At 37.6% G+C, this 72,089-nt stretch overlaps 1 protein-coding gene, 2 long non-coding RNA genes and 1 pseudogene across 3 annotated transcripts; 1 reads left to right on the top strand and 3 right to left on the bottom strand.

Annotated features, from left to right (window-relative positions):
- Positions 1-28,436: 28,436 nt before the first annotated feature.
- Positions 28,437-29,791, top strand: LOC114492346 (annotated as a pseudogene).
- A 254-nt stretch (positions 29,792-30,045) lies between these two features.
- Positions 30,046-30,933, bottom strand: LOC118500734. The gene is made up of 2 exons (XR_004903320.1): positions 30,891-30,933; positions 30,046-30,362 (listed from the first exon to the last, which is right to left on the bottom strand). It is a non-coding gene; the product is annotated as an uncharacterized LOC118500734 (long non-coding RNA).
- Positions 30,934-51,261: 20,328 nt separating this feature from the next.
- Positions 51,262-62,447, bottom strand: LOC118500724. The gene is made up of 3 exons (XR_004903304.1): positions 62,318-62,447; positions 57,920-57,927; positions 51,262-51,276 (listed from the first exon to the last, which is right to left on the bottom strand). It is a non-coding gene; the product is annotated as an uncharacterized LOC118500724 (long non-coding RNA).
- Positions 62,448-64,195, bottom strand: LOC114492367 (glycerol kinase-like). The gene has a single exon (XM_036026500.1). It carries the CDS (start codon positions 64,107-64,109, stop codon positions 62,448-62,450), a length of 1,662 nt encoding a protein of 553 aa, XP_035882393.1. The 5' UTR covers positions 64,110-64,195.
- Between the last annotated feature and the right edge of the window lie 7,894 nt (positions 64,196-72,089).

Below are 72,089 nucleotides of genomic sequence, written 5' to 3'. Positions count from 1 at the left end.
CAGTGACAGGAGCCGCGCAGGCACCGGCTGCTTTCCCAAAGCTGGCGTCAGGTTGCCTCGCTTTCCCAAAAGACATTACTGCATTATTACTGATAAAGGCTCTTTTTTTTTGTTTGTTTTTGTTTTGTGTAACAGTGAAAATGCTCATTGGATTTCATTTGTTTAGTGAAAACCGATACTAATGTAGGTTTTTAAAAGTGAAGTGGCCTAACTGAACTTTTGGAAAGCAGGGGAGACTGCTTTTCGCCACTCTGGCTCATGCAAGTTCTCGTGGGAAACCTCTGCTTGTCATTAGCGAGGGAAACCTGTGTTGGCAAAATACACAAGACAAGGTAGAAATGACTGATCAAAAAATAAATGGTAATGGAAAAAAATATAATACGGATTAAATTAAAAAATTGCAGGTATTATATAAATTAAAAAAATAAAAATAAACAATATTTGATTATGTAGCCCTGTTCTGATTATGAAAAGACTAAATATTGCTATAATATTTTTTTACACATATACATATGCAAAAATTCTAATTACAATTCAAATGGGATGAAAATAAATAATTTTACAAATGTTTCCAGGGTTTATCATCTGGAAAAAATAAGTAGGCAAAAATAACTGAATTTATTGCTAATAAAGCTTATTTAGTAGGATTGTAAAAAAGTTAAAATAAAATATTGTATACAATGATTTGGGGATTGATTAAAATTTCATAAATTGCAGTTTTATGCATAGTTAAAACTATGTGGTCTAAAATTTCCCCATGTGTCACCAGCCTACTAAAATGAAGTCTCATTAACATTAATTTCCAAATTATAGTGACTTAACCTCTGTCTTTGATACTGAAGGACTTCTTTGGTCCCAAGTCAGCACCTCTTTTATTTATTTCTGGGTGACAGGGTGTGCCACTTGTACCCAGAAATAAGTTGGCTCCTCTTCCTCATGAGTCACAGAACCACGACCCCTGCTGCCAGTGTTCTCTATGAGAATCACCCAGGGTGGCCCCTTGGAGCCCAAGTGCTGGCTGCCAAAGCCCTGCAGTAGTTGTGACAAAGTTGGGGGGAATGTTCACCTAGACCCTGAGTAGTAATGTTTGTGTCCATAGCCTCTGTCCTTTATAAGCATATATCTTAAACCTTGAGATCTTCATCCCTCTTACCATCACAACTAAAACTTAGTACCTCAAGCCAGAGAGAAACCTAAGCCATCCCTATCTTGGTCAACCCTGTCCTCCTTACCTTTCTTCTTAGCCCAAGACAGATCCTGTGCATTGTCAAATTACACAAACAGACTAGGCTCTCAGGTCACCAAACAGTTGGATTCTGAGTGCAAGTTCATGCTCAGCAAGGACACTCTACTGAACTGTGTCAAAACCTTCCAAACTCTGTTACACATCACTTATTAATAGTGGTGTATATTTATGACATCACTCAGTTCTAGGCATAGTACATTGTAAAAAGTCATAGTATATTGTTAAAAATTCTCAAAGAAACATATTGTCTAGGACTTACAGCTCTTATTTACTAGGACATCATAAAAGGGCTTACCAAATCCATTTCTAAAATATATAAATAATATTTTCATACTGTATCAAGCTGAATATGCTACAGAAGAGCAATTAAATTTAGTTATGACTATTTCATAGTTAACTGATTCTCTCTTAGAACTAACTCTTTTCTCCATTTTCTAATGTCCTTAAAATACATTTGATAGTATTTCTGACAATCCACATCCAAACTCATTGGAATGCAGTGCAAAAATAGAAACAACATTAGCTTTTTGCCTGTGTTTAGCAGTTCTCTTGTTATCTGCAGGTCTGCCATAGTTATTCACTGCCCCCCAACATTCTGTGAAAGCCTTTCCAAAATATACTAAGAGAGGATGTCTGACCTCTGAACATAATCCTGTGACTTCAAACAGTATCTCTCCTCATATTACAAAATAACATGGCATAATTATTAAATAAACATTTATTGAACATAAACTCTTAACTGACAGCTGCGTTACATATCGAAAAAAGTCAATAAAATACAATCTTGTTTCAAGATGCTACTGGGTTAGTGGAGAAGACAGGTATATAAATAAATGATGATGATGGTGGTGATGATGGTAATGATAGTGACTATGCTATGGTAGTGACTATGTTATAGTAATGACAGAAGAATAGTGGAGGGGAAACTTTTTTAAATTCAAAAATGGTGCCAGGTTAATTAGCTATCTAATTGACTTCTATCTCACACCATATTAAAACATCATTTCTACATGGCTTATAGATTTAAATGTAAAAATTAAAGCAATAACTTTTAGAAAATAACATAGAAAATATATTCTTTACATTGTGTAGGAAAATTTTTCATAGACAAAAAAGCACTAACCTAAAAGAAAAAATTGAAAATTATACTTTACTAAAAGAAAGAACTTTTATTCACTAAAAGATACTAGTAAGGGAGCAAACCACTGAGTAGAAGAAAATATGTGTAATATGTATATCTAGTAAAGAACTATATTCTAGTTACACATATTTAAGAAAATACTCTAGGAAATATATTTAGAAGTGGGCAAAACATGTAGATAAGCAATTACATTAGAAGAAATCCAAAAGAACAATGAACATTTGCATAAGTGATTAACATTACTGGCCATTACAGAAATGCAAATTAAAATAACCATAAGACACCAATACAAAGAAAGTAAAAACAAAAAACACAGTACCAAGTGTTGGTGAATATGTAATACCAGCAGTTTGGAAAACTGAAAGTACTAAAGCTGAAAACACAATACTCAGACTGTAGTTCTGTTCCTAGAGAAGAAAAACATGTACATTTACCAAAAGACTTGTGCAGGTATGTTAATAGAAACACTCTTTATAATAGCACAAGCCAACAATAACAAAAACAAAAAGAAACCCAAAACAACTGGAAATGAGCCAATTGTCTATCAACAATGCAGTAAGAATACACCAAGGGGAAAGAGTAGTCTCTTTTTTTAAAATTATACTTTATTGATTATGCTATTACAGTTGTCCCAATTTTGCCCCCATTGCCCCCTTACACCCAGCACCCCCACACTCCCTCAGGCAATCCCCACACCATTGATCATGTCCATGGGCCATGCATTTAAGTTCCTTCATTACTCCATTTCCTATACTGTAATTTACATCCCCATGGCTATTCTATAACTACCTATTTGTACTTCTTAATCTCCTCACCTTTTCACCCATTCCTCCACAGTCCCATCCCATCTGGAAACCATTAAAATGCTCTCCACACCCATGATTCTGTCTCTGTTCTTGTTTGCTTAGTTTATTTTTTTTAGATTCAATTATTGATAGGTGTGTACTTACTGCCATTTCATTATTCATAGTTTTGATCTTCTTTTCCTTAAATAAGTTCATTTAACATTCCATATAATAATGATTTGGTGGTAATGAACTCCTTTAGTTTTTTCTTATCTGGGAAGCTCTTCATCTTCCCTTTGATTTTAAATGGTATCTTTGCTGGGTAGAGCCATCTTGGATGTAGGTCCCTTCTTCTCATGACTGAATTTTCTTGCCAATCCTCTCTAGCCTTAAAAGTTTCTTTTGAGAAATAGCTGATAGCCTTTTGGGAACTCGCTGTACATAACTGCTTTTCTCTTGCCCTTTTAAGAGCCTCTATCTTTAACCTTTGTTATTTTAACTATGATATGCCTTACAGTGGGACTCTTTGTGTTCACCTTGTTTGGGACTCTCTGTGCTTCCTGGACTTGCATGTCTGTTTCTTTCACCAAATTAAGATGTTTTCTTTCATTATATTTTCAACAGATTTATGATTTCTTGCTCTTTCTCTTCTTCTGGCACCCATATGTTGCAAATGTCGAACCTGTTGAAGTTGTCCCAGAGGTTGCTTACCCTATCTGATTTTTTGTTTTCTTTTTTCTTCTTGTTTTTCTGAGGGTTGTGTTTGGTTTCTTATGTTCCAAATCATTGATTTGATTCTCAGCTTCATCCACTCTACTATTGATTCCCTGTAAATTATTCTTTATTTCTATTAGCATATCCTTCATTTCTGACTGGATCTTTTATATGCTGTTGAGGTCCTCACTAAGTTCCCTAAGCATCCTTATAGCCAGTGTTCTGAACTCTGCACCTGATAGATTGCTTATCTCCATTTTGTTTAGTTCTTTTCCTAAAATTTTGATCTGTTCTTTTATTTGGATCATATTTCTTTGTCTCCTTGTTTTAGATGCCTCCCTGTGTTTGTTTCTTTGCCTTATGTAGAGCTGCTAAGACTCCCTGTTGTGGTATCAATGCCTAATGTAGTAGGTGTCTTGTAGGTTCCAGTGACACAGCCTCCCCTTCACCCAAGCTGAGTATTCAATGTATGCCCTTCTTGTGGGCTGAGTACACCCTCTTATAGTTGAACTTTGATTTCTGTTGGGAGGTCAATGGGAGGGATTACCCAGGCCAATCAGCTGCAAGGACTGGCTGTGATCACTGAACACTTCTGCCCTCCGTGGAGAATCAGCTGTGCAAGAGCAGGGTGGTGGTACTCCAGTGTAGTCTATAGGTATCTACTGGGTGTGCAGGCTCTGGGGTTTCCTGGTTGGTGCACCAAGTTTAGCCCCAGGGCCATGCTACATGAGGTACACAGCAATCTAAGATGGCTGCTGTTTGTGCTGTGCTAGGAGATTCCCAGGCAAAAATAAGCTGTGAATCCAGTTTAGCTGTTACAGTGATGAGCCTGGGGCCACTTAGCAAGAGGAGCAGGATTTTGGGGCCCTCTGAGGCTGTCTGTTGCCTGTTTGAGAGGATTTAAGAAGTTGTGATGCATGAGTCAAGACCTGCCATTCACATGGAAAAGTCTCTGTTAACAGCTTGGGTGGGCCCATAATTTGGGTGGGATGAAGGATTAGGTGGCCTCTAGTTTGGAGTCAAGCTATCCCCCAGCTCTTGTCTTGATACCAAACACTTCAGTTCCCCCTTTATGCCACTGGTGTCTTTCAAGCTGCTGCCCTGGTGTTCGGGCTCAGAGGAAGTGAGTCTGAGTAAGCCTGTGTGTGGGTTCTTTAAGAGGAACTACTTGGGACTCCAGAAATTTCTTCCACCAACTCAATCTCCACTGAATTTTGCAGCCAGAAGTATTGTGGACTTATTTCCTGGCACTGGCACCCTGGGCTGGGGGGCTTGGTGTGGAGCTGCAATGCCTCACTCCTAAGATATCCCTCCCAAATTTTTATCCACTGCTTGTGGATTTGGGATCAGCCTGTTCCATGTCTTGGCCCTTCCTACCTTCTGGATAGATGTGGTTTCTTTCATTCCATAGTTGCCAGGCTTCTACTGAACTCAAGTTCTGATGATTCTGAGTGATGGTTGTTCTATAGTGTCCTTGCAATTTTGATGTGGTTGTGTGAAGAGGTGAGCTATTTACTTATATCACCATCTTGACCTGTAGTCCAAGAAGTCTCTTGAATAAATACTTCTGGGAAAACTAGACATGTACATGCAGAAGTATGAAACTGGATTCTTATCTTATGCCATCACAAAAATCAACTCAAAATAAATTAGACTTAAATGTAAGACCTGAAACTGGGCAACTACTGGAAGAAAACATAAAGGTGAATCTTCAAAACATTGGTTTTAACAATGATTTTTTGTACGTGACTTTAAAAGCACAGGCAAGAAAACAAAAATAGATAATTGGGGCTATATTTATCTAAAAATCTTCTGTACAACAAAGAGAACAAGCAACAAAATAAAAAGGCAACTCACAGAAGTAGAGAAAATATTTGCAAACTCTGTATATGATATGGGGCTAATATCTATAATACATAGGGACTACTATTACTCAATAGCAAAGAACAAATACCCCAATTAAAAAGAAAAATAGACATTTTCCACAGAGAACATACAAATGGCCAATGGGCATATAAAAAGGTGCTCAAAATCACTAATATCAGGAAATGTAAATCAAAACCACCATATCATCTCACACCTGTTGTATGACCATCATCCAACTCAATCAAATGAGCAAAGAATTACAAATGTGGGAGAGGATGTGGAGAAAGGGGAACTTTTATGCACAGTTTGTGAGAAGGTAAAATGGTGCAGCTGCCATGGAAAATAGTATGGAGGTTTTCAAAAAATTAAAAATAGAGCTACCATATGATCCAGCAATCCCACTTCTATGTCTTTATAGAAAGGAATTGAAGTCAGGATCTTGAAGAGATATTTATACTCCCATGTTTATTGCAGTATTATTTGCAGTAGCTAAGATGAGAAAGCAAAGTAAACGTTAATTACTAGATGAATGGATAAAGAAAATGTGGTGTATATATAAAACAGAATAATGTTCAGCCATAAAAGAAGGAAATCCAGCCCTGGCTGGCATAGCTCAGTGGATTGAGCACGGGCTGGGAACCAAAGTGTCCCAGGTTCGATTCCCAGCCAGGGTACATGCCTGGGTTGCAGGCCATAAGCCCCAGCAACCGCACATTGATGTTTCTCTCTCTCTATCTCCCTCCCTTCCCTCTCTAAAAAAAATAAATAAAATCTTAAAAAAAAGAAGGAAATCCTTTCATATGCAACCTCACATGATAAAAATGGGGTTCATTCATATCATGAATGAATCTTGAGGACATTATTCTAAGTCAGTCACAGAAGGACAAATTCTGCATTATTCCACTTGAATACGTTATCTAAAGTAGTCAAACTCATAGAAACAGAAAGTAAATTGTTGCCAGGGCCCAGGGTTGGGAGGAAACGTGTGAAACTTCAGTTGTGCAAGATGAAAAATTTATAGAGATCTGCTGTATAGCATTGTGCTTCTAGTGAGAGATAGATCTCATGTTATGTGTGTTTTTAACCACAATAACACCCCCAGTAGAGTGAATAATCAAATTGGGTGTGTTCAGATAACAGAATATTATACTTTGCTCTACAGTAATAGAAAAAATACATTATTGTTACAGTATGCTTCAAGATGAATGGATTACACAAGCATAGTGTTGAGTGGATGAAACCAAACACAAAATTACATTTTGTATCACACTATTTGTATGGAGTTAAAATTGAGCAAAACCAACCTATGCTGATAGAGTCTGAATTGTGGTTACTTTGGGGGGATGGGTAATGGGAAGGACCTCAAGGAGGTTTACAGAGTGCTGGCGAGTGCTCTGTTTCTTACTTTTGATCTGGGTGGATATGCAGGTTTATTCCACCAAGCTGTACAGTTATGAATTACATAGGTTATGTATGTTATGTTTCAATATAATTTTACTTAGTAATAGTAATAGCCATTATGTGCTGAACATGTTAGTTATCAGATACTTTACATGTATAGGTTTATTTCACCTCCCCAAACTATTTTCTATAGCAGGCATTGTGTTACTACTGTAAGTGAGGAAATTGGGACAGTGAGGTTACAAACGGTGTTAAGAATTCCACTGCAGGCAGTTTGGCTTCCGAACTGGTTTCCAAATTACTATGCACAGTGTAATACATCAAAAGAGTGAACCAAGGACCATGCTTTCAGTGAATAAATTTTTCTGGGTAGGAAAATTCATATACAGCTTCTGGGGACAGATGATCCCTGAGCAGCCTTAAAGGAAGAGTAGATGTTGTCCAAGCATGAGAGAAAAGGTATCCCAGGAAAACAAATAGCATGTGCCAAGGTAAGAGGCATTGAACTTGAAAATGGCTGTAGGTTGGTGTGGCTAGAAAACAGTGTCAGTGAAGGATCCCAAGAACCTGTGCATAGACGGAGGAATTTGAGCCTTATTCTGGATAAGGATGAAACTATTTTAAGCAGCATAAGTGTATGAAAAAAATTTACACTTTAGAAATAAAATCCTGTTGACTGTCTGGAGCATGGACTAGAGGAAAGAAACCAGAGTCTAAGTTAGGAGCAGTGCTCGTCACAGTGAGGGTGGAAGAAGCTGAGACAATGGGTATTCTTGGATATTTTCCTAAATGCCTGTTCAGAATGAAAATATTTCTCTCCAGAATTATAAAGAAATGTTTTTTCTTCAAATTTATTTAATAACTCCTTTGTGTGAGGCATTGTGTTGAACACTCATACAGGTGGGCCACCCTCAGACCTTCCTGCAGGTGGTTTAACCAAAATTTCCATAATTTTGGTCAACAAATGCTGCAACTGGCTTAGGTGCATGTTTTTAAAAAGAGAAACAGTTTTCAGATGGTAAATATGCAGATAATTCTGTTAAAATCCCTATTAAAACATATGTGACTTTTGTAATAGTAACAAAAAAATTAAGTCATTTAAATAGTTACGGATGACCCAGCTCTATGTCATTTCTCCTTTGTCTTCTTAGGGCAAAGAGCTTAGGTGACCCATGAACAAAAAGGAAACTTTCTATTTGTACCTAGAAGAGTGGAAACAGTCAGGCTCGAAAGTGTGTGTAGATCTGTGTTTCAGCACTACTGCTGAACTAGTAGCCTGAGCTTATTCTTCAAGGACAGGATTTCCAGACTGCCATTCAGCTCCAAGTCTTGGATGAAAGAATCAAGTTCAAGGGTGAAGAAGCAAAGTGATGGCGTGAACAGTTCCTTCCTTCGAGGCAGGCAGGATGCCTCCTGGCATATGTCCAGGCCCCCAGTAGAAACAGGGGGATGATAGCTTCTCTTGCCCATCCCACCCCGCTTCTCAGGCCATACTTCCTTGCCTGTGGGCAACAGATTGTCTCTGTTTGCATTGGCTCCATTTTAAATTTGATGGTGGGCAGCTTGGACCCTTGACCCTATAGGCCAGGCTATTAAGATATACTGTTGCCCAGGCTGTCCTACAGGTGAAGACAATATGCCACAGTTTGGCCTGGCTGTGCCTGTGGCATCCAGGTCTAGTTGTCATACAGGAAACTTGCCAACCCCTCTCGAAGCCGTCTGTTCAAGGCAACATGTTTTTAGCCACATCTCGTGAAAGTGTGTGCAACTCTGCAGTGACCTCATGCTCAGTTCTCTCTGTTTTCTCAGGGACACAAAACTGGGTTTGAATTTCTGCCACCGCTGTTGCAGAATAAAATGAGTCTAAGTTATAAAGGAAAGTGTGGCCCTTAATTTCATGTGCAAAATGGCTTTTTTGGTGTGTAACCCCTCAAGTATAAAAAAGATCAGACAGGTTAGCTTGTGTATTTCCTGGGAAGGAATAACTAAGGAGAGACCTAAAGCTTTTTATCCACAGTAGCTTTTTGTGTGTGTTGCTGAGAGATGCAAAAGCCAGAATCAAAGAACTGTAACCCTGAGAGATGAGACTCACAGTGACTCAAGGAAAAGAAGCCAGAGCTTAACGAGCCATGATGACTGCACTCACAGTTGTGGAGAGAACAGGGGCGAGGATGGGGTATGAAAGTCATGGGGCAGGTTAGGAAACTGAGTCGTTGAATAAATGCGTTGCTGTAATGCGATGCCCTGCTTGAAGCGTCAGGGCAGCTGAACCCAACTACTGTTAAGTGTATTACATATTCTGTCTCTCTGTCTCTGTCTCTTTCTTTTAAAGCAGTGATTTTCGACCCTTTCTATCTCATAGCACACATAAACCAATTACTAAAGTTCTGCAGCACACTAAAATATATATTTTTGCTGATCTGACAAAAATAGGTATAATTTTGATTCATTCACACCAGACAGCTATTATTGTGTTGGCCGTTGTCATTTTTTTTATTTGACAATCTAAGGGAAAAGAGGTCATGTCCTTGACTAAACAGTCAACTATTGCATGTTATAAAAATTCTTGTGGCACACTGGTTGGAAATTGCTGTTTTAAAGGACAATCTGAAAACTTCCATTAGGGATCCAGTTCTCATCGAGCTGTTCTCTGGACAGAATACGTGACCAAATCCTGCTATGTTCCTATAATGGTGAACTGGGTTGGCCAACCTAAAAAAACTTTGAACCCTTTTCTCTTTAACTTGAAATGATCACTACACCAAAGTAATTTGTAGGCTACTTAGGTCTGAATCATCTGAGGTAATTGTTTAAATTTCAATCCTAGTTCCACTCAAGAACCCTTGAGTCAGAATCTCCTAAAAGTAGGTTACAGGGACCTGTATTTTAAAGAAGTGTTCTTGGTAATCTTCTAAACTTGTAAGGAACTCGCCTAAGTGTCCTTTCTTAGCTCTTCTTTTTTTTCCTGAGCCTGGCTTCATCTCTTTATGTCTCTAGAGCTAAAGATACTTTCTAGGCAAATGATAAGGCCCCAACAAGGAAAAACGATACAAAGCAGCTAGTATGATCTTAGAAATGTCAGTCTGCATTATTTTCCTGCTTTACAATGTTCAATGGCTTCACGACAAACTTGGAAAACAACATTTCCATGCATGCATGCCCTTCCTCTCTGATCTCATCCCCCACTACTTCATTCCTCCTGGCTTGCTCCCCTCTGCTTTTACTGGCATAAGATCTGATCTGCAAACCTGCCAAGATTATTTCTGTCTGGGAGACTTTGCAGTTACTTTCTCTGCATGGGAAACATTTTCCACATCTTCCCACTGCTGCCTGCACCTCATCATTCAGATCTTGCTGTACCAAGAAGCTCTCCTGGACTCCCCTTTCCAGTAAGTGCGCACACCCCACCTGCCACAACAGGCTATTCCATTTAAAACTTATTTTCTGACATTTATCATGACTTGAAATTACCAATCAATTAATCAGTCTTTATATTCTGCTTTAGTTTTACTTATCTGTCTCTGTTCCTTCCACCCTAAATATAGAAGAAGAATCTTCATACTTGTTAATCATTGCTCTATTTTCAGTGACTAAAACTGTGCTTGGTACACAGTATTCAATAATTATTTAGTGAATATTGAATAAATATCATAAAAAGTACATGACAGAAAGGATTTTAAAGCCCCCAAATCAACCCTTCAAACCCACAATACCCCCAATTCTTCTAATTTTGTAATTGCTTCTTCTTCTTCTCAAGGAACTACCTCTAGAATTGTGGTATCTGTCTCTAATTGTGTATGAGGGCAGAGGAAGGCCAGGGGACTAGATAACATAATTGAATTCTTCTGAATATGGAAACTTACCCCTTAGTATGGCAGCTAAGGAGCAAATAATTTCAGTTTTATTCTCTACATATGAGTGAAAAATATTAACCTTTAATTAATCAATTAAATCATTCGACAAGTATTTATTGTTAACTAACACAGCCCAGTCTTATACACTTGGAATACATCAGTTAGTAAAAGACTGATTCCTGCCCTTGTGGAGCTTACTCACTACTTACTTGCTAACTAGGCCATTTGGTTCCATCAGGAGAATCTTCAAATTGTGGAGAACTTCTCCTCCATCCTGAATTATCTTATTCTTTATTAGTAAAATAGCGGTGACATTCTTAGAAACCTCAACTCTCTTAAAAATGCAAGTAAGTTTTTCTGGAATACACATTTCTAATTATCTCCTAAACTATTATGCTTTATAAATTGAATAATTATCAATACCATTTCCAAGGAAATCTGTGTGATAATAAAACTACGAGAGTAATGAATCAGAAGGAAAAGTGGATGATAGATTATTCAATTAGAAAACTGAAAACATCTTTTTCTCCAGAAAGAGATGCAGTTCAGTTGTGAGGTCATTATTGTATTTTTCTTTGACAATATCAACTTGCTCAACATTAATGTAAGAAAACACATTGCTTGAGCAAGACTCATAAATTAACTTACATTCCATAGAGAGATATTTGTGTACATAAAATTGTGTTTTGAAAATTTATCTTAATTCTATACTGTTTGTAAATCTGAGGAATTAATTTTAAAAACCTTGAGGTCATCCAGATTTAAAAATTATTAATATTTTTTATTGTTCTATTACAGGTGTTCCAGGTCTCCCCCATTGCTCTCCCCTGACCCTCCCTGCCCCATGTTCCCAAACTCAAACCCCACCCTCTTGTCCATGCCCATGAGTCATTCATATTGTTTTTTAACTCAATCCTTACTTCTCTCTCCTCCCTTTTCCCCTCCCACCTCCCCTCTGGTCCTTGTCAGTTTGTTCCTTGTTTCCATCCCTCCTATTTTTCCATGGTTCCATTTTGCTCATTGTGTTTGTTTTTTTCATTAGGTTCCTGTTATAGGTGAAATGATATGGTATTTATCTTTGCCACCTGGCTTATTTCACTTAACATAATACTCTCTAGTTCAATCTGTGCTGTCTCAAAGGGTAGGAGCTCCTTCTTTCTTTCTTTTGCGTAGTATTCCATTGTGTAAATGTACCACATTTTTGTATCCCCTCACTTACTGATGGGCACTTAGGCTGTTTCTAGTACTTGGTTATTGTAAATTGTGGTACTATGAACATTGGGGTGCATAGGTTCTTTTGAATTGATGTTTCAGGATTATTAGGGTAAAATCCCAGCAGTGGAATTGCTGGATTAAAAAGCAGTTCCATTTTTAGTTTTCTGAGGAAATTTCATACTGTCTTCTATAGTGGCTGCCCCACTCTTTATTCCCACCAACAGTGCACTGGGGTTCCCTTTTCTCCACAACATTGCCAGCACTTGTTTATTGATTTGTTAATGATGGCCATTCTCACCAGTTTGAGATGGTATCTCCTAGTGGTTTCAGTTTGCATATCTCTGATGACTAGTGATGTTGAACATCCTTTCATATGCCTATGGATCCTCTGTATGTCCTCCTTGGAAAAATGTTTGTTCAGGTCCTTTGCCCATTTTTACATTGGATTGTTTGTCTTCCTGGCATTGAGTCATTTGAGTTCTTTATATATTTTGGAGATCAAACCTTTGTCTGAAGTATCATTGGCAAACATGTTTTCCCATATGGTTGGTTTTCTTTTCATTTTGCTGATGTTTTCTTTAGCTGTGCAGAAGCTTTTTAATTTGATGTAGTCCCATTTGTCTATTCTTTCCTTTATATCCCTTGCTCTAGGTAGGGACGTCCAAACTGCAGCTGCATTCCAGGATGGCTGTGAATACAGCCCAACAGAAAATTGCAAGTTTACTTAAATGTTATGAGATTTATTTTTATTTTTATTTTTTATTGTTGTTAAAGTACAGTTGTCTCCATTTTCCCCTCACCACTCCTCCCATCCTTACCCATCCCGCCCTCCCACCCTTGATCCAACCCCCCTTTGGCTTTGTCCACATGTCCTTTATAGATGTTCCTTGACTACCACTCCCCTCCTCACAACACCATAAAAGTCCTAGAGGAGAACACAGGCAGGAAAATCTCAGCTATCCCACACAGCAATATTTTCACCAATATGTCCCCTAGAGCAAGGGACATAAAGAAAAGAATAAACAAATGGGAATTCATCAATATAAAAAGCTTCTGCATGGCTAAAGAAAACATCAGCAAAATGAAAAGGAAACCAACCATATGGGAAAATATATTTGCAAATGATACTTTGGACCAGGTTTTGATCTCCAAAATATATAAAGAACTCACATGACTCCACTCCAAGAAGAAAAAACCCAATTAAAAAATGGGCAAAGGACCTGAACAGACACTTCTCCAAGAAGGACATCCAGATGGCCCAGAGACATATGAAAGGATGCTCAGCATCACTATTGATCAAAGAGGTGCAAATTAAAACCACAATGAGATATCACTTCACATTATGAGATTTTTTTGTGTGATTATGTGTTGCAAGGTATTTAATGTGTGGCCCAAGAAAATTGTCCTTCTTCCAGTGTGGCCCAGAGATGCCAAAAGTTTGGTCACACCTGCTAGAGGATTATTGGTGAAAATATTGTTGTGTGGGAATATCTGAAATTTTATTGCCTATATTTTCCTCTCGGACTTTTATGATGTTGTGGCTTATGTTTAAGTCATTTTTAGAATCTTGAGTTTATTTGGGTGTATGGTATAAGTTGGTGGTCAAGTCCCATTTTCTTGCATGTACCATTCCAGATCTCCCAGCATATTTGTTGAAGAAGCTACTTTTACTCCATTTTATGCTTCTGCTCCGCCCCTTGTCAAATATTGACCATAGATCAATTATTTCTGGGATCTCCATTCTTTTCCTTTGATATATGTGTCTGTTTTTATGCCAGTACTAGCTATTTTGATTACAGTGGCTTTGTAATACAGTTTGATATCAGGTAATCTGTTCAACTTTGTTCTTCTTTCTCAAAATTGCCTGAGGCTATGTGGGGTCATTTTGGTTCCATATAAATTTTTAAAATAATTGTTCTAAATCTGTGAAATATGCTATTGGTATTTGAATAGGGATTGCACTGACCTATAGATTGCTTTGGGTAATATGGACATTAAATGGTGTTGATTCTTTCAATCTATGAATATGGTATATGCTTCCATTTGTTTGTATCTTCCTTAATTTGTTTCTTTAGTGTTCTGTAGTTTACTGTGTACATGCTTTTTACCTCCTTGGTTAAGTTTATTCCTAGGTACTTTATTTTTCTTGTTGCTGTAGTAAATGGGATATTTTCCTAACTACTCTTTCTGATAGTTTATTGTTGGTGTACAAAAATGCCTTCAATTTCTGATATTGACTTTGTACCTCACTATTTTGCCTAATTCACTTATCTTGCCTAGTTCAAGTAGTTTTCTGGTGGAGTCTGTAGTGTTTTATGTACACTATCATGTTGTCTGCAAATAATGACAGTTTTCCTTCATCCTTTCCAATTTATATGCTTTTTTTTTCTTGTCTGATAGTTGGGGCTAGAACTTTCAATACTATGTTGAAAAGAAGTGATGAAAGTGGACTCCTTGTCTGTTCCTGATCTTAGGGGAAAAGCTTTTAGTTTTTGCCCATTGAGTATGATGTTGGTTGTAAGTTTTGTATATGGCCTTTATTGTGTTGAGGTATGCTCCCTCTAGTCTCACTTTGCTGAGCATTTTTATCATAAATGGGCTGTACCTTATCAAATGCTTTTTCCACATCTATTGATATGATCTTGTTATTTTTGTCTTTTATTTTGTTTATGTGGTGTATCGCATTTATTGATTTGTGAATATTATACAATCCCCACATCTCGGGATGAATCCCACTTGATTATGGTGTGTGATCTTTTAATGTATTGCTGGATCCAGTTTGCCAATATTTTGTTGAGGATTTTAGCATTAATGTTCATCAGCGATATTGGCCTGAAGTTTTCTTTCTTTCTTTTGTCTTTACCTGGTTTTGGGTAATGTTGTGGTCACTGACCGGCAGTGACCGAGGAATGCTGCAGATGGCTTATCAAAACATGGGAAAACATACACAGAAACATCCGAGTCCTGTGGAGAAGTAGGACAAAACGGCCATTCTCTCTAGTGGGGAGCACCTCATTCCTCTGCCGAGCAGGCTTTTATTGGGTTCATTTGCATAAGAATTCAGGTAAAGCTCATTACTCATTGCCAGGAAGTAAGGATCAAAACAAGGAACTCTGAGGGCCTATTTTGAGTCAGAGTCAAAGAGCTGTAAAACTTTAAGGAACAAACTTACTTCTTCCCCAGACCCTTATCATTCAATTGAGAGCATTCTAAACAAAGCAGGTTTCACAGGATCTTATATATTCTTTCTTAGGCCTGATCACCCAGGGAACCCATGGGTGTCTATGCTTTCCAGCATAGGGCAGCACCACCCTGTCATTGTTTCAGGCTTAGGTGGAGCAAGGGAACTAAGGCGATCAAGAGATAAGGAGATTTTCTCACAGACAATGAGGACTCAGGCTTTGTCAAAGCCAAGGGGCGAGGGTCCATCACCCCCTTTTACTGTAGCACCCGAAGTCCTTCCTTGGGGGTCTCCCATGTGATCATGCCTGTCTTAGATCATTCCGCCTTTAGAGAATCTTACCGGTCATTGGCTAACCAACCAAGCATTGGGGGCCAGTTATAGATGAAGTAAAAGGAGCAGAAGCAGTGCTCCTGCCAGGGAGATAAGCCTGTCTCCTTGGTGGCTGATGGTTCCAAGGTCGTTCCCTCAGCCTTAGCCTTGTCGGGGGCTACAGCTTCTGATACCAGGCAGGGCGGTTCCCAACAGGGTTAGTATGATACTGGTCTCATTAAAAGAGTTTAGAAGTATGCCCTGGCTGGTGTGGCTCAGTGGACTGAGCACTGCCCTAAGGACTACAGGGCTGCTGGTTCAATTCCCAGTCAAGGCACATGCCTGTGTAGTGGGCCAGGTTATCGGTGTGGGGCATGTGAGAGACAACCACACATTGATGTTTCTCTCCCTCTCTTTATCCCTCCCTTCCCCTCTGGCTAAAAATAAAATAAATAAAATCTTAAAAAATAGTTTGGAGATATTCATTCTTTTTCAATTTTTTGGAATAGTTTGAGAAGGATAGGAGTTAGCTCTTCCCTAAATGTTTGGTAAAATTCAACTGTGAAGCCATTAGTTGAGGGCTTTTATGTACCAGGAGTTTTCTGATTACTGCTTCAATTTCACTACTTGTTATTGGTCTATTCAGGCTGTTTGTTTCTTCTTGATTCAATTATGGAAGATTATATGTTTCTAGAAATTTGTCCATTTTCCCCAGGTTTTCAAATTTCTTGGCATATGGCTGTTCAAGGTAATTTCTTACAATCCTTTGTATTTCTATGATATTGGTTGTAATTGCTCCTCTTTTGTTCCCGATTTTATTTATTTGGTCCTCTCTCTTTTTTTCTTGATGAGTCTGTTTAAAGGTTTGTCAACTTTGTTTATCTTTTGAAAGAACCAGCTCCTGGATTTATTGATCCTTAGAATTGTTCTTTTAGTCTCTATGTCATTTATTTCTGCTCTGATCTTGATTATTTCATTCCTTCTACTCACTCTGGGCTGTCTTTGTTGTTTCTCTAGTCTTGTAGATGTAGGGTTAGGTTGTTTATTTGAAAATTTTCTATCTTTTTTAGGTAGGCCTGTATTGCTATGAGGTTCCCTCTCGGGACTGCCTTCACTGTGTCTCATAAGTTTTGGGATGGTTATGTGTTCATTTCCATTTTTTACCCAGAAACTGTTTGATTTCTTCCTAGACCTCATTGTTAACCCACCATTATTTAATATCATGTTATTCAGCCTCACGAACTTGAATGTTTTTGACTGTATTCCTTGTGGTTGGTTTCTAGAGTCAAGCCATTGTGATCTGAGAAGATGCTTGATATGGGTTTAAAACTTTCTTGAGTTGTTGAGGCTTCATTTGTGGCCTACCATGTGTCTATGAAAATGTTCCATGTACATTTAAAAGAATGTGCATTTTCTTGTTAGGGTGAAATTTCCTGTATATATCAATTAAGTGCATTTGCCTAGAGTGCTGATCAATGCCATAATATCCTTGTTGATTCTTTGCTTGGAAGATCTATCCATTGTAGACAATGAGTGTTAAAATCCCCTATTATGAGTGTGCTGCTGTCGATACCTTTCTTAAGGTCCTCCAGGATATTCTTTAGATATTTTGATGCTCCTATGTTGGATGCATATATGCTTACAAGGGCTATATCTTCTTGATGGATTACTCCCCTACATATTATAAGTAAGTGTCCCCCTTTGTCCCTTTTAATGGCCTTTGTTTTGAAATCTACTTTGATGTAAATATTGTTACCCCAGCTTTTTTTTCATGTCCATATGCTTGGAATATATTTTTCCATCCCCTCATATTCAGCCTGTGTAGATCTTTGGTCTGAGGTGGGTCTCTTGTAGACACATATATGTGGGTTACACTTTCTTATCCATTCAGCTACCCTATGTCCCTTAATTGGAGCATTTAATCTGTTTACATTAAAGTTATTATTTATAGTACTTATTCATTGCCATTTTTTCCTTCTGTACTTATGGTCCTCTCTCTTGCTCTTTTTCTTCATCTTCTTAAAGCAGTCCCTTTAGCATCTCTTGCAAGCTTGCTTCATGGAGATGTGTTCGTTTTAATTTTTTTTGGTCTGGGAAGTTCCTTATTTTTGCCTTCCAATTTAAATGAGAGTCTTGCTGAGTAAAGTAGTCTTGGTTATGGCTTGTTCTTTTCATTACTTGTAATATTCCTGCCATTCTCTTCTGATCAGTAGTGTTTCTGTTCAGCTATCAGCTGATTGCCCTTTCAGCACTCCCTTTTAGTTGCTAGCTGTTTCTCCCTTGCTGCCTTATATTCTTCTTTGTCTTCAAATTTTACCATTTTTATTTTGATGTGTCTTGGAGTGGGACTCTTTGATTCATCATGATTGGTACCTTCTGTGCTTTCTGGGCTTGCATGAGTTTTTCTCTCATCAAGTTAGGGAAGTTTTCTGTCATGAACCTTTAAAAAAAGGGTGTGGCTAGGGCGGCGCCTGCCTGTTCCCTCCTAGCTTCGTCTTCTTCTTCTTCTTCTTCTTCTTCTTCTCCTCCTCCTCCTCCTCCTCCTTCTTCTTCTTCTCCTCCTCCTCCTCCTCCTCCTCCTCCTCCTCCTCCTCCTCCTTCTTCTTCTTCTTCTTCTTCTTCTTCTTCTTCTATTCCTATGATATGGATATTATTACATTTCATGTTGACCTGCAGCTTGTCTAAACCCTCTTCATTTTCCCATTCTGGAATTTTTTTTACCTTGTCCTCCAGCTTGCTGATTCAATCTTCTGCTTCATCTAGCCTACTTGTAATTCCTTCTACTGTGTTCTTCAATTCAGAAGTTGTAGTCTTCATTTCCTCTTGGTTCTTATTGATAGTTTCTATGTCCTTTTTCATGCTGATGCAGTTCACAGTAAGTTCCTTGTAGCTTCCCTGTAGTTCTTGGTAGCTCTCACTGAGCTCATTGAGCTTCCTTATAACCATTATTTTGAACTCAGTGTCTGAGAGTTTACTTTGCCTCTGTTTCAGTTAACACTCTTTCTGGGGAATCTTCCTTTTCTTTCAATTGGGGGTTGTTTCTTTGTCTCCCCATTTAGGTACTCTTCTTGTTTGTTTCTGCTTCTTAGACTGTTCTGCTTAGACTCCCTGTCTTCATGGTGTGACCTTCTATGGTAGGAGAACTGTGCAATTCAGTGATTCAATCTCCTTGATCTCTTGAACTTGATGCTCTTGGGATGCCCTTTATGCCATTTATGTTGGCTCTCTGGTTGTAACTGAGTTTTGATTGTTGTTAGGTCATTCTTTGTTGGGTCCTTACCTCCAGCTGGCTGACTGAGAGTCATTCTGCCCACCATGTTTTGAATGCTGTTGTGCAGGCAGTGCCAGCACAAAACCACCCAACCCAGGAAACAAACCCACACCTGAAAAATTAATCCCTACTCTCAATCACACTACCAAGAGCAAATGAGCCAGTATCATTAAGACTGTAATAAGAAAGGAGAAACAAATATGGGATGACTAACTGAAAGAAAAATGATTTTGAGAGGATAGATGGAGGACCAATAATAAGAGTAAGGGACCAGGGCAAGGCAAAGAGAGAAAGAAAGTACATCATAAATAAAAAAGGGAAGGAAGAAAGTGAAATGGAGCAGGAAGAGAAAAGTGTAAAGCATTAGATTTAAAGAGAAATTTAAAAAAGATACAGCGAGTGAGAGAGAAAGAAATAAAAAAAGGAACCAAATTGGAGAAAGTGATCCACCACAGCACTATTGACAACAAATGAGCTAAGATTTATATAGATGGGGACAGAATAAGAGGGGGAAAAAAGAAGGTAAAGCTTAAGAGATGGTTAGAGGAAAGGGAAGTGATTTTGAGATGACAGAGGGAGGAGGAATACTAAGAGAGAGGAACAAAAACAAGACTAAGACAGAGAAAAATTAAAATTTGAAATGGAAAAAAAAGAAAGGGGAGGAGAAAGGCAGAATAGAGTAGGAGAGGGAAACAGTAAAATTAGAGATTTGAAATACCAAAATAGTGAAGATCTAAAGATAAAATTGAAGAAATGCAACAAGAACCATCCCATCCACAATCAACAAGCAAAGACTGATAAAGGTGGAGAGATAACAAAGGTATTTTAAGAGTAGGAAAAAGAATGTGAGATGACCAATGACAAGAAAAGTGGTTTTGAGAGGCTGGTGGAGTGAGAAATAATAAGAATGTGGAATGAAAGCAAATCATAGCAAGAGAGAAAACAAAATTTAAAATGAAAAGAAGAGGAAAGAAGAAGGTAAAAGGGTAAAAGAAGGGAGAAGTGAAATATGAGATTTGAAATAAACTATAATATAAAATCTAGTGATTTAATATGTACAAACTTGAAGGACAAGAAATGAATCTTAAAAAGCTATGCAAGTGGGAAAATATCACAAATATGGAGAAGACCATGGTAGAATTCATCTTGGTAGCATCTAGTATTTACCCCTGTTTTTTCTTTCTGGAACCACCTCCGGTCCCATCAGATGGTGCTCCAGTCTGACCTTAGGCAGCCTGTTCAAGATTCCCAGAGATCTACAGTCTGTGGCTGTCTCCCTCAGTTGTTAATGTAGTCACTTTGTAATCAACAGTCCAGTAAGCACCACAGGGTGGGGCAGAGTAATTCCTGTATGTGGGGCTATTGTTTCCCCTCAGGCTGCTGCCACTTGGAGAGGGGAGTGTTCTGTCTAAGCAAGATGGCTCCTGCAGTATGTGGGATGACACAGCACCAGGATCTTGGAAGCTGCTCCCTCAGTTCTCTCCCTAAAGCCACCATCACCAGACTCTCCTCAAGCATCTCCAGTCCACACTATACCCCCACCCTTTGCTGGAGCTGTGGGTCACTGGCTGCAAATGAAATTTTATGGGTTGGCACTTTAAAAAGCTCTTTGTGACTCCAGCCATCTGCCTCTGGCAGGAAGAAACCTTTCCACTTTCCATAGCTGGATGTTACCTGTATTTTTTTCAGGCTCTGGTGCTGTAGGCTGGGGAGCCCAGCTTGGGGTTTAGACCCCACACTTCTCAGGGAGAACTCTCTGGCCACTAAAATATTTCTCTGGAACTTCAGCTGCCACCTATGGGAGCCCAGGAAGCCCTCTTGCATCTCTTCTGCATTCAGTACCAGTCACATCGTGGTGAAGCAGTTTCTTCTGTCTCTCTGTGTTTATAAGGCTTTTCTCACACTATTGTTTAGTTGTTTATTCCAGCCAATTTCTCTACAGTTTAGTTGTGATTCCAGATTGGTTCTGGGAGGAGATTAGTGTAGCTTCTACTTACTCCTCTGCCATCTTGGATTTCAAGATTTAAAAATTATTAAATGATTTTATCAATATATCTAAGAACAGATAAAAAACAGTCTTTAAAACAAAAAAAAAAACACATGTCTTTTACACACCAGCAAAACACAATACACCATCTTTATTTCTCTATTTAGAAGGGCCACATGCCTCATTCCATCCTGGGTGTTCTCAGGGGACATAAATCTTTAATCCTTATTCTGTTACAGAGAGTAGCAAATCAATGTGAGAAGGCCTAAGGTATAGAAAAGTGGAAAGTGTTAATGCTTCTTTTTCCAGGGACCAATGACTGGATGATTTGGAGCTGTGCTCTCTTTATAAACAATCCAAAAGCTGGGAAGAAAGGGTGGACAGGACTGACATTTTTTTCAATAGCATAAAGCCAGGCTTCTGTTGTGTGTGGAGTCTTGCAAATTATGTTGTATTTGGCAAATTGCTTTTCTTCCTAAACATGGATCTAGATTCTACTCTATTTTAGAATGAATGCTTATCTTTGGAAGAGTTTTGTGTATCTGATTAAATTAATGCTTCCAAAAGACAAGGACAGTCTTTGATTACTCACTTTTCATAAAGCACACCAAAGCCCTCTAGATAGTCTAGAACCATCTCTGCCCATCCCAGAGGTTAAACTGAACTGAAAATCATGGTGCTAGGAAATGTGTTGTTGGGGAATATCCATTTTCCATAAATTTTCAGATAGGGGCATGTTTTAAAACAACCAACCTTGGAGTAGGGTGTGAGTTTCCTCACAATGGTTTGGAGACTTGGATGTTACTGACATTCTTTCTAATGCCGTGAACCTGAGGCTAGGGGAGCATGACTAGGTAATATAAAGACCACATGTAAAAGGCCTACTTTCTTTGCCACTTATTTCTTGGACTATTAAAAAAATAAAATCACATGTATAGAGTAGTTAATTTTTTTCTATATTCAAGTTCAGTGTATTTGTCTTAATCCTTCAGTAAATTCTGACATACCATTTAATTCTGATGAAGAGATGGACAATAAAGGGATGTATCAGTAATTGAACATGCGGCACATCTCATATTTACCCCTCCACTGATGTCCATGCAGAAGATCCTATTATAGTCCGGGTTTTGATGTGAGCCCATCAATGAACTGTTGCCCCCAAGAACTAAAAGAAGTGACCAGAGCATGTGATATGTATAAATAGTTAGGTGGGCTAAAAATAGTTCAGGAACAATCACTAGATAAACCTCTTCTTTCCGCAATTAAAGTAGAAGAGAATAACAATGTAAGAGAGAGGGAACTGATGCTTGGATCATAGTTCAAAGGAGGAAAAAAAGCCCCTCAAAATACTATCTTTTAAATACAATAAATGTTTTGTCTTTTCCAAAATTTTTGACTTTCTGGAATTTTATATCTTATGATTTATTATGCTTTCAGTCAAAACTGGCCATAAGTATCCAAACACATTAACAGTGTTGAGCTAGGAAATGGAACAATATTGGTGCTCTGTAACAAAAGAGATAAGTAAGGCAGTACTTACTGTCACTCTGAATGACGTATGGCTAAAGGAGTAGTCAATAAAAGAAAAGATTGCCAAAATAACAACTGGCAGGGTGCCTTAACTCAATAACATGTAGTCTATTTGAAGGAACAATTATTATGGGTACAGTGAGTAAATTAGTAATATCGTGCATGGCCAGTTCATTTTGAACTTTGTTAGAGTCTATTAAACTTGAGGGTTTAAGTGATTTGATAACACACTGATTTAATTTTGAATATATCCCACTGTTCCAGAGGCAGCAGACACAATAAAGAAGAAATGAAAAGAAATAGATGTGACTTTGGAGTCTGGGAACTGCAGTGGGCAGTGGTTACAAGAGCAAGCCGTAGAGCCAGGCTGTCTGGGTTTGAATCCCAACTTCATTTTTTTTACATCATCTGTATATTGTATTGTATGTTTACCATTCCAAGTCAAGTCTCCTTCCATTTATCTCCCCTTTATCTTTTTCTACTCTCCCCACCTTGCTTTCCCTCTGGTAATCATCGTACTGTTTGTGTTCATGCGTCTTTTGTTTTTCTTTTCTTAATCTCTTTACCCCTCTCATTCAGCTGCAACTCCCCTCCCCTCTGGCAGCTGTCAGTCTGTTCAACGTCATGTATCTCCCTAAGTTTTGTATTTGTGTCTATAAAATGGGAATAACATTTGCATCTATTACAAAAGGTTATTGTGAGAAATAAATGAGGTAACTCAAGTGTTTAATAATGTTTAGAGATTATCAATATTGACATGGAAGGCATTTATTTGCCTACATAACTATATCCAAGGAAAGAAGAATAAAAACTGAATTATATAAGTCACAGAGCCAACCCAAATACTATCCTCCCACCAAATCTTCTGCTAAGCTCATGTGTGCATAGGGAAAGCCAAATACAGTCCTAAGCATGTGTATTAGTACACTAGGACACAATAAAATTCCACAGACAGGGTGGTTTAAATAACAGAAATTTATTGTCTCCTAGTTCTGGAGGTTAGAAGCTCAAGATCAAGGGGTCAGCAGGTTTAATATCTTCTAAGGCTTCTCTCCTTGGGTTGTACATGGCTGCCTTGTTGTTGTGGCCTCATGTGGTTTTTCATCTGGGCTCTCTTATCCCTGCTCTCCCTTGTCTTATAAGAACACTAGTCATATTGGATTAAGGCCTCAGTTTAACTTGATCACCTCTTTAAACATCTTATCTCTGAATACAGTTACATTCTAAGATACTGAGGGCTGGGACTTCAAAATATGAATTTTGAAGAATAAAATACAGCCCATAACAGTATGCATTTGTGTATTACAAATGATCAAAAATAAAGTTTATATTTTGAATATTTCATAATTTTATATTATAAAGTAATTCAAAGTCATTCATTCACATTGTAAAAAAATAGAAGGACACATAGTAAAAAGCTAAAGTTCCTCTTACTATTTGCCCTTTCACCTCTCTAAATCAGGACATCTCTGGTGATAGTTTGGTATGTTTCCCCAGAAAACTTTTATGGATATCCACATGGATATGTAATATGTTGTCATTATGCATTACATATGTAATATATACACATATAATATATAAGTGCTGTCCACAAAGTATCCGGCCATGCAGCATGAAAAATAGAGACACTTACTGAAGAAGATACAAGATACAAGAAACATTGTACAGCCCCAGCTGGTGTGGCTTAGTGGACTGAGTGCCAGCCAGAGAACTGAAGGGTAGCTGGTTTGATTCCTAGTCAGGGCACATGCCTGGGTTGTGGGCCAGGTCCCCAGTAGGAGGTACACAAGAAGCAACTACACATTGATGTTTCTTTCCTTCTCTTTCTTCATCCCTTCCCATCTTTAAAACTAAATAAATAAAATCTTAAAAGTTAAAAAAAGAAACATTGTATATAAGACAATGATGCCTCAGACCCCTTCAAAGTAGGCACCTTGGGATCTCACACAGTTCTCCCAATCACCATCAGCTGCCCCATCATATTTTCCTCAATCTCATTGACAATCTGAAATTTCTTCCATTTCAAAGGTGATTTTAGTTTTGGGAAAAAGCCAGAAGTTGCAGGGTGCCAAATCTGGGCTGTGGAGGGCGGGTGGGGCTAAGTCACCTAAGTGATTTGATGTTTCACCAAAAACTATGCACTAGATGTGATATGTGAGCAAGTCTGTTGTCCTGACAAAGTTGTCAGTCACCAGTTGCCTGTAGCTACGGCCTTCTGAATCATGTGCATAGTTTTTGTGGAGGAATGTTTAAGCTTAATGCAAAATTTGATGCAAATTTGTTATTCTATTCATTCAGCCATTGGAATGGGACAGCCACAGTACATTTTCACTCAAAGGTGTCTACTCCCACTGACTAGCACAGTGAAGTCCATGCATGCTCATTCTAGTTCACCCTCATTGACTGCCTGGTTACATCGATGTCATGCAAACCATTTTTATTATATTAACTATAGCTGGACTTTTTCTGGACAAACCTCATATATGATATATAAAATATGCATATACATATATAATATAATTAAAGTTTGTTATTTTTCTTTTAAAAGCTAATAGAATTAGCCTGAAGAAATTGTTTTTTGCTGTGCATTTTTTTACTTTATTTGCTTTTTTCTTGATGACCTTTTCATTTTAGTATGCAAGTACATAACTCATTATTTTTACATACTACATCATATTTATATATAATTATACCCACAATATATAATGTATTTGCACTGTATTATATAGTATAGACTCTCTGTCTTATCATTTCCCTATTTTGGATACTTCCAATTTTCATTATTTCAAACAACAATGTAGACACAACTTTGCATTTATAAGGGAAAACTGTGCTTGAACTATTTAGAATATGTACAGTTGTAGCTGTGAAAGACCCTACCAAATTGCAACTCAGTTTTCAATCCCAACAATGATGTAGGAAAGTGTTACTCCAGATTCTGGCCAGCAGTGCATGAGGTGAGCGGTTTAAATTCTTCTTATCCAATGTTTTATCTTGGTGTATTTTCTCATATATTTTTTGGCTCTCTGTATATATTTTTTCATGCATTGCCTCTCTTAATATGCTTTATTTTTTATTATTCCATCTTCTTTCAGAGTTGAAGCTCCTTATATTCTGAATATTAATTATTTTTAAAAAAGATATGTTGCAAATCTTTTCTACTAGTACTTATTTGTATTTTGGTTGTATTTGTCATATTGGTCACCTTTATTACTTTTTGACATTATAACTTATTAAAGAAGGTCTACCCACCCTAATATTTAAAATTAGCTCCTATATTTTGTTCTCATATTTTAAGCAGAGGAATGAGGTGCTCAGTGAAGGGCTCAGTTTAAATGTTGGCTCTGCCATTTGTTAGCTGTGAGACTTTGGGAAAGGCACTTGACTTCTTCAGATTATTAATAATTTTACAATATCTCACATTAATCCTTATTTAGACTTAATTACAAATTTTGCTGATTTTACTGATTTAGCAACCTCACTGTTCATTGTTTATTTTTAAAATATGCTTAATATTTGTTGAATTAACTATAAAATGCTTAACTATTGTGAAACATTTTAAACATACAGAAAAATATGGAGGAAAATAAAAAACAAACTTGGTTAGTCATATACCAGTTTTATCAAATCTTAACATTTTGCCTTATTTTCTACATATATAAAAGAAAATTGCAGACACAGTTGATGCCTTCTGTGTGCCCCATCCTGGCCTTAATGCCTCCCCTCCCTTATGATCACCACAACCACAGAGGGCCACATGGTACTCCCATGAAATTTTTCGTATTTTGAATATACACACAGGTAAGTGTTCTGTATCTTTTTATATTTTAAGCAGATAGTATTGTATTATATTATATATACAATTTTGCAAGTTGCTTTTTGGAGATTTGTTTATGTTGATACAAGTAGCTCTGGTTTGTTTTTATACTTACTAAATAGTTGTTTCATTTATTATTCCATAATTTATGAATACATCACAACTTATGCTATTGATTAATGTTTAAATTGTTAAATTCTATTTTTAATTTTTTCCTATTTTTTTGCCATTTGAATAACTCCGTGATGTCTTTTTGAGAATATGTGTTGGTTTTTCTAAGGTAAATATCTAGACATAGAATTGCTGGCATTTCGGATATGCGCACCTTCAACATAAATTGTAATTAATACATCTTAGATAGATATGGCCAGATTGCTCTCCAAATTGGTGGAACCAACTCCACTCAAACCATGACCTTCCATTTTTCATATTCCCATTAGCAGATACTTTGAATTTACTTGTACAAGTTTAAAGTTTTGGTGTTCACAGTTAAGTTTTTCATCCCCATGGGAATGATTTTATCTTTGTAGGAAATGAGATAGGGATCCTATTCCCACATGGCTAATCAGTAGTCCCAGCACCATTTGTTGAGCAGTCCATTCCTTCTTCACTGATTGTTACCACTTTAGTTATGTACCAAGTTTTCCCAAAGGCATCGCTCTGTTTCTGGGCTCTCTGCTAGGTTCCACTGTATGATTGTTCTTCCCCTGTCCTACACCACACTGCCTTAATTACTCCAGCTCATTATATCTTGCTATCTGAGATGGCAAGCCCTCTTATTTTGTTTATCTGTCAAACTGTCTTAGTCTTTTACTCTTTTATAACAATTTTGGGATAAATTTGATTTGCTTTATTGACCAGAATTGTTGAGGCTATAAACTGAAGTATTTTTGGAACAATAGGGCATTTTAGTGCAATTTTTTTCTGTTTATGTCTCTCTATTCTCCCCCATCCCCCTGCTTCTGTGCTTCTGCACTGAAGCACTTGGTCAATGGCTGTTGGAATTCTTAGATCTATAACTATGCCTGTCTCTTAACTCTTCTCTCATACTTTTGATCATTTAGCTTTTATTTCTTTACTTATACTGCTTTTGAAGGTAATATATAGGATTGTTTTGCAGCTGCATTTTATTTTTTGTTTATCCCATTTATTGATTGTTTTAGTAATTTTTCTCTTAGCAGCTTTATTGTTAATGGATGAGTTGTTATTTTGTGTCTTCTAGAAATTTCTACTTACGCTTATTTTCAAATGCTCCTTGGTCACTTGGGGCACTGGTTCTTTTATTTATAGATTTTATTAGCTTTCCTTCATGTTGTTTATTTTCTTCAGATGTTTGCTGAATATTCATTGTCTATTATATCTGTGGTTGATATTTTATATTGCCATAGGCAAGAGGAAAATATTTTAGTGTTCATATGAGAGTTTATGTTGTCTTGGAAGTGAGTACAGATTCAAGCACTGAGACCTGACTGTGTGTGTGCACACATACAGCAAAGACATGGCCAGGTTGGCTTTCTTTTAGGGAGTGCTTGCTCCACATCTTCAGTGCTCAGGAGCTGTGCATCCTTTTGGGCTGTGTTAGGTCACCTGGAGCACAGTCCTGCAGTCCCAGACAGCCATTTGTAAAGGGCTCTACTTGTGAAAAGCAGTTGCTCAGAGTCAGCTTCTGGAAGAAGGAGACTGGCATAGCCAACAAGGAGAACCGTAAGTCACTAGGACTCATTTTTTGAACTTACTGTTATTTCATGATTCAGTTCTTTTACCTTTTTTTTTTAATCAGTTCATTCTCATCAGAAACACCTTTCTGTTCTATTGTGGTGATGACATAGTCCCTAGATTGACAGAATTGCTGAGGATTTTTTAAAAATGTCATTTCAATATAATTTTTTTGAAGGAGGAAAGATAAAGACAGACATCCTGAAGCAGAAATGTTGAGGCAACAGTTTAGAGCTGAGTGATCCATCATTTATATTGCCTTGTATGCTATGATTAGAAGTAAATGAGGCAAATTCTGTGCACTGAAAATCCATGTCATGTGTTTGACTGTATTTTTCATAAGACTTTCAGAACAATAAGTGGCACCTGTAGACTCCCCCCGACCCTGCTGCATGGCTCGCCTGCCAGCCATGGCCGACAAGGAGGCAGCCTTTGATGACACAGTAGAGGAACATGTGATCAATGAAGAGTACAAAATATGGAAAAAGAACACCCCTTTTCTTTATTATTTGGTGATGACCCATACTGTGGAGTGGCCCAGCTTAACTGCACAGGGGCTTCCAGATGTAACCAGACCAGAAGGGAAAGATTTCAGCATTCATCGACTTGTCCTGGGGACACACACATCAGATGAACAAAACCACCTTGTGAGGGCCAGTGTGCAGCTCCCTGATGATGATGCTCAGTTTGATGCTTCACACTATGACAGTGAGAAAGGAGAATTTGGAGATTTTGGCTCTGTTAGTGGAAAAATTGAAATAGAAATCAAGACGAACCATGAAGGAAAAGTAAACAGGGCACATTATATGCCGCAGAACCCTTGCATTATTGCAACAAAGACTCCATCCAGCAATGTTCTTGTTTTTGACTATACAAAACATCCTTCTAAACCAGATCCTTATGAAGAGTGCAACCCAGACTTGCATCTCTGTGGACATCAGGAGGAAGGCTGTGGGCTTTCTTGGAACCCAGATATCAGTGGGCACTTACTTACTGCTTCAGATGACCATACCATCTGCTTATGGGACATCAGTGCTGTTCCAAAGGAAGGAAAAGTTGTGGACGTGAAGACCATCTTTACTGGGCATACAGCAGTAGTGGAAGATATTTCCTGGCATCTGCTTCATGAGTCTCTGTTTGGATCAGTTACTGATGATCAGAAACTCATGATTTGGGATACTCGTTCAAACAATGCTTCCAAAACAAGCCACTCAGTTGATGCTCACACTGCTGAAGTGAACTGCCTTTCTTTCAATCAGTCCTTATAGTGAGTTCATTCTTGCCACAGGATCAGCTGATAAGACTGTTGCCTTGTGGGATCTGAGAAATCTGAAACTTAAATTGCATTCCTTTGAATCACATAAGGATGAAATATTCCAGGTTCAATGGTCACCGCACAATGAGACTATTTTGGTTTCCAGTGGTATTGATTGCAGACTGAATGTCTGGGATTTAAGTAAAATTGGAGAGGAACAATCTCTAGAAGATGCAGAAGATGGGCCACTGGAGTTGTTGTTTATTCATGGTGGTCACACTGCCAAGATATCTGATTTCTTCTGAAATCCCAATGAACCTTGGAGGATCTGTTCTGTGTCAGAAGACAATATCATGCAAGTGTAGCAAATGGCAGAGAACCTTTATAATGATGAAGACCCTGAAGGAAGCATGGATCCAGAAGGACAGAGGTCTTAAATGCATCTGCACTTCTTGTGATTTTAGACTCCCCTTTTTCCCTTTCAACCCTGATGATACTGATTTAACATGAGTTTCGAGACCCAGACTTTTTTCAGCTATCCTTCTGTATTAGGTACCATCAACAATGCTATTAGCCCAAACTGAGGGTGTTTTCTAAATATTAACTGAGGGACTTGATTCAACAAAGCCACAAACTTATATTTAAATTTTCTTCAAGAATTTTCTAGTAATAAAAATCTAAAGTAACCACTGAAAGAGGATTATTGTGTGTGGTTATTTTACTTTTCTTCTAATGCTATATTCCCAAGTTACTTGGACTCATTTAAGCAAAGGGTAGAAGGAAGAAAGGAATAGAGCCAAGTGAGACAGGTGTCTGAGCCATGAAGCACAAGTACTGCAAGATGTCGTTTTAATTCAGGAATTAGGGGAGATTCAAGTCATATAAATTGCTGCTCTAAAATCCTCACACCTGTCTTTCCGGGATGCACATTTTCTTCTGTAGGCCAGTCTTCTCCAAGTTTCTTGAGTTAAGTCCAAACTACATGTTCATCTTTCCCCGTATATTTCTGTTTGTTAGTGTATTTCTTGAGCAGTTTTCATATTATTTCTTTCCTTTCTGTGAAATAGTTTTCTTTTTAAAAACTTGCACAATTTACAATAGCTAGGTGCTGGAAGCAACCTAGATGCCCATCAGTAAATGAATGGATCAAAAAACTATGGTACATTTACACAATGGAATTCTATGCAGCAGAAAGAAAGAAGGAGCTCATACCCTTTGCAAGAGCATGGATGGAGCTGGAAAGCATTATGCTAAGTGAAACAAGCCAGGCAGTGAAAGACAAATACCACATGATATCACCTTTAACAGGAATCTAAACAACAAAACAAAACAAAACAAAAAACTAGCAAAATATAACCAAAGACACTGAAATAGGGGATAGTCTGACAGTGGCCAGAGGGGAGAGAAGAGGGAATTTCAGGGGGGAATGGGTAGGGATTACAGGAACAAATTTGGAGGACACATGGACAAAAACTAGGGGTAGGGGCGTAATGGGGGGAAGGGGGGAGGGTTGGGTGGAGGGGCTGGAACGGGAGTAGGGGGGAGAAAACTGTACTTGAACAATGATTGAAATAAAAAATTAAAAATTAAAAAAAAAACAAAACAAAACTTGGGACCACCAGTTGTAAAGATGTATGTTTTTTTTTTTTAAGATTTTATTTATTTATTTTTAGAGAGGGAAGGGAGGGAGAGAGAGAGAGAGAGAGAGAGAGAGAGAGAGTCATCAATGTGCGGTTGCTGGGGGTTCTGGCCTGCAACCTAGGAATGTACCCTGGCTGGGAATCGAACCTGGGACACTTTGATTCCCAGTCCGCGCTCAATCCACTGAGCTACGCCAGCCAGGGCTAAGATGTGTTTTTATCTGACTGTTTTACTACAGGTAGATAGTCAAGTTGAGAAGAATGAATCAATAGTTTGTATTTGTTTTTAAAATTAAATTAATCCTGGATAAGAGTTGCCTTCTTTTTTAGGAGTTACTCCTTGACCGCTAGTTTGATACCATCTGTTTTGGGTGACCTGTTTCACCAGCAGGTCAGTTATTCTTCTTGACTGTGTAAGTACTTATAATGGAATAAATTGATTTTCTGCATAAAAAAAGAACAATAAGTATTTTATTGTTGAATGATTAACAATAATTTTTGAATGATTAAGTTCAAAGTTTAAGTTCAATGATTAAGTTAAAGTTATTTTGAATGATTAATTATTGAATGACTAAGTCCACTTTTTCTCAAAATCAGATTCATCCCTCCAAAGTATCTGGGTAAATCTTCCAAAAATTTCTACTTATTCTTTAAAATTTACTGATATAATGCTTCCCCCCCCAAAATTCTTCAGCTATCATCTATTTCCCAAAAGCTGAAAAATATTTTCAGCCTTTTAATTTTAATGTAATGTTTTTATTTATTTTTCTGTATTTTTAAAAATATTTTTTGTTTATTTATTTTTAGACAGAGGGTAAGGGAGGGACAGAAACATCGATGTGTGGTTGCCTCTCATGCACCCATACGGGGGACCTGGCCTGCAACACAGGCGTATGCCCTGACTAGGAATTGAACTTGTGACCCTTTGGTTCACAGGCCAGCACTCAATCCACTGAGCCACACCAGCCAGGATTAATGTAATGTCTTTGTTATTGTCTTCTAACACCCGTGTGTTAGACTAATTGTTATGGACTGAATGTTTGTATCCCCTCCAAATTCTTATAATGAAGCCCTAATCCCCAATGTGGTGGCTTTAGGAGGTAGGGTTTTGGGGAGGTAATAGGTGTATATGAGGTCAGGAGTGTAGATGCCCCAGAATGGGATTAGTGACATTATGAGAGAGCAAATGACACCAGCACCTCCTCTCCTTTCTATAACGGGACACAGCAAGAAGGCAGCTGTCCACAAGCTGAGAAGAGGCCTCAGAATGAAACCAACTTTTGCAGCACCTCGAAGGTGGACTTCCAAGCCTCCAGAACAGTGAGAAAGAAATTTCTGTTGTTGAAGCCATCCAATTTATGGTATTTTGTTATGTCAGCCCAACCTGATCAAGGTGTGAATAAACACTGAGAGTACCTGGTATAATACTACCATACCAGCTCCTCAAATGTAATGGAGACTTGGGGTAATTAGTTCCATTTTCGTTTATATTCAATACTTCCTCTTATTTTATTTGTGCTCCCATAGGACAACATATATTTATCTTTTCTAGAATTTCTCATTTCTTTTTTATTTAGATTTCTGAGTCCCTCAAGGCTGCTTATAATTTCATCCTAATACTCTAAGTAGAATAATTTCTGACAAATAGTAGTTACTCAATAATATTCTCTAAATGAACAAATCATATTCTTAAACATGTATTTTGCTGTTATATCAAGTATAATGGCTCAAGTGAAGGGAAGGGTTTTTTTTAAAAAAAATATTTTGAGTCCAGCCCTTGCTGGCATAGTTCAGTGGATTGAGCGCAGGCTGCAAACCAAAGCATTGCAGGTTCGATTCCCAGTCAGGGCACATGCTTGGGTTGCAGGCCACGGCCTCCAGCAACTGCACATTGATGTCTCTCTCTCTCTCTTTCTCTCTCCCTTTCCTCTCTAAAAATAAATAAATAAAATCTTAAAAAATATTTTGAGTCCAAACAAAAATTTAAATAGATTTTTTGGTTTTGTTTTTTTTATTTCTTTTTACTTTTAAGTAGATTTAACAGTTAATTTTCACATAAGAATAATCTCTACTATTGACAGCTAAAAGTCTTGTTTCTGAGCTGGTGGTTAGCTAATGAACTTGACCTAATTGCATTATTGAATTGTATATTCAGAACAAAGATTTGTTCAGAGAATATTTTAACGTGCTATTTTAGATTTTTATATGTATACTGAGCTTTGAGAAAATATGTAATTACTTTCATTGCATTTTGAATCAAAATAATAACAAGCAATTAAAATTTATGGTTGTGAAGGATGGAGAGCTGGGAGAGTCTCCCTTTATTACATTTTCTTCCTAAGCATAAATCAGTATAATTGCTCTTGAAATAAACACAAATATGACTCAGCAGTCTTATCAGTTATCGTTCCAACCCCAAAGATTTACTGTGTGGCCCTGTGAGAATCACGAGTAGCTAAGGAACTCACTCAGGAAATGACGACAACACAATAACCTTTGTGTCCCAGTGTCGTGAGCTTTACTGTGGTCACTACTAGAGAGCTATAGCAACTGCAATGGGCCAGTCACTTACGTTCAGCATTGTTTCTACGTGATACACCATTTTGACTGCATTAGTAAGGTTTAATCTTGTTTGAAATGCACTAATCAGATAATGGATGTCAAGGCTTTGCTGACGAGGAGGAGTGACATCACAGTCATTTCATGGTGGCTGTTAAAAGCAGCATTGAGGTGATGTCTGCATTAGGAAAATGACTCTCTATTGCCAACACTTAAAAAAATTAGAATCAGTAAATAGTCAGGGGGACTTTTTTTTAAAGAGAAAAGATCTCCAGGATGTGATTCATAAATCGACATTTTTGATAAGTGTGAACTTTGTAGATGGCTTTTGCACATTTTATTTCTCTCAGCCTCCTCTGCCCACCACCTGTTCCTCCCTCCCCGTCCATTGGTCACCGAGCCACTCTGCACTGCTGTGCGCTGTGCAGTTGTGAGCACATCAGCTGTGGCCATGGCTTGGTGACAAGGGTTTGAGTCCCTCCCCTACTAAATGGGAACCAAAACATGCAAAGAAAGACCAACAATGATTTACATTTATAGCCAGCCTAAAATGTCTAAACTTCCAAGTAACATTATGCTTATTTTTATAATTATCTCTCCACCAAGCAATATGTGGTTATATAAGCTACACTTCACCCATGTAATCAAATGTTGATATCAACTAAGAGTGTATCTTACATTTATTATACTCCTACAATACACTAGTTTTTTCTTATTTCAAGATAATTAGGGCATTCATCATTTTTATTCTGTTATTCTAGTTTGCGTTAGATGAAATTTCATAATTTCTCAGAACATCATGATTTCACTTTTTGCCAAGAGACAGGTTTTCTTTCAGGATCCCCCAGATGAGCTCTTTTAAAATCGGTAAATTAAAATGCATTGCCATTCTTTCCTGAGACTTTATCATTTTGGCCCTGGAAACTGGCAAGTCAGTAAGCCAAACTCCCTCCTCTCCAAGCAAAGAATCCCTGTGCTGTGTAGTAGATCTGCAGGCACAAATTCTAATCCCAGCCCCACTTAATACTTGCTAAACCATGTTTGTAAGTCATTAAACTACAGTGTAGCTTCATTTATTAAATGAGTTACTTCCTGACCTCAATGTGTCCTCTCTAAAATAAACCTGAAATACTTTGTGCTTTGTAAATACCTCATAACATGTTTGCCAATAAAACAGCATGATGTAAAAACTCCATTAAAATTGCATTACTAGAAGCAAATAATCAAATTTTTCTAAGTGTGGGAGTAAAAAAGTACTAAAAAATGCTATTGGCTGATATGAAACTCTAATTGTTTCAAAACAAATGTGATAAATGTAAAGAAAAAGACAGTCTGGGTTCTATTTGTAGTTTTCAATAAAATAATCTAGGTATGCTTAGAGACTTTATTTATCTCTCTAGTTTCACAAAAGCATACATTCATAAGTTTTGGAGGGACTTCTAAAATTATTTAACCCAATATCCATCTCACTTTTTTTGGGTACTTGAATCCTTTCCATGTTACCTTTGACAAGACATTATTTAGCTTCAATTGAAATACTTTTAAGAATGGAAACACTTCACTAACTCATTTAGCTACTTGAAAATACTTCCATAGTTGGCTTCCTTATACATTCTACTCATTGATACCTGTTTTGCACACTAAAGAAACAGGAAAAAAAAAACAAGCTAAAATAAACCAACTCTGTCTTCTACATTAGTATCTTTCAAATGTTTAAAGATAATTATCATAGTCCAATATGTTTTATATCCCAAAAGATTTTCCCCTTTCTTTACAGCATCTGGTGGCATCATTCTGTCTTAGCAGTCATTGCTAACTACATCCCATTTTGTGTGCTTTTTCTGAAAGCCTACTGTCAGATTAACTCAGACTCCAGGAATGGTTGGATCCCTAAGCAGAATTAGCTAAAGTCCTCTAGGCTTCATTATATTGCAAGTTAATAGTACTCCATCTGCCATAACATAGGACAGAATTGCTATCCTTTCATATGTCTCTCTCAGATCTCCCAAGAGGAATGGATGTCTTCATTCATTTACTAATTCACTCAAGAAATATCTTAAAAAATGAGCAGAGGAGAAAGAAAGATAAAGATCCTAAGAAACAACCTTTGAACAATAACCCACCTGAAGCAAGTTACAGCACCTCCATGTGACAGGATCCCTCCAGGGATTCAGGAGGGCAGGATCCCAGGGGGCAGGACCATGGAACAGGTGGAAGCTCCCCCTGCTGAGTGGAGGGTCCTGATCTCAGGAGGACAGAGTACCACTTGACCTGGTCCCCACAGCCTGTGCCCTCCCTCAGCCCCAGCATGCACAGCCCCATGTGAGCAATTTGTCTCCAGCTAACTTGGAACCCAAATAACTGCATCATGGCCAGCTGCAAAAATGCTTGTCCGTAATACATTCTGGTCATGGGCAAGCAGATGTCAATTCTGTTGGGAGGACATAATAAATACATCTCTAATTCTTTAAAAATAAGAGAAATAAAGAAATAGCTTTTGAGCACATATACACATCAATTTTTGGACATTTTCCTGTGTTGGAGAACAATAATGTACAACACGCAGCTGATATTTGCTCTACAGAATTTATAGTCTAGAAGAAGAAAGAGAGAAAAAATATTACAATTTGGGACTTACTAAGTAAAAGGTCAGGTGCTAAAATAGACACAATGTGGTAAAGGGAGGAATATAAGTTAAATTAGGTGGTCCACAAAGGCCTCCCTGGGGAGGCAAGAAGTTAAAAGTCATTAATCATGTATTTATATCTCCCCCCTGTCACTTTGCAACTCTGCTGCTCCATGCTTGCTGTTGGTTTACCCCTTCAGGGTGGCTCTCCACACTGGCTGCCCCCAACTCTGGGCCATGCTGGAAGGGCTGCTGCCTTGCTCAGGTGACTGACCTTGTGTGGTGGGAGGCTTGTCAGTGCTGCCCCAGCTGCTGCTGGACTTCCTACTCTGGAGCAAAGTGCTCCTCTTACATTCTGTGCCAGTTGCCCAGGGTTGCCATAACAGATTACCACAAACTTGGATGGCTTAAACAATAGAAATTTATTGCCTCACTGTTCTGGAGGCTAGAAGTTAAAAATCAATGTTTCAGTAGAACCACGCTCTCTTGAAGGCACTAGTTTCTGGTTGTTGCTCAAAATTTTTGGCCTTTTCTGCTCATAGAGCCATAACTCTTATCTTGGCCTCTTTAGTCACATGATTTTTCCCTATTTCTGTGTCAAAATTGTTTAGTTCTTAGAAAGACACCAGTTATTAAATTAGAGCCCCCCCCAATCCAGTATGATATCAACTTGATTACATTTCAAAGACTATTTCCAAATAAGGTCACAATCATTGTGACCTTACATACATTCTGGGGGACACACAATTCACTGCATGGCACACACCAGTGTTCCCTGATGCCCTGAGTCACATCTTGTAGAGCTTCTTGCTGACTACATATGGGTCTCCTTTGTTCAGCTAACATCTTCACAAGCAGGGAAAAGTTCCCCCTTATTTTATGTCTAGCTCTGTTAGAGGAACTCCGTCACAAAATAAACAAACAAAAAATGGAAGCCTTGCTTAGGCCGCTAGTGATAATTTTTTTTAACCATAATTCTTTTCTTCCCAGGGAGAAAACTCCCCAGGAGCCAGATTGAGGGCAATGAAGGTAAGCTTCCAGAGCACACAAAATTGTTTTTTCCTCCTAATTCCTATCCTGCAACATTAATATTTCATTGTACTTTTGATGATTTCTCTTTTAGTAGCACCCGTGTTGTCCCTGCACTACCTTTCTTCTCCGTAAACTCACAGACCAGACTTACTGTCCTGTCTGTTCTCTAGCAGTGGGTAGAGCTGCACTTTTATTGCTCAAGTCTCCCGAATCCCATGCAAAGTTTGAATTCTTTAGCAGTTAAGGAGGCTTACTTTCTAACACTAAGTGGAGATCTGAGAAGAGTGGTGTCAGTTCCGGCCCAGTTAAAATAATTTGTAACAAGACTTGAGAGTATCTGAAGGATCGGCAACATCACAAGTCTGCCTGGGGGACCACCTGTCCTCCTTTATGCTGAAGTTGATAACAGAGTGGGGGACTTAGCTGAGGAGCTTGAACCGTTCTAAAACAGGATGTATGCAAAGGGAAATAGTGACACATTGCATTAGGGGCTCAACTGGATAGTGAACCAAATGAGGAAGAAGGAAAATTGATTTTTCAATCTAACTGTAAAATTTTAGAACCCTTTGAATTATAATATGAATATATGTGTACATGAGCATACATACATATAAACCTGTGTGTATATGTGTGAAATTTGTGGTAGATGAAAATTTTTTGAGCTGTCTAATTATTTGAAAGACAAATTGCAGAGTAGAGCAGTGATAAATGAAGAGACTCAACTCCAGACCTATTTACGTTTTTGCCTACTAAGAAAATTCCCTATTACTATTTTACATCACCAGTTTTAAGGTGCACATTTAATTATATTTTAACATCTCTAAAATCAGGGTGTGTTTTACAAATGATAGTGTCTTCCAACTGCTAAGGGACATTTAGGACAAGGTTGTCATTGGCTTTAAATGCAGGATATAGGAATAGCTTTATATATTGTCATGGCACTTCAGTTATGTGCATTATTGATATCACACTCGTTGATCTTAATTGATGCTTAAAATGTCTTAAAAAAGAATACAATATGCTTTAGCTTATGAAAATGTAGCTATATGAAATACTATTGCATATAGATAAAAGTAAAAAACTCTTAAAAAATTCATGTCCAAATAACACTGGAAGGACACTTTCAATAAGTGTGAAACAAAATTCCTGAGTAATGAGGAAGCCTTGTGTCATTTCTCAGTTGGGCACATTTGCTTCTTAGTAGTACAGAAAATAATGGTGCATCTTCAATAAACGGCATGTTAGAGTCAAGAAAATGCAGTAATTTATTCCCTCAAGTATAGTGAAACATACGCTATTCAAAAACCCAGTCTTCTGTAACTTTTTGACTTCTAGGCTAATTATACATTCGTTGGTAGCAAATAAACAACATCAGAGCACCCAGGGAATAATGACCATAGTTGAGAGAAATCTAAAGATAACTTTATGAATCCTGTATCTAGTACCCTGGTCCAAACTACCATCCTCTTCCATAGGACTATTCCTAACAACCCCCCGAATGGTCTCCCTTAATGGTCTCTCTGCAAACTCTCCAAATCTTCTTGTCGCTTTTAGAAGAAAATCTAAATCTTTTATCAGTGCCAGTAGGCTCCACCTTTTCGCTGAACTGACCTCGCCCACCTTGCCTTTCTCCTACTGTGTCCTGGTAGACTTCTTTCCATTTTATTGCTTTCATAAGGGCTCTTCACTCACCTGCAGTAACAGCCTCCTCCCAGTTCTTCTGACTTACTGCTTTTTATCATTCAGCGGAAAGATTACTGTCTCAGAGAGATCATCCTTATCTAGTCAATGCAGCGCTTTAGTTGCTATCATATTGTTTTATTTGTTTTTATAGTGTATATCATTCTCTTAAATGATCTTATTTGTTCATTCCCTTAGTTGTCTCTCTCTCACTAAAATAGGACTGCACCAGAGGTGGGGGTGGTAGGGGCTTCTCTGTTCATGGCTGTTTCCTAACACTATAATGTTATTATTTGTAGAATGAATGAATAAATCAACTATAGTTGGAGAGTCTAAAATGAAAGAAAAAATTCTTTAATGGGTTGGGGAGATCTATAATAAAAGTCTGCTTACATAAAAATATAAATGTATGTAAATATGTAAAATATAAACACATAAAAGTCTACATAAAAATTGAAAAGCACTTCAGATAGAAGCTTATGAAATGAAAAATAGAGAATGTAAAGAGGCAGAAGCAGCAGAGTGATGGAATCCCACCGTGATGGCAGTGACTTAGACACAAATTAGAACAGGTGATGTTGACGATGTGTGAGAAATGCTGATTCAGGAGAGGACAGCCCTATGGCGGCGCTGCTTGGAAGTTGGGAAGTGGGAAGAGTGTGCCTGCTCCACTGCAGAGCACCTCTGGGCGTTGTTTCCCACTCCAGGCTGCCAAACAGCTGAGTTCCCTGCTCTGGTGCCAGGAGGTGGCATCAACTGTGTAGAGTATTCTAGTATTAATAGAACTTTACATCGCTGAAGTATTCCTAGCAAAGGTAAATGCTTATGAAGATCGGCACAAGTATTGTGAATGGGACAAGCAGACTGGGTGAGGAAAGTTCATGACCCACTTCAAAGGACCAGTTGCTGCTCAACCCCAGCCATTGCTACCCCTGCAAACTTGGACTCTGCATTATGAGATCTTCTACATTTCTAGTAGGCCAGATGTTTGGATTTTTATGTGAAATTATCTACATTTCAACACTGGCAACAAATCAATCTACAGAAACATACCATGGGCCAAACAAAAACAAATGTGGTCCAAATTGAACCCATAGGTAACTAGTCTGCAGCCTCCAGTCTATAGATACTCTCTCAGTATTATCATTTTAGATATAGCCAATAACCTTATGAAATAATAAATGGAAATATAGTATTTCAATTATGGAATGAGCACATTCTTCTTTTAAAATAATTTGAGAGTACAGAAAATAAAAAAACTGGAAACAAGAAAGTCTGTTGTGTTTCTACACTACATGACACTCCGGTGTATTTCTTCTAGAGTTAAGACCAACAATGATCACTGGCAAATGCACGTATATGTATATATGCAAAAGTACACACATATACAGAGGTAGCCAGGTAGCTTTATGCCCTGCTGTTTCTCTTAACATCAGCTTAAAATTAAACTATTTTCCTTGTTATCTAAATTTATATGAATAGTATTTAAAAGGCTGTACACGATTCCATTCTAATATGATAATCATTATTTAAAGTTTTTTTTATTTTGGATGTTGACATTTCTTCTATATTTTTACTGTGATGACCCATCAATGAACATCTTTATGTGTAAACACTGGCTTGATCTCACATTATTTCAATAGATAAGATTGCTAGAAGTAAAATTATTAAGTGAAATGTTGTTCATGAGTGAAATCAAATTAATTCTAAAAATTTTACCATAAAATCCATTTTCAAGAGCAGCTTTCAGAATATGTAGCATATTCCCTTTCATCATCAAAAATGACAGAAACACAATTTCCACTTGGTGTAATTTTATTTGTTTATATAATTACTAGTAGGAGTAATTATATTTTACATGACAATTAGCCACTACATGTACTTTATTTTATTATTTTAGTTATTGCATTTCCTTCTTTGGTCATTCTTTTAAATTGGGGGATCTGTTAAATATTTTAATATTATTTTTCTTGTACAGGAAGTAGAAGACTCTTTTATTGTTGTTGTTTTGATTCTGGTATGTTCAGGGTAAAAAAAGGAGTTAGTGACCCCATAGTGACCTTTGGTGGAAATGTGACTGCTCAGGGGCAGCAGGGTCATGTGATGGCCTGGGAAGGCTGAGTGGTATTGTAGTTTTCATAGTAAGAATCCCAGGAAGCACTGCAGAGTAAGGAAGGATCCAGGTGATCTTGGTTAGTAATCTGACCATAGTAGATTAGGGCATTATACTCAGTTCAATATGGCCAGAGAGCTATCAACTGAGGAAAGCAATTGAGAAGGACAATGTGGAACGATAAAGACAAATATGGGCATTTCGTTGTCCTAGTCAATGTTGTAAATAAGTAGGTTGAAGCAAGCCTGATTTTTGTGCCATAGGAGATAAATCTTTTTCCTCCTTGTTTTGATGATTGTTAACTTTTTTCTGTATCCTTATGATTAAAATTGACATAATATATCCATTTGAGAATTAATTTTCATGAAACACAATGAAACCTTTCATTGCTTTTTAATTCTGTTTAGCAAAATTTTCCTTTATTTACTATTGTGGTATTTCAATTTGTTCATATCTGTGCTTCAGTAATACCCAGAATTTCTAGGCTGGCTTTTCATATCTCTATTTTTCCTCTTCTTATTTTCTCTGTTAGGTTGTTCTTAGCATTTTTTATTCAGTTATCCTCATTTAACATTGTTTTCTGATGGTCACCAATGCAGATATAAGATTTCCTGTTTTATTTTAGGATTTTTTTATTATTCTCTCATTTTATCCAGCTTTTTCATCATTGTCTTAATTTTAATTCTTTCTCTGCCCACAGATTTCTTTTTCTTTCCATGAGAGTCCCTGAATGCATCACACATATTTTCTGAAAGTTACTATGTCTCATAGTACATTTAGTTTTGTGCCTTTTTCTGCTAACTTTTGTAATTGGTCAAAGAGAACAAAATCCTGGTGCTGAATGCAGGGCCTGTGGACTCTTTATCATGGGGCACCATTTCTACTCACAGAAAATATGTTTTTTCCTCTTTTCCATTTCCAACTGTTAGTAGAACCTTATTAGTTTATGTGTCAGTTCAGGTCCTTTGGGAAGTAGATGCCAAGATGCTGTTAGAAATACAAGAAATTTATTTGAGACAATGCCTTGAAGAAGGCAAAGAGGACAGGGAGCAGGATCAATTACTTTGGATTGCCATCTGCATCCTGTAAAAGGAGAGGTGAAGGGAGAGAATTGGGTAGAAAGAGATTCAGACTGGGGGGCCCATCTGAGCACACATGGCCATCCCGATGGCTATTGCTTGCTGGAGGACTTCCATATGGGTAGACTTTGCCAAGTCCCAGTACCCCCACAGTGTGTGTTATTGGCCGGAAGTTGCCTGAGAGTCTGTGGCCTCTGCAGTGGACCCTGAAGGCATGGCATCATAGATACTGGCAGCAGGCTCTCTTGAAGGAAGATCCAAGGAAATACCATCATGGTTCCCACAAAGGATAACAAGAGAATCAATACTTTTCATTTAAACATTTCAGTTTCTGACTCCAAGGTCTCATAGTTACTAAGGTGTTTTTCTAGTCTCTTCTGGAGGTGTCATTTCTTCTCACATAAAGCAGCTGGAGTGAGTAATGGTTAGTAGGTTTCACAAGACTTAGTAGGCTCTATCGTATTGATTGGTAGTCTATTATCTTTCCTGAGCACAACACATTTTTACATAAACATGTCTATTCTGTAATGTTGTCCTTACCAGTTTCAGGTAGTCTTTAAATCTTTTCTATTGTTTTTGTACAACCCTCTTCCTCTCAGTTTAAATTTTCTCACCTTCTATGGCTTGTGTCAAGCTGAAACAGATTGATTGTTGATTACATCTTCCTTTTGTGCTGTCATTCTCTGAAGAGTTTAACAATTTTGAATTGAATCTGTTTTTTCCCAGTTTAATGCCCTCTAATGGCATTCTACTGCATGCAGAATAACCTCCAAACTTTTACCTAGGTCTACAAGGTCCTATATGATCCACTTCCGCCAACTTTATGTCTTCATCCCTGATGGCTGTTTGCTCTTGTTACCATATTCTAACCACACTGACTTTCTTACAGCTCCTTGAATACCCAAAATGCTCTCTGGGTTCGGATTCTGCCCTCTGCTCCTAACACTTTTCCTCCAGATTTTTGCACCACGAGGCTTCTGTACAGGTACTGATGTTTCAGAAGACTCCCTTGACCACCCTACGTAGAATACAACCACCACTTTACTCTCTAGTCCCTTACCATGCGGTTCTCTCTCCCTACAATGTAAAAAATCAGTTTTGCCCTGAATCTTGCTGCTACTTTGTGTCAGAATTTCATTAGATTTCACAGAGACATTCAAGAATCCCTGTACCAGTTAGATCTGGTGGGGCCTATTCTGCGCTACAGCAAAGTGGGGGATGTCAAGGCTTCTAGGGAATACAAAATGATGTTAGCCAGTCTGGGCTGCACCCAAGCCTTCCCCATCTGGCTCCAATTCTTTACCCTGCTTTTGAATGGTCTGAAATTATATTATTTACATATAGTTTTATTTAATATCTGTCTTCCCCAACTAGAAATAGAATTCCAGAGTGTGAAGAACTTTGTTAAATGCATAAATTACTGCATCCTTAGCTCTAGAACAGTGACTGGCACATAGTAGGCATTTCAATAAGTATGTGTTCCATAAAGGAGTAAATGAGTGGAAGTTTTTCTGTGAGGAACTCACAGCTTCTCTAATCTCAATTATGTGCATGACTGTATTAGTCAGGGTGCTTCAGAGAAACAGAGTCAATTAGATCGAGAAAGAGAGAGAGAAAGATAGATGTATATATAAGAAGAGATATATTCTAAGAATCAGCTCTCATGGTTATGGAGGTTAAGTCCCACAATCTGCTGTCTGCAAGTTGGAGAACTAGAAAAGCCAGAGATGTGATTCAGTTCAATCTGAAATCCTGAGAATTGAAAGGCCAGTGACGTAAGTCCTGGTCTGGGACTGGATGTCAGAATGCCAAGAGCATAGATATCCAAAAGCAAGAGAAGATGGGCGTTCCGGCTGAAGCAGAGAGAGCAAATTCACCCTTACTTCATCTTTCTGTTTTATTCAGGCCCTCAACAGATCGGATGATGCCTGTCCCCACTGGTGAGGGTGGTTGTTGCTCAGTCTGTGGGTTCAAATGCTAACCTCTTTCCATGACACCCTCACAGACACACCATGAAATAACATTTTGCTAGCAATCTGGGCATTCCTTTGCCCAGTCAGGTTAACACATAAAATACTATCACAGTGACAATGAGAACTTTGGTAGAGAGGACTTAGGAAAGATACTGTACCAGTTCGTATGAGGTGAGGAATACCACAACATGTATGACCAAGTGAGGAATGTCATCAACATCATTTCATATTAGGGGATTCAGATTGGGTTTTCTGTGCAGTAGCCAATTTAGCAAGTCAGTCTGCAGCCAAAACTGCTTCAGGTTTAAGAGCTGATCCTTCTAAAGCTGCTTATTTTAATTCCCCTCCCTGTATCATCAGGTTGTGCTAGCCTGTCCTTCCTTTCCATTTTCACTATTTGACCTTTGGAGGAACAATTTTCTTATGCTTGTTGGGATTACATTATGCTTTCTGTTTCCTGACTAAAGTTGTTAATTGGACTACAGGTCGCATGACATTTATTTTGGTACCTTATACAAATTAGAATTTTTAAATCAACATACATGAGATTTATTTTTAGTTTGATACTAAGGATTTTCAAAACCAAGAGAATCAAAATGCAATTAATATTGTATTATTTTTCCTCTGTATCACCTCTAAATGCTATAAATTCTGATATTGCTATTGAAACAGAAGCAACTCCAGTCATTTGTTTCTTATGAATTTCCCTTGAATATTATGACCCTCTCAGAGAAGATGGAGTCATTTACCCTCACCATGTTAGATTATGTTAAACTCAATTGGAAATATGTGGTTCAGCTTAATTACTTTGTAATGATATGTGATGTACATTATGTCATGGGAATTCCACGTTCAGAGACCATTTGAAGTACCAAAAGGCTTAGTTAATAGGTAGATTAGGGAAAAAAGTGCTAAATATTTTTCTATTTAAAAGCTCTGTCACTGTAGGAAAATATGATGCAGGGGGCACACCTACAGGTCTGCAGAAGTCCTCATCAAAGGCCAGGCTTCTGGTGCCCTCTCCACCAACTGGCGTGCTCAGATTACTTCCTGTGTGAGTGCATGGGTGATACACTGTAAGCCAAGGACATATGATGGTGCAGCATTAGCCGTAACCAGAGTCTGGCTTCAGGAACATTGAAAACATAATTTGCCGTCTTCACTCTGATACTCAGGTCTCTTCAGTTTTTACAGAATTACAATGAGCTTTGTTATTCCACAACTACTCCGTCTGTTTCTCTTGTCTCCATTTTTTGCTCTCTCACAAAGGACCTCTGGTTAACCTTGTGGATTTTGATATGTACAGAATTTTTGCAGAAAAAATAAATTATTTGTGTATAAATAGATGATAAACTAATTAGTCATGGCTTATTCTTATTAATTGATTAAGCCACCTTAAGTCCTTTTTGGAATCATAATAAGATAAATATTGTGAATTGATTATTACATTGACATTCAGTAGTGTCATATAGTGTTTTTATGGTGTATGTTTGTGTAAAAATACAGTAATGTTTGATTCATAAACAAGAAAAAGAACAAAAATTCTTCCATACAATAAGAAAATGAAGGAGCTCTGACTGGCATGGCTCAGTGGGTTGGGTGTCATCCTGAATGCAGAAAGTCACCTGTTCAATTTACGGTCAGGGCACATGCCTGGGTTGTGGGTCAGGGGCATGCAGCAAGCAGCCAGTTGATGTTTTTCTCCCTCGTTTTTCCCCTCCCTTCCTCTCTCTCTGAAAATAAATAAATAAAATCTTAAAAAAAAATAAAATGAAGGGACCATGTGGTTTAGAAGGATAAAAAGGCCTTTTTTGATATTGTTACCAGCAATATTGTCAAAACTCTCAGGTTGTCAGTAACAGTAGTGAGATGCCAGGTGCTTCATGCTCCAAAGCCTAGTCAAGAGTCACCGTGTGCTTAATCACTCAGGTGTATACTAACTCTATTAGTTAACATTTCCTGGTTCTTCAAAAAGTAAAATATGTACATTATATATTTAACCAAACCTGAAATACCTTCCAAACCATGTGGGTTTTCTCATCGTCAAATATCTTTTAGCTAATATGTTGAATATTTTAAGTAAAATTTTATTAGTACCTTTTAATAAAGACAAATTTGAGGACATTAGACTTTGTTATGTGGTTGGGTACTCAAGTCTTTGTTCTGGCATTCTTTGTGAGTTCAGTTAGTGCATCTCAGTTACTGAATTGTAAAAAGAGGATAACAATAGCTAACACAAGGGTGGCCGTGTGAATTAAGTGATCTAAAGTATCTATACTGGTACAGTGTCTGGGATATAGAAAGCAATGAATAAATTAATTCACTCAATAATTGTTGTTAGGAAATTATTATGTGCTGATCATTGCTCCAGACCTGAGCTTGTGTGGCAGCCATTGGCCACGTGTGGCTATCAAGAACGGGCAATGTGGTTAGTCCAAATCGAAGTATGCTCCTAATCGAAGTGTGACATACACACTGGATTTCCAAGATTTGGAACACATAAACAAAAGTCTAAACTATCATGTTAATATTTTTATATTTATTAGATGTTAAAATAATATTTTGGACATATTATGGTAAATGAATACATTTTGAAAATTAATTTTAAATGCTTCCTTTTAAAAATATTTTTATTTTTATTTTGTTTTATTATTTTATTTTTTATGTTGTTCAAGTATAGTTGTCTCTTTTTTAATGTGGCTACTAAAACATTTATAATTACATATGTAGCTCACATGTGTGACTCATTACATTTCTAGTGGACAGTGCTGGTCTATATGCTGAGGCAAAAGTGAAAAAAAAAACCAGAAAAAGTTTTCTCTATTACAGACCTTATATATCAGGAAGAAGAGAAAGATAACACAACAAATACATAGGGTTTATCCTCATTATTTGTGGTTCTATATTTGTGAATTTTTTTACTTGCTAATATGTATTTGTAACCCTCAAATAAATACTTGTAGCACTTTTGCAGTCATTCACAGATAGGTTCAGAGTGGCCGAAGTTGAGTCACCTTATGTGCTTGTTACCAGCTAAATACAAGCAAGGCGATGCTCTTCTTGTTTTTGCTCTTATACTATAAACAGGTGTCCTTTTTATGGTTTAATTAGTGCCACATTTTTACATTTTTATGGGGATTTTGGAGGGGTGAATTTTCTGTTTCTAATGGCCTTCAAGGGTTGTGCTGAAATACTGTCTAGTCTTCTTAAGTTCAAGAAAACTATGATGTGCCTTAGGCGAAAAACTTATATATTGGATAAGCTTCTTTCAGGCATGAGTTAAATGATTATTGGTTATGAGTTCAATGCTAATGAGTCAACGATATACATTAAACAATGTGTCTTTAAACAGAAACACATAAAATAAGGTTATATATTGACGAGGTGGTGAAATGCTGTGTCTAGAGGCTTCCCGGAACTTAACTCTGTGTTTCCCTGAGGTCAGTGTGTGATAACTCAGCATTTGCAGTGACCTTACAGGACTTAACTGCTCTGACGAGCAAGGATAGGCTGTGTGTGACATGTTGGATAGTGATAAATGGTATGTAGAGCAGGAGGATAGAGAGGGGTGTATGTGATGGGGGTGGAAGAATTACTGATTTGGAAAGGACAGTGTGGAAAATCTCTCCACAGTTGTGAAATTTGGGAACAGTAGCAGAAGATGAACTTGGAAGCATCCTGGAGCCAGCTCATGCCTGCCTTCATAGGCCATGGCAGAGTTTGGGATTTTCTTCCACATGTGATTGGAAGACTTTGGAGGATTTTGAGTGGATGTGTAAGTTCATGTTACATTTCAAAGTGGCATTCAGGCTTCTGTGAGGAGAACTGGTAGTCAGGGGAAAAATAAAACAGAGACAAGTCAGGTGAGTTCTGTCGTAGTTCAAGTGGGAGATGGCAATGGTTCGGAGACCAAACTGTGGCACTTACCAACCTGCAACTGTTTCCCTCACTGTGTGTTTTATTTGCCTGAAGTCCAGGCATATTTTTTCTCTTGGTCTCCTAGTTGGCCCTCTGTCATAGTTTTGGTCACCACCAAAGCTGATTCTCTGTTAAAAACTTTTGTGCAGCTACTTCATCGAAGTTATTCTAAGAAGCAGGAGAGAGGGACATGGGGAGGGAGATACGGTAGAGAGCACAACCATTACAGGATATACCATGGGGGCTGGTTACTGCTACGAGTAGCTGGGGCTCCACCTCTCTGGAGCCCTTGAAGGACCTTGAGAATTATTCTCAGGATTGCAGCTCCTTCCATAGGAGGCTGGGGCAACCTCCCTGCAAATGGATTGAGGACTGTCTCTGGGCACAATCACTCTCTGTGCTTCTGAGCTGCCCTGAGCTCCTGTTGCTTCAGGAAAAGCTTTGAATTAGCAAAGTGAAGAGACACGGTGAGCACATAAGCCCCTGCACATGCATGGGATTGATCATCTCAGCTATAGCTAAAATTATAGGTGGGATAAGAGAGTGAGGCCCGAGGCATGAGCACTTCTGCTTCATTCTCCAATTCCTCGCTAGAACCTCCTGGGAAAGTTGGGCTACTTGACTCATGGGCAAATCATGTAGCACTTGCATGCCCAGGAAACTGGGTTCTATATTGGACAGACCCACTAGGACCCTGATAATATCCTCACCCCGTTGCAGTGTGAGTACTGCTCCTGTGAGAAACTAACTCAGGTATTTGATGCTGTAAGTGATGCTGACTGGACATAATGATTTTAACTGCAGGCTAGTTTCTTTGGGCCCCAAACCCATTGCCAGGTTAGTTTACATGCCACCATTGGCTAGGTGCTGATGTGGAGAGAGCCAAATAACCTCTATAAACCTTATTCTCCTTAATTGTAAAAGAGGAATGAAAATGAGAGACCTGCCTCATGAAATTGTTCTGGGAATTAATAAAACAATGCAAATAAAGCCCTTAGCCCAGTGTCTGGTACATATTAAGTGCTCAGTGTGTGTTAGTGGTTACTTTCATTACCATGCTCCAGTTAGTTTTCCTTTCCATGGGCCATGCTGCAAGGCCCCAGGTACTCACTGCTTCTGGGAGCACTGTTACCATTACTTGTGAAAATCTCTGGGGTCAGGACTCTGCCCCTGGTTTCTTTTTAACTAAGAACCTTAGCCTGTGTGGATCTTCACCTATGAGTCTGTCTCAGGAATAAATCCTGAATTAAATCTCATTTGCCACTCAGGATATGGTCTATTTTGTTTCAGGATTTATAATTTGCAAAGGATTTTGTTAGATTTTTAGTGGTGATTTTGTTTATTAACTTGGAACAGGTTGTTTCTGTAGCCATTTTTTCCTCATACTCAATGTATGTTTAATGAATGTAATAGTACAGAGTGTGACAAAATCCATATAACATCATTTGATATGAATTATGCACTAAAACCTTTGTTTTTATAATTGTTATATCCTACCTTCTCATGAATTTGGGTTTATATATTTTTTTAAATTTTATTTTAATCATTGTTCAAATACAGTTTTCTGTCCTTTACTCCCATTCCAGCCTACCCTCTATCCCTCCCCTCCTCCCTCCCATTTCCACCCCTCTAGTTTTTGTCCATGTGTCCTTTATATTTGTTCCTGTAAACCCTTCCCTTTTTCCTGTGAAATTCCCCTGAAATTCCCTTCCCTCTCCCCTCTGGTCACTGTCAGCCTGTTCTCTATTTCAGTGTCTTTGACTATATTTGGCTTGTTTGTTTGTTTTGTTGTTTAGGTTCCTGTTAAAGGTGAGATCGTATGGTATTTGTCTTTCACTGCCTGGCTTATTTTGCTTAGCATAATGCTTTCCAGTTCCATCCATGCTGTTGCAAAGGGTAGGAGCTCCTTCTTTCTTTCTGTTGCATAGAATTCCATTGTGTAAATGTACCATAGTTTTTTGATCCATTCATTTACTGACTTTTGACCCAGCAAGAACCCTGAAACACCAATCCAAAAGAACTTACGCACCCCAATGTTCATAGCAGCACAATTTACAATAGCTAAGGGCTGGAAGCAGCCTAGGTACCATTTTTTTACTGTTTTACATCTTTTATTTTTTTTTAAGATTTCATTTTTTTTTTTAGAGAGAGAGGGGAAAGGAAGGAGAAAGAGAGAGAAAACATTGATCAGATGCCTCTTGCACATGACCCAACTGGACACCTGGACTGAAATGTAGGTGTGTGCCCCAACCGGGAATCAAACCAGTAACCTTTTGGTTCACAAACCAACACTTAACCCACTTAGCTACACCACCCAGAGCTACATCTTTATTTTACATTTTTTTCTTTTTTTAAAATATATTTTGTTATGTTATTATGGTTGTCCCATCTTTCCCCCTTATTCCCCTCCTCCCTGCACCCCTTTCCCTTTGGCTTCTACATTTTGTATACTATTCTTAATCTTCTCTTGTCTATTTTGTACCTACCATTTATGCTTTTTATTCTCTGTACCTTTCCCTCACTCCCCACTCCTCCTCCCCACTGATAAGCCTCCATGTGATCTCCATTTCTGTGATTCTGTTCCTGTTCTAGTTGTTTGCTTAATTTTTTTTGTTTGTTTTTTAGGATCAGTTGTTGAGAGCTGTGAGTTTGTTACCATTTTGCTGTTGATTGTTTTGGTCTTCTTTTTCTTAGATAAGCCCCCTTAACATTTCATATAATAAGGGCTTGGTGATTTTGAACTCCTTTAACTTGATCTTATCTGGGAAGCGCTTTATCTGCCCTTCCATTCTAAATGCTGGCTTTGCTGGGTAGAGCAATCTTGGATGTAGGTCCTTGCCTTTCATGACTTGGAATACTTTTTTCAGGCCCTTCTTGCCTGTAAGATTTCTTTTGAGAAATCAGCTGATAGTCTTATGGGCACTCCTTTGTAGGTAACTGTCTCCTTTTCTCTTCCTGCTTTTAAGAGATTCTCTCCTTATGTTTAATCTTGGCTAATGTAATTATGATGTGCCTTGGTGTGTGCTTCTTCGGGTCCAACTTCTTTGGGCTTCTCTGAGCTTCCTGGATTTCCTGGAAGTCTGTTTCCTTTGCCAGATTAGGGAAGTTTTCCTTCATTATTTTTTCAAATAGACCTTCCATTTCTTGCTCTTTCTCTTTTTCTTCTGGCACCCCTATGATTCAGATGTTGGAACATTTAAAGTTGTCTTGGAGGTTCCTAAGCCTCTCCTCATTTTTTTTGAATTCTTGTTTCTTCATTCTGTTCTGGTTCAATGTTTATTTCTTCCTTCTGATCCAAATCATTGATTTGAGTCCTGGTTCCCTTCCCATTACTGTTGGTTCCCTGTACATTTTTCTTTATTTCACTTTTCATAGCTTTTATTTTTCCCTCTATTTTGCAACCATACTCAACCATTTCTGTGAGCATCCTGATTACTAGTGTTTTGAACTCTACATCTGATGGATTGTCTATCTATTCATTGGTTAGTTCTATTTTTTGAGTCTTGATCTGTGCTTTCATTTGGGCCATATATTTTTTTTTGTCTCAGTGCACCTGTTATGTTGTAAGGGGTGGGGCCTTAGGTATTCTCCAGGGCTGGGCAACATACATTGCTGCATTGTGGTGCTGTATGTGGGGGAGAAGTCCAAGAAGGATCAATGCCACCTGCTTGGCTCTCCGCTGGCTTTCAGTCACTTTTCCCAATAACTACAAGCGAATTGGGCCCCTCTGGTGCTGATTACCAGGTGGATGGGTTCGAGTATGTTTTAGAAACCCGTGCGTCTCTTCAATGAACTCCCCTGCGAGTATGGGAGGTTCTCCTGCTGCTAAAACTCCCTCAGGTTTTCACCGCCAGAGGTTTTGAGGCTTTATTTCCCTGCGCTGGAACCCTGACTTGTGTGGTCTGTCTCACTCTCCAGTCATTTTTCTGGTTTATCTATGCACAAATGTGGGACTGCCCACTCCACCAGCCACATCCTGGACCACCCATCCACTTCCTTCCCACCTGGGCTGCCTGTCTCCACCCCTCCTAGTAGTCTGAATGTCTCTTCTTTAACTCCCTGGTTGTAGGACCGTAGGGTAAATGGAAGTAGTCTGGCTTCCTCACCCAGGTGTCTGGGTAACTAATGGAAGAAGTGTTCCCATAGCCTTAAAGATGCCTGGTAAGTAGTGTTCTCAAAGCCTTGAGACTGGGTCTGATAGACTGTTTCCATAACATGAAGTGGGCTCGCATGCACAGAATTAAGTTATATTATGTAATGTAATGTTCTGGCATGTTTTTGGCTTGTTCCTCTCTAGTACTTAAACAAGTAGGGTCTTATCACTAGAGACACATGCAAGGGAACAGGTGCCATGATGGGTGACACTCTGGGGAGCAAGGGCCACAACATGAGACATGGAGATAGACATGAAGCTTGCAGCGTGTGTGGCTTGCCCACCCATGAATAAAGGCATGCCAGATATCCCAATGGTTCTGTGAATATTATTCATCTGCATGAATACCACAGACCTTCCAAGATATTAAGGGTCATGATGCATGGACTTCAGTACAGTTCAATTTTCGGGCAGTTCTGATTGTTTTTTGTTTTAAAGTTGTTGTTGTCTTTCTTTCAGTTGTGCGAGGAGGCAGTATATCTACCTATGCCTTCATCTTGGCCAGAAGTCTACATCTTTATTTTAATCAATAACCGGTCTAGTTTGCATTTGAACCTTTTCTTTAAAAAGGATTACAGAGAAATGGGAATAGTTCTGATGATAAACAGTGGAAACTGGCTGCCTTCTATACTCTGGTTATCTCTTTAGAGGCCTTTCAATAAACCTAAATGAGATACTCTGAGTCCTTGATGAAACCTTACTCCAGAATGTATTTATCTAGGAACTACTGATACAGCATGCTAAACTTAGGTCAGGATAATTTAGGAGACTCAAGGCAATATTGCTCCTGCAGAACAATGATGTTAGTTCCAATGAGAAAATCTGAGAGTATTGCTGGAAAAATTCTGTTGTCTATTCTGGTTTTTAGAATGTTTCAAGCTCGTATGGTATGATTTCATACACTGAACTCTTTGAATATCCTCTATGATAAAGCATGCCTAGCATTTGGCTGAATGGGGAGGGACACAAAGATGCATAAAATATGTCTTCTCTCCAGAGGTTTTCAAATTAGAGGGACAGACAAGAAAAAGTAATATGAAGTGTTAAGGGAAGGTAGAAAAATAATAGGAATGTTCTTTTATTTCTGTTTTTTAGTAGAGGTATTCATGGGAGAAGTTGCATTTGACCAATCATTGTGGGTCAGTGAGATTTTGGTGTTATAGACAAGAAAGGAGACCATTGACATTAGAGAGAGAAGAAATAGCTTGAGCAAGAGCAAAAGCATCAGAGTAAATTGTGAGTTCAGAAGATGGCAAATAGAACAATTGGAATGAAATATAAATTGCCTGGGGATATTATCCTGAGGTTTCTTCACTTTCATCTTATGAAATCCTTATTTGTTGAAAAAGAAGGGTTAAATTTCCACAATCCTAAAAATTAGCATTTTATCCTTTAATGTAGATGTCAAATAAACATGCTATCACCTAATTTAAAGTACTTTTTCTATTTATATATTTCCTTGACCTATGTATTTTGTCCATTGGACAGAATTTTTTTCATGTATTTGGCTTTTGTAAAATTTTAACATTTTGGTTATATTTTTAGTGAATGGAAGGTAGAAGTTATTAGTATTAAAACAAACTTGGCTACTAAAATTAGAAACCATAGGAAATTCATTGATTAATGATCTACTTATTCTCTAATTTTCTATTCAGTTCGTTAGTAACATTATACTATGAAAAATTAGATCAACTTAGATTAAGTGCTTCCTCTGCTCTTCACTAGATGGACACATCTTGGACACATTTCTTAACCTAATTCTCAATTTATTTGTGTGCAAAAATGGGGATGAGTATATGGGGTCATGACAAGAGTTAAGAAAGATATTAAATGTTTCTATTCAGTTATAAGTCAAATGCAAGCTTGAAACCACCAAGCAGCTCCTTTTGGTCGGTGGTCCACAAGCTTTATGGCTCCACTGAAAAAGAGATGCATTGTGGTTTCGGGAGACCAGTACAGGTGTCCCTAAATATTAACATAACTACAGGGCAGTCTGGTTAACTGGGGAATTCTGAAGTGTGCCAGGTGGCACTCTTCTTGATTGCCTTGACCTCTTATCAATCACACTGCCTTGGGACTCCATTCTTCTTAATGTCAACCAATTGATATCCTTTCTAAAATGGAGAGGTGTACCCTTATCTTACATCTTCATCCTGTTTTTAATATCATTTCCCATCTCCATGTTTCTCTCACTATTGGAGCAACTGATACCAGCTGCTTCCCATTCTTGATATTGTCTATTGTTGTACCTTGCGGTAACTTTTCTGTTTACAACAAAGCAGGAAGCAGATGTGGTAGCAACAGATACAGCTCATTATCTGGATAAAAAATTGACTTGGCAACAGTTCACCTTGGAGTTGCCAAGTCAAGTGCAACAGCGTATGTGATTTGATTAAATAAAATTTTGAGTTTCCTTTTGGTGACTACTTCTCTCCATTTGAGGGCAGCTGGGACTCCAAGCAACTGTGTGGGGAAGCAGAGAGACATCAGCATGATCACACCAGAACTCCTTTCAATGTGCTTTTTCACTGCTCTCTCCAACTGGCTACTTTTCAAGTTCGCTTGAAGTTGCACAGGCATCTCAAGTTAGCCTGTCCAAAAGAAAACTCTTGATTTTCTCCCCAAAGTCTGTGATTCTCCTAGACTTTCCTGTCTTAGAGAATACCAACAATCATCTATAAAAATAGTGAAATCATAATCTTGGGGGTCATTCTCTATCCCTCCATCTTCTTTTTTGAAATAGAATCCATCACGAAGTGCAGGAAGTTTATTTTTGAAGTCATCTGCCCATTTCTTTGATCAAAACTCTAGTCTTAGTCATCATCACCTCTCATGAAGATACTAAAATTTCCCCTACCTGGCCTCCCTGTGGTCTTCTTGGTCATTTGTCCTTATCTCCAACCTATTACCACCCCTCATTGTAAGTGGACTTTAAAAAATTTCAATCTTATCAGATTCTTCTCCTGCTAAAATCTCTTTAATGGTTCCCCATTTCATTTAGAATGAAATACATATTTCTTACCAGAGCCTGTTAGGCCCTGAATTACCACCTCCTACCTAGTCCTCTAGTTGCCTTTCCTTCCATGCTCCCTAGTGGTTTTCCCAGCCATTCTGTGAAGGTCATGCAATGTGACCTTCAATTCCTTGAGCCAGCCAAGTTCTTCCTTGACTGGAATCTTCTTCCCTAAGATTCCCTCTCCACCTTCATAGAGGTGGCTTCTTATCATTCAGGTCTCAGGTTAAATATAATCTATCATGAATTAATTCATAGTAACCTCCTTGTTGTTTTCATAGCACCATGGTTCCCACACTTCATAGTATTTATTTGTATATACATAGTGGTCTGCTTATTTAATGTCTATATCCCATACTCGACAGTACAACCCCTGAGGGCAGACAGAGCATCCATCACTGTGCACATGTAGGTGCTTGAACACTTATTTTGAACTGATGAATGGAATGGGTAGCAGTAAGGAGTCTTGGAATCTGAGTAGACATGGAGCTAGAGAAATGCCCAGCCTGTATTCTACTGCACAGAGAGGTCACACCGATCTTTTATTTGAATCCTTTTGTTTTGTGTAATAAAATATTTTAGTCAGTAAAAGCAAGTTGACAGTATTTTTTTCATTTTAAAAATATTTAAGGAGCAACATTGTTCCAGAGAGCTAGATTGGTGGTGAGGATGTCTCCAACGCCAGGATCCGAGCTGCCCTGCCCCCAACTATCAAAAGAAATAGGCTGTATTTTTCCTCTTCAGAACCGCATACTCTGTTCATGAGCCAAAGTCCTTAACATCTCATTAATTACAAGGCCTCAACAACTCAGTAATTGATGCCCTACCTTTTTTTTTGCTCTAACCCTAAGTAAGAAATACAAAAATTTCTATAAGGTGACTTTAGAGTCACATCTTAAGGGAATTTCAGTACATAACCTGGTCACATCCCACCAATTTGAGACCTTCTTCTTGTTGGGAGCTCAGGAGAACTTGTTTTTAAGTCCAAGGAGGGACACCCTAAATTTAACTTAATAAAATTTAGCTTGTAGAATTTTGGCATATAATGCTGAATGGATCATCTCATTTGTAGAGACCTGTCAGTTTTATAGGATGCTGCAAGTGCCCAGACTCCTGAGTCCACCTGATAGTAAGTGACAATGGTCAGGCTTGTGCACAAGGGCAGAGATAGTTTAACATGGCATATTTGCTCTATCACCTGTTCAGGGCCAGTGTCTTTCATCTATTAAGTGCTATACAGCAAATCGCCTGAGCTTCTCTATCTGGGTGGCCTGTGCAACTCAGCAGGTCATTTTCAAAGTGGCCATATTCTGGAAGATATTTGTGTAAAAAAGATACAAATGTAAGTACCATTGCTGCAAAGTGAGCAGAATTCAAGAGAGCTGGATACAAGTTCAAGTTATTGAAGTCAAAGTTATGAGATCATGCCAATAGCAAAAGAAGTCATCCATAGCTCTAAGTTATTGGTGAAGAGTAATGGTAGACACTGGCTTTCAAAAACCTTTGTGTTTACTTTTTAAAGATTTTATTTATTTATTTTTAGAGAGAGGAGAAGGGAAGGAGAAAGAGAGGGAGAGAAACATCAATGTGTGATTGCCTCTCACACATCACCTACCGGGACCTGGCCCACAACTCAAGTATGTGCCCTGACTGGGAATCAAACCAGTGACCCTGTGGCTCACAGGCCCATGCTCAGTCAACTGAGCTACACCAGCCAGGGCAAACTGCCTTTTTTTAAACCATTATATTTAAAAATTCTAGATCCTAGGTGGTAAAAAGACACTTTCTCTGCCTTTAAATAACATATAATGAATGTATTATTTGTGGTTTAATATATATGATATAATAAAACATAATAATATGTAATATAATAAATTAACTGAAAAAGAAAAAAAACACATTTAATTCCCATTCCATATTATGGTATTAGTTATTTTTAATTAAACTTTTTTATTAGCTGGGTTAAGAGCACAATCAGGAGCACCTTTCTAGGTTTGGTACCTAGGTATGTAGACTATGTGGCTACTAAGTTACAATTACAGTTAAGATGCTTGGGCGTTCAGTGTGAAGAGATCAAGTAAGTTAAACCTTAAATGTAAAGTAGATTTTTTTAAAGTTTATTTCTCTTTGGGGTACTACATATTAAAGAGTTAGTTTTCCTATGAGATTTTTATACTAATGTTGAATTTACAGTACTCTTACACTGTTCAATTTACAAATTCTTTAGACATTGTCTTTTATTGACTTTTAATTTGGTCACTGTCTTGTTTATCCCCAACTAATTATAAACCTTTTAAAGGTAGGATTTTATTCTAACTCTTTGCATATCTCTTAAATGATTGTGGGAGGTAGAACAAGTGTTAAATGAAGTTATGTTCTCATTAAATGATTACCAAGGAAAATTGTTTTCCCTCCTGAAAGTAGTGTCATGATTTGAATAAACCTAAGTTTAAGAAAATCATGTTTCTTCCTGTAGCCAATAGCTTCTTTGTTCTCTAAATAATCTGCATCTTCTTACTGGTACCAGAGTTTATCCTGTAGTAGCTCTAGCCATTTAGAGCTGAAGTAACAAAGAATGCACAAACACTACTGCATTAGTTTCTTGGGGCAGCCATAATAAATTTCCACACTGTACATGCCTTAAACAACACAATTTTTAAAAAGATTTTATTTATTTATTTTTAGAGAGGGAAGGGAGGGAGATAGAGATAGAGATAGAGGAGATAGAGATAGAGATAGAGATAGAGATACAGAAACATCAATGTGCAGTTGCTGGGGGTTATGGCCTGCAACCCAGGCATGTACCCTGACTGGGAATCGAACCTGTGACACTTTGGTTCACAGCCTGCACTCAATCCATTGAGCTATGCCAGCCAGGGCTAACAACACAATTTTTTAAAAATTGATTTTCCAACTACAGTTTGCATACAATATTATATTAGTTTCAGGTGTACAACATAGTGATTAGATTTTTATATTCCTGATAGGTGATCATGCTGATAAGTCTAGTACTTATTTGACAATATAAATAGTTAAAACAATATTATTGACTATATTCCCTATGCTGTACTTCACATCCCCATGACTCTTTTTATAACTGACCGTTTGTACCTCTTATTCCCTTTAGCCTTTTTTACTCTTCCCTCCCACTCCCTTCCCATCTGGTAACCATGAATTTATTCTCTGTATCTATGAATTTATTTCTGTTTTGTTTGTTTATTTTGTTTTTGATTCCAGATATAAGTAAAATCATATGGTATTTGTTTTTCTCTGTCTGACTTATTTCACTTAGCATAATACCCTCCAGGTCCACCAGTGTTGCTGGAAATGGTAACATTTCATTCTTATTATGGCTGAAAAATATTCCATTGCATATATAGGGTGGGGCAAAAGTAAGTTTGTCATTGTATGTGAAACACAGGATTTATTCTGATATTATTATTTACAAGTTACCACATTATTTTCTATATGAATAAGTGTAAACCTACTTTTGCCCCACCCTGTATACAGGATCCAGCAGAAGAAACACCTGCTTGAGTGTGGTTGGTAGGGTAGTAATATGGGTATACTAATTTATTGTTTTAATTTGAACATTTCACCTAAAATTTCATATGGTGTACTTGCATGTGATGTTGTTATGTTACAAAGTTACATATTTATGATTTTGTAATAAAAGATTTTGTAATAAAAAGGGGTGTTATTTGTGCCAGACCCTGTGTACTACATCTTTTTAAAACAATTTTTAATTGATTTTTAGAGAGAGAGTGGACAGGAGAGAGAGAGAGAGAAACATTGATTTGTTGTTCCACTTATTTCATGCATTCATTGGTTGATTCATGTATGTACCCTGACCTTGGTGTATCAGGACAATGCTCTAACCAACTGAGCTACCTGGCTTGGAATATACTACATCTTCTTTATCCATTCATCTGTTGATGGAAACTTAGTTTGCTTTCACATCTTGGCTATTGTAAATAATGCTGCAGTGAACATAGCAGTGCATATATCTTTTAAACTAGTGGTAAACAATACAAATTTACTGTTATGGAGAGTAGAAATCCTGGTGTCAGCAGGGTTGGTTCTTTCTGAGGTCAGTGAGGGGAATCTACTCCATTTTTTCCCCTAGATTCTTGGGGCTGGCTACCACTCTTTGGTGTTCCTTGGCTTGTAGAAAGCCATCTTCCCCCTGTAGCTTCATATGGCCTCCCCTTTCTACGTGCTATCTTTGTGTCCAAATTTCTCCTTTCTATAGGGACACAGTCTTATTGGATTACGGTCAACCCCAATGACCATATCTTAATTTGATTATCTGCAAATAAGATCACATTCACAGGTATGGGAGTTAGGATTTCAGTATTTAGTGGAAGGGACACGAATACCCATAACTACATTGTGGGAACACTCTGACTTAATTGAGAGCATCACCTACACCATGCCCAGAGACCTAGACAATATCCTTGTCCATGTCTGACTCAGAAAGACATTTACCTACCTTTTACCATGAATTATAAAGGCTCTTCCCACTGTTATTTTGTCAAGAGATTTTTCTCTGCTTGATTATTTCATGGTTAAAGTATCATCAAATAGATCATGTCTAGATCTCAGTAGCGTATGCCATGCATTAAACATTTTAAATTACTTAGGTTTTAGTACTACACATTCCCTTGCTTATAGGAGGGAAATCATAAGGAAAACTGTCCCAGCAACATCACAGTTATCTGGATACAAGAGAAAGAATAGGATATTTATTAAAAAGATATCCAGCAGCTCAAGACTATGCTTTTCTTGAGAAGAACATGTCATGTTGAATCCCTACAAAAGAAGGAAGATGATACAGAAGTGGTGCATTTTATAGGTTCACTCATATTCTGACATTAGGTCTCTGTGATTTCAAGTTTTTAATACACAACTTGACCTATTAAATGAAGGTTTTAAAAATTATCTTCCTGTAAATGCATGTGCTTTGGGATTTTTCCCAGAAGCAGTAATGGGTGGACCAGATCTACTCTAGTCTTTCATTCCAAATCCTGCCTGTGACTAAGGGCAAGTAGGTTAAGAAGGAGATGAAATGGCGACATGTTAACTGACCCACATGGATATGGGTCTCATTTGTGACATGTGCTAATCTCCTGCTAATGTGAACAGCAGGAGGATATTACCAAAGCTCAGATAAGATATTGTTCATTGAGGATATGACTAACTGGAAGTTTGTCCTGTAAATATACCCAAAAAGGCTGGTGTTCACATCATTGTGGGAGATTTTAGAGGGCCAGAAAGAGGGAAAGAACTGAGGGCTTATGGTGTGTATTAGACTTATCAGGCTATCACTTCATAAGTTGTACAACTTCCCATTATGCTGTACGCCTGAAATTAATATAATATTGAAGGTTAACTCTAATTGAAAAACTAAAAAAATTGGAAATAACGAAAAAGGAGGGTTTAACTTTAGGTTTGATATCAGTGATTATTAGATTTATTTGTCTATGTTTTCTTTGAAAATAATTTGGTGTTTTATCCAAACCTGTTCTGTCTAAAAATATATCATTTTTCTTTTCTATCATACCAATGATGTTAAAATATTTTCTAGGTAGTTTTAAGTAATATATGTTTGTATAGATATAAAAATAATGATGGTAATTTGTATCATCATCATATCAATATAAATAAAGTATATTGGTTAAAATCATGAAATTTGGAACCAGAATGCCTGGGTTTGTCCATCAACTTTATAACTTGGTAGTGGTGAACCCTAAGATAAAGCATTTAACCACACCTTGCCTCAGTTTCCTTCCTTGTAAAATGAGGCTAGAAATAAACTCTCATACAGTCATTGTGAGAATTAAATTACTTAATATACTTAGAATTAAGTGACTTGGAATAATGTCTAGCAAAGTGTTGCATAATTAATATTATAAATATTAATTGAAAGCTTAATATATGCCCATTCCTTTGAAATTTAAGAAATTTCAAAAAAGCTATATGTTTTGAATTTTAATTTCAAGGAACTTATGTCAGAATTTGGGAACCAATTACCTTAAAACACATGTGATTGGAGAGCAACAAGAGAGAATGTGCCATTATATTCCAAGTGTTGTAACTATTTTCAAAGATGACTGCAGCCTTTTTTTTCTCTTCCCATTCTCTGCAGTGTGACTTTGCTGCTTGTCCCACCAAATGATGGACACTATTTCCCTGACCCTTGAGTCTGGGTTGGACTCGTGACTTACTATGACCATAGAACATGGTGGAAATAATGCTATGTTGAGTTCTGGAGTCTGAATCTTGAGAGGCATGCAGCTTCTACCATAACAGTCTGTCCTGGAACTGACACAGAAGGAAATTGATCTAGCCAACCAAAGGATGAGAGGCCCATGGAGAAGGATGAAGGTTCTCTAACCAATACCAGCATCACCTGTCAGACATGCAGGTGAGGTCATCTTGGATCCTTACATCCTGTTTGTGTAAGTCACTGAGCGTGGGAATACTTGTACATAAATAGGTAACTAAAATTCAAGTGATGCACAAAAAATGTAATTGTTTTTAGAAATTAAGAGAAAGGAGATGGGGCATAGGGTAATCAGAAAATGCTTTTTGAATGATGTCACATTTTAATAGGCCTTGGAAGATGTCTTAATCTATTTAGGCTGCTATAACAAAATATTATAGACTGCATAGATTATAAACAACAGAAATGTATTTTCTGTTGCTCTGGTCAGTGAGAGACCCTCTTTCTGGTTTATAGCCAAATCTTCCATGTCAGGAGGGTTAGGGATCTCTCTGGAAGCTCATTTCTAAGACACTAATTAATCCCTTTCACAAGTATTTTATCTACATGATTTATTTACCTTCCAAAGGCCCTACCTCCTGATATCATCACTTTTGGGGGTCAGGGTATGAATTTTGGGGAGATGCATTTAGACCATAACATTTGAAAATAAATAAGAGATGAATGGCTGGAAAAGAAGTCAGTATAGAATTTTTTTTTAAAGTAGCATAAACAAATGAACCTGAGTGGGCAATAGTAAATCATGTGTATATGTAATTAAGGGATCAGGAATGGGAACATGAGGGTCAGGGAGGAAATTAGACCTACTGACAAATAAGGTTTATGTGGAAGCATAGTGAGAGATGATTTATTTAGCCTTAAGAAAATTATGGAGAGCTTTAAAAACTAGCCAGAAACACCAATGTGATTTTTTTTCTTTCTACTGCATTTTTTTTTTTTTTAATTTAAAGGCACAGGTCTACTTGGAGGGTCATGCAGTGAGTGGCTTATAAATAAAATCAGAGTCTATGAATAGTGTCATCACATTAAGAGAGAGAATAGCTGGAGTCTCTTATTAGGTAAAGGGCTCACATTATTGGAATCCTTATGGGATACCTGAGATGTACCTTGCTCCAATTAACATTACCATGCTACTCACTATAAAAAAGCCCAAGTGTAGACTACCGAAGATACTAGAGTCACCACTTTCTGAAGACTCTGTTGTAACCCAACCCATTGATTTCATCACAGCTTTTTTCCAGGTAGAATAACGAATTTCACTTTCCTCAGCATTGATTTGGGGTTCAAACCGCTCCATTGTGAAGGCTGACAGACTGTCGAGTTCCAGATTCCAAATGCCAACTCCTTCTGCGGCCCCTGCTGCCATGGCGGCTCCCAGGGCAGTTGCTTCTGGCATGGAGGATTTTATTATAGGGATGCACAGAATGTCTGCTTGTAGCTGCATAAGAATTTTGTTGTCGGTCATTCTTCCATCCACCTGCAGATGATTGAGTGGAATTCCACAGTCTTGGTTCATGGCATCCCAAATCTCTCGAGTTTGGAAGCAAACAGCTTCTAATGCAGCATAAGCAATATGGCATTTGTTGGTGAACTGAGTGAGCCCACAGATGATCCCTCTTGCACTGGGCTCCCAGTAAGGTGCATATAACCCTGAAAATGCTGGGACGAAATAACAACCATAAGAAGTACCTACTTCTTTAGCAAGTTCTTCAATTTCATGTGATCTGTTTATAATTCCAAGATTGTTTTTTAGCCAGCTAACAAGAGCCCCGGCTATAGCTACAGAACCTTCCAAAGCATAACATACAGGTTTGTCTCTGCCGAGTTTGTAAGCCACTGTGGTCAGAAGACCATGGTCAGAAAATACACACTTATGGCCTGTGTTACATAGTAAGAAGCAACCTGTTCCATAGGTGTTTTTGGCTTGTCCATCCTGGAAGCACATTTGTCCCACCAATGCAGCAGACTGGTCCCCCAAACACCCAGATATTGGCACACCTTCCAAGGCTCCAACTTTCATTAGGCCATAGATCTCAGAAGAACTCCGGACATTTGGAAGGATTTTCATTGGAATTTCAAAAAATTCACAGAGTTCTTTATCCCATTCCAAAGAATGAATGTTGAAAAGCATCGTCCTGCTTGCATTTGTTACATCTGTACAGTGGACACCTCCTTTGGTTCCTCCTGTCAAATTCCAGATGAGCCATGAATCAATAGTGCCAAAAAGAGCTCTATCTTCTTCAACAGCCTTTTGAACTTTTTTTACATTGTCCAGAAGCCAACGAACTTTCACAGCACTAAAGTAAGTGCTAACTGGAAGGCCTGTCTTGGACTTGACAAAGTTATTGTTTCTTGGAATTCTCTTATTAAGATTCTCAACGGTAGACTGGGTTCTTAGATCAAGCCACACTACAGCATTATAGAGAGGTTCTCCAGTTATCTTGTCCCAGACTACAGTCGTTTCCCTCTGGTTGGCGACACCAATAGCTTTCACGTTGGCTCTGTCAATATTGAGCAGTTCAAGTTTCTCACATGTTTTCTCTATACACTCATAAACAGACAACAGAATTTCCTTAGGGTTTTGTTCCACCCATCCTTCTCTTGGAAACTCTTGTGTTATTTCTATTTGATGATGGCTAACTAGTTCGGCTGTTTTTGAATTGAAAACCAAAAAGCGCGTCGAAGTGGTACCCTGGTCCACTGCTCCCACCAACAGCCCCAAAACTTCCTCCTCCGCAGCTGCCATGAATCAGCTTCCGGTGGGCTGGAGATCTCGGTGGGCTGGAGATCACTGCCGGTTTCCCAGGTGATGGCTACAAGCGAGCGCTGGGGGAGGAGCAGCTGCCGAATCTGGAGGGCCGGGCAGCCTGTGAAGGCAGAACACCAATAGCCACCCTAAGGACTCTAGTGACCTTCACACCAGTCATTGGCAGCCTGAAGGTAGGATGGGAACAAAATGACAGTACATTTAACAGGCAGTAACTTGATGGAGAACAGAGGACTTGAACCAAGAATTGAAGAAAGAGGTGGGCAAACTAGACTGAAAGCCTCTGCTAACTCTAGTGAGGATGGTAGCACTTTGACTTCTAAGTATATTATATTATTTAAAACCTCTGTGGACTCAACCTTCCACAAAATTCATTTTTGTCAGTTGATTACTAAAAGAAAGTGTTATGTATGAAATTATCATTATAGATCATTAAAATGCATTAAGCCAAAATATAAAATATTATTTCTTCCTTTCTTTTCCCTTGTTCATTTCTACTATCCAGTAGAACAGTATGTTACAGAGATAAATATTCCAAATTCCAGGCCAGAAGCCACCCTTTTTGCAGAAGAGTATAATTGCATTATCTTCAGTAAATTTATAAAATTTATGATGTAATGTTAAAAACATTATAGCATTGATTTTGGTGTGTAATCTGTGCTGCTTGTAGTTCTCCACTGGTCATAAGAAAAAGCTCACTTTAATTAACTTTGAAAATTCACTCTTGTCAACTGGAAATGCACATAAACACACATACAAGTACACCAAACACACACACACACAATTATTACTCAAAGAAGGCAGTATTTTAGCCAATTTTGTACAGGTGAATCACAGTTTTTGATATATAATAAGTGCTCAATAAAATAATAGCTACCATTGTTATCATCATCATGGCAGTTGTTAAGAAGTGTCACTGTCTTATGAATAAGCCTTACTGAAAAGTCAGAACTGCATCATTTTGATTCCTATATGAGGCCCAAAAAAGTGTGCTCAGGTGAGGGTTAGTTGATTTTTGTTCTGTCAGATAATAGTTTGTGAATATGACTATTTTAAGACAAAACATGTGCAGCAGGAGAGGGAGACATACTCTTAAAACTTTGTTCCAAGCCTAGTCCTCCATTCCTGCCTATTCACTATTTAAATCCCTGTGCCTTTGGCTTCTTCTAGCAAGAGGTGGTATGGTCTAGTGCCTTGAGGTCTACGCTCTGATTTCAAATGTACCATGGTTTTAATCCCAGTTCCATCAGTTGCTAGCTTTACAATCTATTTGACCTCAGGTAATTAATTTCTGTCATCTATAAATTTATGATAACACCTAGCCAATAGGGCTATTGTGAGGATTCAATTTTTTTTTACAATTTTAATACAAGTGTATAGCACATAGTAAGCCCTTATTACAAACCAGCCCTTTGTATTACCTGATTTTATGATGATCTCTCTTTTGATGATGATTCTACACTCTCTGACTTTCGCTGTGATTCCTTCTTATCTTTTTTATTTTTCTCCCCTGGTCCAGTCTCATGCTGGTTTGGCTGGCATTTTTGATTCCTTCCAAAAGGCTGCTGTTTCTCTTAGTCTACGACATACCCATTCATATTTGGTGACTGCTCTAAAAGAGAGTTTCATGAGTCAGAATAAGAAGAGACCAAAGATCATGGTACTCTATGAGCTCTTTATGAAGTTTTTTTCTCCTTATGACACGTGCATGACATAGTGAAAAAAAGTGTTGATTATTTCCTGATCATTGAAAAAATAACCAATATAGTAGGTCTTCAAATAATGTCATTTTGCTCAATGTTATTTTATTGTAATGTTGATCAGATGCTGTAGGAACTTAAATCTTATTTATATCAATTACCCTGTGGTAAATTTTGTTTCATTACACATCATTTTGCATAGTTCCAAGAAACTATCAACAAAGTTAAGTGAGGATTTACTTACTAGGAGTATGGTGTTGCCAATAATCTGTTAAAGAAAAAGAATTACATGGAAAGTTACTCCTTAAAAAAGACAATATTATCTTAGATATTACTAGAGATTATTTATTTAAATGTTGCCTAACATAGATAGTTGGTGGCAAAAAGTAGGACTGTATATGCTAACATGTTTTAACTTAATAGGTTTTGTTGGTTGAAAAAATATAAAACAAAGACAGAAAATAGGGCAAGGTGATGACCCTATTACTTCTTAGGCTCAGAACTTTGCTAAGTGCTATGTGCTTTTCTACATTCTTGAACATATGTAATATAGTTCCAGTGACTATTATCTTATCATATGTTGGTATATTTCTATTGATTATTCTTCTCATTATGGATCATATTTTCTATTCTCTTTATATGCCTAGAAATTTTTTTATTGGATATCCAACATTGTGATTTTTATTTTATTGGATGATGGAACTTTTTAATTTTTATTTTCGGAATCCCTAAATGTATTCTTTAGCTATGCTCTGAGCTTCTGAGATTCAGGTAAATTACTTGAAATTAGTTTGGTTCTTTGAGGATTGTCTTGAAGCTTTGTTGGTGGGACCAGCACAGTTTCTAGTTTAGGGTTAATTTTGTCCCCTACTGAGGCAATATCCTTCTGAGTGAGGTACCTGATATCCCATGAATTATGAGGATTTTTCTCTCTGGATGGTGCAAAGACAAATTGTGCCCAGCTCTGCATGAGCTTCAGGATTGTCCCTATGCTCTTTCCTTCTGATTGTTTATCCAGCCTCAGAAAATTTTCTCACACATGATGTACTTAGCTTAAGACTTGAGAAGAATGCTTAGCAAGCATCTGAAAATCAGTCTCTTTCTGTCTGTCTATCAGTCTCCTCTCATGTAGTCTACTTTGTGGTCTCTAGCCACTTTATCTCCTGTGACACTCAACTCTATCACCTCAACTCAAGGCAGACAACTGAGCTTTACCTAAACTTCCTTTCCCTCTCCATATTCACAACATTCCCGGAAAGATACCAGCTCAGGATATTGTAGGGCTCACTTCTTTTGTTTTCCCTCTTTCAGGAATCATTGTTCTACCCTTCTTAAAGTTCCATATCTGAAAAACATTGTTTTATATACTTTGTTTTTTAATGTTGATTCAGATGGGAAGGTATATCTTGTCTGTTACTTCATCTGGGTTAGAGATGGAAATTCCCCAAAGTAACTTCTCTTAACCATAGTTTCTTGATAGTAAATTTGACTTATTTAGACTTGGATTTTAATTTTATTGATATAGCCAAAATCATGGGTCATATGTGTGTTTTAGAGACTGCCCTTTAGAGTGTTCTAAGGCTGCCTCCTATACCCAAGCCTGGTCATACACCTCACCAAGGAACTGACCAATTATTAACTTTATGAGGTCATATAATTATGAGATCAGAAAGAGGTAATAAACAACTGTAATCAAATGATCTGTATATAAACTGACTAATTTTAATCCAAGTGATTATATCTGAAACATTCAATCATTTACACATTAAATAAATAATTATTAATCATCTCCTGTGTGCCAAACATGTGCTAGTCTAGATGCTAGGGATAGAGCAAAAAACAGAAAGGTAAGGTTCTTATATTTGTAGAATTTATATCCTGTTGGTGGCAGTTAGAAGAAAGAAAATAGAAAAGTAATAGAAAATATATTAACTAAAGAAAAAAGAGGAAGAAGGAAAGGGAAGAAGAAAGAATATATCAAATAAGGATAACTATAATGTAAGAAATTAAAATAGAATGACTTGGTGGCTACTTTTGATTACATAGTAGTCAGAAGACTCTATAGTAGTTATATTATGTGAAAAAAGGAGAAATTTTAAGTGTGAGAAGATCAGAGAAAAAGCTTTCCACAGAAATGGTCCAAATGTCTAAAGGCAGAGAATATACTTGAAGTGTTCATGGAGGGCTAGTGTTGGTAGGCACAGTTAGTGAGAAATTTGAGAGGTCACTGGAATATGCAGGGCTAGGTTTTTATAAGGTGGTTGAGGAGTTGAATTAACTTTATTAATTTATTTTGGATCTACTGTGAATGATGACAAGCCACCAGAGATTTTAAAGGAAAGGAGTGACATGACTTAATTTACATTTCCAAACCCCTCTGACTACTTTTACTATGTAGAAAATTGAGAGGCGATTATAGAGGAATAGAGTAAAAGCAAGGGAGCAGGTATAAGAATATAGTATGATAACAATGTACAGTTGACCTTTGAACAATGTGGGGGCTAGGGGTGCTGATCTCCTCATACAGTCAGAAGTCCTCATATAACTTTTGACTCCCCACAAACTTAAGCCATAATAGCCTACTGTTGACCAATAACATAAACAGTTAATTAACACACATTTTGTATGTTATACATATTATATACTATATTCTAACAATAAAGTAGGGTATAGAAAGAAAAAATGTTATTAAGAAAATCATAAGAAAGATAAAATATAATTAAGTATTCATTGAAGAATTCATGTGTGAGTGGACCCATGCAGTTCAAATCCATGTTGTTCAGGCTCACCTGTGTAGGGAAAGAAGAAGATAGCTTGAGATAGGTTTTGGAGGTACAGTCAATACAGCTTGAAGGTGGAGCATGAAAGATAATATCTAGATTTTTTGTCTCAACTATGTGGATGGCTGTACTATTTAAAAATTGGGAGAGCAGCAATTTGTAAAAAACAGTTTAATAATTCTCTTTGGACTATGTTGATTTTGAGATGTTTACCAGAAAATCCTATGGAGGTATTGAATAGGAGTTGGATATGAAGATCTATGGTTCTGGAAAGAGACCAAGTCTGGAGAAGTAATTTTGAGAGTTGTCACAAATAGATGGTACCTAAAATGTTGGGATTTGGGGGAAGGTGGATATAGAAGAAAAGGTGATCCAGGCACATTTCTGTCATTATCAACTTCTGATGTTAATCAGGAGATTCAAAAAGAAAGGAGACTTAGCAGGAGTAAGCTGTGAGGTGAAAGGAAAACCAGGAGATGTGTTTTCCTGTATTAAAACATTAAACACTTTCAGAAATAATGTATCAAGTGCTGATTAGAAAATCTGACAAGAACGAAAAAGTGACCATTGAATTGGTGACCCTTTAAGCTGTGCTGTGAATGGGAGCTCAGAGACAGGGCAGAAGCTGGAATAGAAAGGGGGTCAAGAAAAGATTTATTTCATCAAAGAAAGGAAGTACTCAATGTGTTTCAGATAAATGGAATAATTCATTAGAGAAGCAGAAATAGGTGCAGGATAGAGGAAGTAATCACAATAAGAGTCCTTGAAAGTGAAAGGAAAGGGCTCTAGAGCACAAGGGATGAGGTTGGCGTTGAATAACCCAAAGGACACAATATATGGATATATTCATAGGAGGTTATAGGTGTAAGTAATTTGGTATTGTCAAGGTATAAAGATGCATGAGCTATTGTCTAATATTTCTTTTTTGTTTAATTATGAGACAAGGTTGTCAACTGAGAATGGATTAGAGGAGAAGGGACACAAGAAGACTGAAGATAGAAATTCATGAAATAGCCATTTTGGAGAGTCATATGATAAATAGAATTTCTGAGCACTATTGTATGCAATTTGAGTTTTGTGACCGTGAAAAACATTCAGACTCAGTAAATATATATTTTTCTTCAGAAGAAATTTTTTGGTTGTGGGCTAAGACTCACTGTATTAGCTGAATTTAATTGGGACTGGGATTTTGCCAAGAGAGTATAATATAGAGAGAAATGAGAGAAATGATTAAGATTTTGGCAACAAAATTATTTTAATGATAAAATCTAAGCTCTAGTTAAGAAGTGAAGTGAGCACATGAAGGGAGTAATAGATCATGAAAAAGCTGTAGAATTTATGGACTGAGGGTTTTGATGAGGTAGAAGAGTAGCCAAGGGGAATTGCCAAATGGGAATACTAAAAAAATAAATAAAAAAAAAGAAAGTCTTGGACATTATTTATCTCTTTGTAGCATAAAAGAAAACATGTGAAGATATATTGAAATCATTTCATATCAATACTGAAATATAAGACACCTGGGGATTGGGTGACTTGCTAGACAAAACTAAAGAATAGTTCATTGAAATTTAACAATCTAGTAAGAAGGAATAATTTAGGATGTCAGTGTATTTTGGATTGTTAGGCCTTTAAAAAGTGTGAAAAGCATTTTTGACTTTATATTTTTTGGCCTACAACCAAAACTCCTCATTCAGTTACACCTGAAATTTGGCCTTCGTCCAACTCGTAGATGCTTTTGGCTTTTTAAGTTCAGAATGGGAAAGCTTTTTCAGAAAAGCTTTCCAGCTGAAAAGATTCACAAACACTGAGTTTGGGTTTTGTACCATACTTATGTTTTCATCTTGATTATAAGATTAGAAGTAGCAGAAAGCCAGAATAATAGAAAGAGATATTTATATCATGAGCCTTGCCAGTATCAAACTCCAATTCACTATTTGTGTAGTTACTTTCCTTCTTACATGTACCTTGATTAGTTTCTTTTCTCAGAGAGCACACACATTCATACAGAGTGAACTAAAAACCAATGCTTTTTTAAGGGTTAACGTTCTACTCAGAGAGGATAGCGATGGCAACCAGGAGACCCTCTGTTCTCTCTCTTATTTCCATCATCATTATTTATAGAGCATGGAGGACTAGAATATGGTGAATTTGTCATCCAATGCCATATGTTCCAGAAAGACTGAAATGATTAAGAACTATCTCAATTCTGTTGCTTGTAAAAATCCAAACCATTAGGGGGGCTAGGGTTAGGGTTAGGGTTAGGGTGAAGGTTAGGGTTAGAGTCAGATTGATGATCATGACTGGTTTCTCTGAATTTAACAGTCACAGTAACTGGAGATCTCACAGTAACATGAGAATATGAAGAAGAAATTGCATTTCTACAATGCTGGTGTTGAATTCATTGAGCATGGTAACTTCATAAAACAGCACAGTCTCATGCAAAGTGTTTTTTTTTTTTTTGAGTTTTCCCATGTAAAGGAGAAACTGCCTCATCAGATAGTAAGAGTTGTAACCCCTTTTTTGTTTTTGTTTTTGATCTGGCTTCCAAGAAATTTGAAGATTTTGATGCTTAACACAAATATCCCCCACTTTTCAAAAGTTTGCTTTATGCCATTTTAGTTTTATGAAAAACCTACATTAGTACCTGTTTTTGTTAACAAAAAAATTCAAAGAAGATTTTAACTTTTATGAAAAAAGTAAAAAATGAAAATAGCATTGTTTTCATTTTTCAGTGAGCTATTATAGAAGTAGCATGCAAGTCAATCAATGAGAGTGTTCCCACTAAACTTCTTTACGCTCAGCATCTCAATATCAGGCCACGACAGCTTTGAACTATGTCTGGGAGCATTGTGTTTTAACAGTTTTGTGCAACTGTTAACAGTCATGTTCTAAGGAAACTGCTTTTTTGCTCCTTGTATTTTGGTTTTTGAAAGGTTCATAGGAATGCTCGGCTTTCAAATAGTGGAGGAAACCTGTATTTTTAATTTCTCTGATAAAATTGAGACTGTTGTCCTCATCCTGAAATTTTATATTGTATCAGATACTTATTTTAATGTTTCAAAATATGAGCCATGAAACACCATTTTGGAATACAGAATTGGAGTTTTAGAATGTTAAATATGAAGGAACTGATAAAACACAGAGTATATTATCTCAATTTGTATAATGTAGGAAAATAGGCTCAGAGACACGTTATAAATTATTTACTTAGTAACTAGCAGAGTTGGTACTAAAACTAAGACTTTCTCAATCAAAGCTTATACAGGCTAAAAATAATAATCTAGAAGTTTATATTTGATGTGCAAATTTTGCTATTTTCGACTTAGTGTTATTGCCTGCAGTTTGTTCTATATCAGTGAGATTTGCCCCCCTCCCCCCTGTTTGCCTCCAAGGTCTAGGGTATTCTTCTGTTTAGTCTTCTAGTATTCATTAAACAATTAAATTAAATCGCAGGCTAAAACTGGACTTGAAAAGTCAAT

Source organism: Phyllostomus discolor, chromosome 1 (assembly GCF_004126475.2).
Source record: "Phyllostomus discolor isolate MPI-MPIP mPhyDis1 chromosome 1, mPhyDis1.pri.v3, whole genome shotgun sequence".
Taxonomy (NCBI): domain Eukaryota; kingdom Metazoa; phylum Chordata; class Mammalia; order Chiroptera; family Phyllostomidae; genus Phyllostomus; species Phyllostomus discolor.
The sequence above is the reverse complement of the archived record's forward strand: the minus strand, read 5'-3'. Positions and strand labels throughout refer to the sequence as shown.

Excerpts from the sequence above, each read along its gene's own strand:
- LOC114492367 (XM_036026500.1), bottom strand. The coding sequence starts at position 64,109 with ATGGCAGCTGCGGAGGAGGAAGTTTTGGGGCTGTTGGTGGGAGCAGTG.